A 72089-nucleotide genomic window follows, 5' to 3' on the forward strand; every position below is an offset into this window, starting at 1 on the left:
CAAAAGTTTTAGGCAGGTGTGAAAAAATGCTGTAAACAAAGAATGCTTTCAAAAATGGAAGTGTTAACCATTTATTTTCATCAATCAACAAAATGCAGTGAATGAACAAAAGAGAAATCTAAATCAAATCCATATTTGGTGTGACCACCCTTTGCCTTCAAAACAGCATCAATTCTTCTAGGTACACTTGCACACAGTTTTTGAAGGAACTCGGCTGGTAGGTTGTTCCAAACATCTTGGAGAACTAACCACATATCTTCTGTGGATGTAGGCTTCCTCACATCCTTCTGTCTCTTCACGTAATCCCAGACACACTTGATGATGTTGAGATCAGGGCTCTGTGGGGGCCATACCATCACTTCCAGGACTTCTTCTTGTTCTTTACGCTGAAGATAGTTCTTAGTAACTTTGGCTGTATGTTTGGGGTCGTTGTCCTGCAGCAGAATAAATTTGGGGCCAATCATACGCCTCCCTGATGGTATTTCATGATGGATAAGTATCTGCCTGTATTTCTCGGCATTGAGAACACCATTAATCCTGACCAAATCTCCAACTCCATTTGCAGAAATGCAGCCCCAAACGTTCAAGGAACCTCCACCATACTTCACTGTTGCCTGTAGACACTCATTATTGTACCGCTCTCCAGCCCTTCGATGAACAAACTGCCTTCTGCTACAGCCAAATATTTCAAATTTTGACTCATCAGTCCAGAGCACCTGCTGCCATTTTTCTGCACCCCAGTTTCTATGTTTTCGTGCATACTTGAGTCGCTTGGCCTTGTTTCCACGTCAGAGGTATGGCTTTTTGGCTGCAACTCTTCCATAAAGACCACTTCTGGCCAGACTTCTCCGGACAGTAGATGGGTGTACCTGGGTCCCACTGGTTTCTGCCAGTTCTGAGCTGATGGCACTGCTGGACATCTTCCGATCTTGAAAGGTAATAAGCTTGATGTGTCTTTCATTTGCTGCACTAAGTTTCCTTGGCCTACCACTGCATCTACGATCCTCAACGTTGCCCGTTTCTTTGTGCTGTTCAAGCTCTTTTGAAGAAGCACATCTTGAAACCCCAGTCTGCTTTGAAATCTTTGTCTGGGAGAGACCTTGCTGATGCAGTAGAACTACCTTGTATCTTGTTGCTGTTCTCAATCTTGCCATGACATGAAACTGTCTTCCACAACCTCACCTTGGTAGCAGAGTTTGGCTGTTCCTCACCCAGTTTTAAGCTGTTTCTGTTTCAGTTAATGACTGTGTTTCAACCTCCGTGTGACATTGATGATCATTAGCACCTGTTTGGTAGAATTGGTTGATCAGACACCTGACTAGAATCCTACAAAATCCCTGACTTTGTGCAAGTGGACCTATAAGAATTGATGCTGGTTTGAAGGCAAAAGGTAGTAACACCAAATATTGATTTGATTTAGATTTCTCTTTTGTTCGCTCACTTTGCATTTTGTAAATTGATAACAATAAACAATCACTATTTATATTTCTGAAAGCATTCTTTGTTTACAGCATTTTTTCACACCCGCCTAAAACTTTTATATATATATATTTTTGTATGGGGAATGTGCAGTAGTGTTTTGTTGTTGTGTTCCATTTAATATATTCATTCATTTATTTGACATATCTGCTTTTGCATGCTTGTGTAAACCGTCAATTGAGGGGAAAATATTATTTGTTAGAGGTACGGCTTGGTATAGGTAGATTCATCTCAGGAATTTATCCAGGCCACAGGTCTTATTAGTGTAGCTACCAGCTGGGTAAGGGGTCGGCCGTTACATAAGGTTACAAAAAAGGAAAAAAATTAAGGCAGAGGGAAATGTGAATAGGAGAGGTGGGCTGATAAAATGAGAAGAACAGGATTTGGGTATGAAAACTGTAACCCACCCAGAGGTCGTTTATTGCTGCTGCAGGTCTTTATGACTCACATCTCGAAATACATTTAGAGAAAGTAAATGTAATCACATAACAATAACCGAGGCCCGGCATTGTTCAAGGGCTGAAATGACATTCCTGCCGTCAGTAGTTTGTAAGTTCATTTGTTTTGACAGCTTACAGTTTTCAAGCTATTTTGAAGGCCAACAGCCATCATGTTTTAACGGAAACATTGTAAGGCTGAACTAACAAATGGAGATTATTTCTCCAGCAGCCTGCTGTTTGGAGCCATACATATACACTCACTGGCCACTTTATTAGGTACACCTGTTCAACTGCTTTCTAATACAAAAATCTAATCGGCCAATCACATGGCAGCAACTCCACATTGAGAAGATGACCCGCTGAAGGTCAAACTGAGCATCAGAATGGGGAAGAAAGGAGAGTGAAGTGACTTTGAATGTGGCTTGGTTGTTGGTATCAGACGGGCTGCTCTGAGTATTTCAGAAACTGCTGATCTCCTGGGTTTTCACACACAACCATCTCTAGGGTTTACAGAGAGTGGTCAGAAAAAGGGAAAATATCCAGTGAGTGGCAGCTCTCTGTGTGAAAATGCCTTGTTGATGCCAGAGGCAAATGACCAGACTGGCTTGTGTTGATAAAAAGGCAACAATAACTCAAATAAGCACTTGTTACAAGCTGAACAGCATCTCTGAACACATAACACGTTGAACATTGAAGCAGGTGGGCTACAGCAACAAAGACCAGAATGGGGGCCACTCCTGTCAGCTAAAAACAGGCAACTGAGGCTACAATTCACACCGGCTCACCAAAATCGAACAACAAAAGATTACAAAAATGTTGCTGGTCTGATGTGTCTCGATTTCTGTTGTGACATTTCGATGGTGGGGTCAGAATTTGCCATCAACAACATTAAAGCATGGATCCATCCTGCCTTGTATCAACAGTTCAGGTTGGCGGTGGTAGTGTGATGGTGTGGGGGATATTTTCTTGGCACACTTTGGGCACCTTAGTACCAACTGAGCATCGCGTAAATGCCACGGCCTACCCGAGTATTGTTGTTGACCATGTCCATCCCGCAGCATACTCATTTTCTGATGGCTACGTATAACAGGATAATGTGCCAGGTCACAAAGCTCAGATCATCTCAAGCTGGTTTCTTGAACATGACAATGAGTTCAAATGACCTCCACAGTCACCAGATCTCAATCCAGTAGAGCACCTTTGGGATGTGGTGGGATGGGAGATTCGCATCATGGATGTGCAGCTGACAAATCTGCAACAATTTCGTGATGCCATCATGTCAGTTTGGACCAAAATCCTTGAGGAATGTTTCCAGCATCTTGTTGAATTAATGCCACGAACAATTATGGAAGTTCTGAAAAGGGGGTCCAACCCATGTCCCTAGCAAGGTGTACCTAATAATTAAGTTTAAGTCTGTACTACATGGATAATGTTCTCAGAGAAGGAAACTCTACAGTGCAATTAAAATTTCTCTTGGATGAATGAAAGCCCTGACAATCCAAATAGTTAAATACCAAATTTTATCATCAGCAAGGACAGAGTTCTAATTCGGAAACTTGACTGGAAGGAAAACCTCTGCGGCCCTCCAGGACCTTGACTGAGGACCCCTGTCTTTTCCCATCATTTGCCATCTTTTTCTCTCATATATGTGAAGGCCCTTTTGGGAGTGGGGACTCCAGGGTGTACACCCAAGTCACTTTGATGGTACACTGGTACACTTTAATGACACTTTATAGTTCTTTATTGGGTTGTGTGGTTCCTCGTAGAATTGTTGCTTGGCATACCACCATTGCATTCTGGGAAGGGTTCTTTGCATATGAAGTTGGTTCTTTCTGCATTGAAAAAATTTATGATGTGTAGAAAAATCTGAAATCTTTAATTCTATGTTGGTTACTGTTGTGATGTGAAATTTTCCATATAAGTTGATAAATATTGTGTATGTCTTTATTTGTAACTTATAACACTAATGTCTATCATTGATAAGAACAGCAATGGTTTGATGGCTAAGAACCAGTCCTTTGTAATTTTAAGACAGGGTTGGTGGACATGCCTAAAAGGAGTTTGGCAAGTAATTCTCTGCAGGACCCTCTCAGTTATCCCCCCCCCCCACAGGAAAGCCAGACTGCCTAGCTGGCAAGCTTCACTTTAACACATGGTTTTGGGGGCAGGTGTGAAGGTATTCTCTGCCCTATTTCTCTAAAGTATTGCTGCTTTGGAATTGGCTTGTATCAGAAGCCTTTAAGTACCATGATGCCCTATTGGCTGTAGGGGTGGGACAGAAAATCTATAAATTTGCTTGCTTCACCCTTCTCTCTCTCTCTGACCAACTGATGAAAGACCATCTCACACACCATGAACTGAAAAGGACAACACAATGGAGAGCACAGCTTGGCAGCCATATTGAGACAGACATGTGGCCCGTCCTGAAGAAAGCTGACCACCAATGAAGACTTCACTGGAGACATTTAAAGTAACTAACAAGTCTGTGTGCCACCTGAAACTACACATCAGCATTTATCAGGTTGTATGGTTGCCAGTATTCACTTGTACTTTGCTTATTGTTATTATTTAAGAATATTATCGGTAATACATTATTAACTCCTGCTTGTCTTTTACTACACCTAATTGCCTGAGGTTGTAAATGTAGAAGGGAAGGTGCGGAGAAGTTATATGGTACAATACCTTAGAAACAGTCTGTAAGATTTGAGGCATTCGGACAAAGGCTACACATTAATAATACAAAAGGGGAAAGTTGAGTAACAGAGAGCTCTACCGAGACAAAACAGCTACCTAGCAGAACACAAACAGAATAAGGAAACCTGGACTTGGCCTGAGTTATTGTATACAGTAAGAGTCCATTTAAAATCAGGACCATCTGTTACCATCTATTCATGGTTATCTACTATGGAGCTGGGAATGAATCTAAATAAAGAAAAGGGTCTTTCTGGAACCTTCACCTTCTGGATGGGTCTTTTGGGAACCAAGCATGGTTCCCCTATGGCATTGTGCTGAAGAACCTCTGGCAGCTTTATTTTTTAAGAGTGTAAACCTGCCCATGCCACCATACGTGCAGCTGGCAACTTGCATTATTAACATTAATTACAAGGCGTCACAACAGAACAAAAAGTAATATACTGTGTGTGTATATATATATAATATAAATATATATAATATATACAAATACTTTTTAAAAACCATGCTTATATTAAGTTAAAAAGGTGGGCGGTCTGGCGAACCATAAGCTTTACCTAGTAGGTAACCACCCATACAATCAGATTGTGATTCAGACTACGAATGCCGTGAATGTAATTACCCCGATCTACATGCTGTCAAATAAACGAACCACACGCCGTGGTGCAATGTTAGGGGCTTCGCCTCTGGTGCTGACGTCCGAGGTACGATTCCCGAGAGGGAGTGCAGTTGAGTGTGTACGCCTGATGAGCCCAGAATTAGGGCGAAACACGTGTCGCGTACTCTTTGCATTATTTGACAGTAAACTATTTTCAACCATTCTATGATCTGCTTCTCACAACTGAAGGCACCATGGCGGATGTTAGCTGACTTGCTGGCCAACCACAAGCGTTACCTGGTAGGTAACCACCCATACAATCAGATTGTGATTCAGACTACGAATGCCGTGAAAATATATATACAGTATAAGTAGATATGTGTATATATATATATATGTGAATGTATGTATGTATGTATGTATGTATATATGTATGTCTATATTTATATATATATATATATATGTGCATATGTATATATGTGTATATATATGTAGTGTGACAGATAGAGGTCTCCGTGACCCCTTGAACCCTCTGACTAGACGTCAGACACCAGGTAAAAGTCCAAATATTAGTTTATTATTAATAATAATAATAGTGCACAAAGCACCCTCCTCTCCACAATACTCAGTAATAATCAATATTTAAATAATAACCAATACACAATCCTCCACTCCCAGACGCGTTGCCCTCCTTCCACCCAGCTCAGCTCAACATCTGGGAGTTCCCATCGTCCTTTTATATTCCCTGACCCGGAAGAGTTTCTGCCCAATCAGTCCACAGTTCCTTATTCCTTCCGGGTTAGGGCAAACAGTCCTTTTCTTTAACCCGGGAGCACATCGTATCTTCCTGTCACGTGGCCATGACGTACTCCCAGGTTATAGGGCACATAAGAGCCTCCGAGTCCTCCTACAGCGACTCCTGGTGGCCCCCAAGGTATCCAGCAGGGCTGCGTATAAACACTACATAGTCCATGAGGCCCTGCTGGAACTCAGGGGACGTTCACGCTGTTGGGAGAGCTCCTCCTGGCAGCCTGGGGGTGAGAGCCGGAATCGAAAGCCGGCAATCCACCACAGTAGATATGTATATATTTATATCCATCCATCCATTTCCCAACCCGCTGAATCCAAACACAGGGTCACGGGGGTCTGCTGGAGCCAATCCCAGCCAACACAGGGCACAAGGCAGGAAACAATCCTGGGCAGGGTGCCAACCCACCGCAGGACACACACAAACACATCCACACACCAAGCACACACTAGGGCCAATTTAGAATCGCCAATCCACCTAACCTGCATGTCTTTGGACTGTGGGAGGAAACCGGAGTGCCCGGAGGAAACCCACGCAGACACGGGGAGAACATGCAAACTCCACGCAGGGAGGACCCGGGAAGCGAACCCGGGTCCCCAGATCACCCAACTGCGAGGCAGCAGCGCTACCCACTGCGCCACCGTGCCGCCCATATATTTATATGTATATATATATATATATATATGTACATATGTATATATATATGTACATATGTATATATTTATGTGTATATATATATATATGTACATATGTATATATATATATGTACATATGTAAATTTGTATATGTAGATATGTATATATATGTATATGTACCCTGTATATATATGTTTACATAACCTCTTTAACACACTACTTCTCCGCTGCGAAGTGCGGGTATTTTGCTAGTAAAATATATAATATATACAAATACTTTTTAAAAACCATGCTTATATTAAGTTAAAAAGGTGGGCGCTTTTGCTAAGATTTTAAGAAATGTTTTTTGAATGTTGATTGATGAAAAGTGCCCACGCTTTTATTTTAAGAGTGATGTATGAGAGACTTACAGTATTTTTTACTTTTTAGTACACTTTTTAACTTAATATAAGCATGGTTTTTAAAAAGTATTTATAATATATATATATATATATATATATATAATATATATATTCAACTTTTTAGTCTTGGTTTTGTTTTAGTATAATTTTGTAATCAATATTTTAACTTCTTCTTCTTCTTCTTTTGGCTGCTCCAGTTAGGGGTTCCCACAGTGGATCATCTTCTTCCATATCTTTCTGTCCTCGACCGATCCGGTATGGAAATTTGTACTGTTGTCCACATATTGATTTAGCAAAATTTTACACCGGATGTCCTTCCTGACGTAACCCTCCCCATTTATCCGGGCTTGAGACCGGCATGAAGAAACACTCTGGTTTGTGCATCCCCTGTGGCTGGGTTGTAATCAAATATTTTAACACTTCCTTTAATATTTCTATCCACTACTAGCGCCATCTATTGGTGAAATCTGTAACTATTTTTCATGTGATAATTTCATTTCTTAACATGGATTATTTGATCAATTAGTGAAACTGATTATTGATTCATGTATTGTCATCAGAAGTGAGCAAGTTTGCAAAATTTCAAGTCATTTGGACAATAGGAAGTGGGATAAATATGGATTACAAGATTTGTACCAGACAACAAACAGGTGAAGTTAAAATAAGTGTGGTAATAAAAAAAGGAGTATTTTTACTGTAATGAAACCATTTTACTTTAATAAATAATCTAACATTACCATGAGTATTAGCTTTTTTTTTAAATTTAAGTCAAGTCACTTTATTGTCATATTGCACACTACCAATATGCAGTTGAGTGCAAATCTTGTGTGCATGGTCCACATCAGTTCCACACAATAAAGTATACGCATAATAAATACATTTAATTATCAATTCAGCAGTAAGTCAACATCTCTCTATTATTAAAAAAATCTTGTAAGGAAGCGAGATGTGATTTTCTCAGAAAGACACTTTCACATCCTGCAAGATAATGTCAGACACATTTCTTGTAGAGAGAAAGAAATGATGCTTTCGAGCAGTTATACGTTGCATTGTCACGATGTAATTCCAAACATGGAATCAAAATTCAATGCGATATTGACGAAAAGGCAAAAGTGCAAAGAGATCAAATATATGGACATAGGTGATATGACAGAAGTGCACCGCGTGAGATGCAGATCACGCGGCACAGCAGCAGCACCAAGCCAGCAGTGAGCAAAGCGAGCAGGGGGCAAAGTCCCCTAGTATTGTACAAAATAACCTCACTTCATAGTGTAACAAGAATGACCATAAGACGTTAAAGTTTGGGGCAGCCACCCGTATAATTTTTCCCGGCTGCAAAATTGATTCAATAAAACAGACACTTTCACACGACTGAGTCCAAAACAGAACTGATTTAGTATAAACAAGATGGCGACTTTAAAGGGCAGTAAGGGAAGTGATGTCATCAGGACCGGGACCGGAAGTGACGTCGTTGGGTGCCCCAGAACCGGGCGGGATTTCCCTAGAATGGTCTGTAAGAGATCCAGAGAGAGAGAACTTCGCCACCCCCTGGTCCGGCATGGAATTACATGTACTCAAGCCCTTTAATTGTCTCCTAAACCCGCGTGTGTAAGGATAGGTAAACAAGTAAAACAAGAGACAGGAAACGGAACAAGAGTTTGGGGATCCTCTCTGTATAATGTGAACAATTCCACAAATCAATTTTAACTCCAGAGTAGTGTCCAAATAGGGACAGCAAGGGAAGGGAAGGTGCTTGGTGTTTATAGCTGTGGGGAAGGAAGAGGCAGGTCTGTGAGGGATCAAGCCGGAAGTGAGGTCAGGGAAGGGAATGCAGGACCCGGTGACGTTTTAGGTGGGCTTCTGTTCAGCAGATCTACAGAAGTGGAAGAAGAAAGGTTAGTACGCTTTGTCAGTCCCTGCCCTTGCTTTCTGCTCTCAGGTTAAGCCTTCAGCCTGCCTACTAAGCACACGTGTGACAACTCTTAGACACACCGACAGTTTGTACACTACATATTGCATAACACAAAATACACTCTATTGACAAAAATATTGGGACGCCTGCCTTCACACACACATGAACTTTAATGACATCCCATTCTTAATACATAGGCTTTAATATGTAGTCGTCCCACCCTTTGCAGCTATAAGAGCTTCAACTCTTCTGGGAAGGCTTTCCACGAGGTGTAGGAGTGTGTTCATGGAGATTTGCGACCAGGAGAGCATTTGTGAGGTCAGGCACTGATGTTGGATGAGAAGGCCTGGCTCACCCGCTCGCAGCCTCCGCTCTAATTCATCCCAAAGGTATTCTGTAGGGTTGAGGTCAGGGCTCTGTGCAGGCCACCCAAGTTCCTCCAATCCAAACTCGCTCCTCCATTTCTTTATAGACCTTGCATTGTGCACTGGTGTGTGTGCAGTCATGTTGCCATCCCCAAACTGTTCCCACAAAGTTGAGAGCATGAAATTGTCCAAAATGGCTTTGTATGCTGAAGCATTAAGAGTTCCTTTCATTGGAACTAAGGGGCCAAGCCCAACCCCTGATAAACAACCTCCCACCAAATCCCCCCTCCACCAAACTTTACACTTGGCACAATGCCATCAGGCGAGTACAGTTATCCTGGCAGTCGCCAAACCCCGACTCGTCCCGTCGGATTGTGTGATTCGTTACTCCAGAGGGACACGTCTGCACTGCTCTAGAGCCTAGTGGCACGCGGTGGGCTTTACATCACTGCATCTGGAGCTTTGGTGATGTCAAGCTTGGCTGCAGCTGCTCAGCCATGGAGACTGATTCCATGGAGCTCCCTGTCTATACTGCACTGTTCTTGAGCTTTTGGAGGTCTGTAAGTATTAACTCTGCAGAGAGTTGGTGACTTCTGACCACCTCAGCATGTGCTGTCCCAACTCTCTGATTTTATACAATACAATTTATTTTTGAGTAGCCCAAAATCACACAAGAAGTGCCGCAATGGGCTTTAATAGTCACTGCCTCTTGACAGCCCCCCAGCCTTGACTCTCTAAGAAGACAAGGAAAAACTCCCAAAAAAAACCCTTGTAGGGAAAAAATGGAAGAAACCTCGGGAAAGGCAGTTCAAAGAGAGACCCCTTTCCAGGTAGGTTACGTGTGCAGTGGGTGTCAAAAAAAAGGGGGTCAATACAATACAATACACAGAACAGAACAAATCCTCAATACAGTATAAAAATAAAAATTTTACAAGTATGGACCAGAATTTAACAGTAGATGCCTCCCCCATTTGGCCATTCCACCGCTGAAACAGGGCTGGGCCAGCCAATCCGATGAAAGGACCGCTCTACCCAACGATTCCTGAGATTCTATGTCACAGATGACTTTACCTTAGGCAGGCAAAACAACTTGGCAGATGGACTGTGGCACCAAGTGCCACATTTGAGTACCGCGAAGAGAAACAGAATAAGTGAGGGTTAATAACAAATTCTAACTATCATATTCCTTATGTTTTAGTGCTAATGACTAACAACAGAGATGCAGTCTGTACAGTTAATCAGCAGCTCTAGGCAGGGTGTGCTAAACTGAAGTAGTGAGTTTTCAGCCAGGATTTAAAAGCTGAGACCAAAGGGGCATCTCTTATAGTAGCAGGCAGACCATTCCACAGTTTAGGGGGTCCTGTAACTAAAAGCTCGACCTCCCACTGTTATTTTATTAATTCTTGGAATCATAAGCAGACCGGCATCTTGAGATCTTAATGCGTGCTCAGGTTTGTAAGTCATGAGAGGTTCAGACAAGTAAGCCGGACCTCGGACATTTAATGCTTTATATGTTAAAAGGAGGATTTTGAAATCTGCCCTAAACTTAACCGGGAGCCAGTGTAAGGATTTAAGAACTGGAGTTATGTGTTCGTATTTTCTTGTTCTTGTAATAAGTCCTGCAGCCGCATTTTGGATTAACTGGCAGCTGTATAAAGAACAGTTTGAACATCCAGTGAACACCGCACTGCAGTATCCTACTAGAAATAAATGCATGAATTAATTTCTCAGAATCATGTTTATTTAGAAAACGCCTTAATTTCCCAACATTTTTAAGATGGAAGAAACCTGATTTGGACAACTTTGTAATATGCGCTTTAAATGACATGCTAGAGTCAAAGATAACTCTGAGATTGCAGGCTGATTCAGTAAAATTAATGGGGATTCCAACTGAGTTAAATGATGACAGAATATTGTTGTGATCAGTGTTATTCCCTCCAACAATTAACATCTGTTTTATCTGTGCTTAAAGACAAGTAGTTCTCATCCATCCACTCTTTTAATTCACTAACACAGCTAATTAAAGACAACATCAGAGAAACTTTATTTGATCTAAATGAAAAGGTAAAACTGGGTGTCATCTGCATACGAGTGAAAATTAACATGATGTTTCCTAATGATAGATCCCAGTGGAAGCATGTAAAGTGAAAACAGTAAAGGTCCCAGTACTCGGCCCTGTGGGACACCATATCTCACTTCTGTGTATAATGATGGAGTCCTGGAGGCACATTTCTGTACATATTGGAATCAATTTGATAAATAAGAACTAAACCAAGCGAGCGCAGTACCTGTAAGACCAACATCATTTTCTAGCCTGTGCATTAAAATAGAATGTGGCCTACCACTTCATGGCTGAGTTTCTGTTGTTCCCAGTTGCTCCCATTCTGTTCTAATACCACTAACAGTGAACTGTGGAATATTTAGTAGCGCGGACATTTCCCAAATGGACTTAATGCACAGGTGGCATCCTATTACGGTGCCCAGGCTTGAATTCACTGAGCTCCTGAGAGCGACCCATTCTGTCACAAATGTGTGTAGAAGCCGTCTGCATGCCGAGGGGCTTGAGTTTATACACCTTTGGCCATAGAAGTGATTGGAATACCCGAATTCAATGAGTGATATTTGAGTAATATAGTAGTGCAGGGCGGCACGGTGGCGCAGTGGTAGCGCTTCTGCCTCGCAGTTAGGTGACCCGGGTTCGCTTCCCGGGTACTCCCTGCGTGGAGTTTGCATGTTCTCCCCGTGTCTGCATGGGTTTCCTCCGGGCGCTCCGGTTTCCCTCCCACAGTCCAAAGACATGCATGTTAGGTGGATTGGCAACTCTAAATTGGCCCTAGTGTGTGCTTGGTGTGTGGGGTGTGTTTTGTGTGTGTCCTGTGGTGGGTTGGCACCCTGCCCAGGATTGGTTCCTGCCTTGTGCCCCTGTGTTGGCTGGGATTGGCTCCAGCAGACCATCGTGACCCTGTATTCGGATTCAGCAGGTTGAAAATGGATGGATGGATAGTAGTGCAATAGAATGTGAAGGAGAAGGAAGAGCAGCATGAATGTGATGGGTGGTAAAGACCGGCGCCAGTCAATATGCAGAGTTCAGCACTGTAACGGTTTGAAGGAAGAGCCTGCTGGGCCCGGACCTGGTGCCACTGTTATCATCTTCCGAATGTGAACACTTCATGACTCGGATGACTGGGGCCATAGAAGATTCCCCAGCTTTCACCAGACACTGCCTAATAGATACTGTATGTCTTTTTGGAGAGGACCGTCATCTCCAGTGGCTTGATGGGTGAACACAGCACTCTCGGCAAGGCTTTTGTGATTCAGGGCGGTGCTCTTCCCATACCAGGCAGTTAGGATGCTTTCAGAGGTTCAGGTGTAAAATGAATGATCTGAGGGCATCTGGGCTCGTGCCAACCCTCTTTGGGTACTGCTGTGCCTTTTTCATTACTTTTCCAGTGTGGACAGTCCATGTAAGATCTTTGATGATATGCATGCCATTGAAATTCAAACTGCTTACCCTGTCCACACTTATCCTATTAATGGTGGTAGGGGAGTGTGTACACCTCCTTGCTTCGTAAAGTCTGCCATTATCTCTTTGGATTTGGCCACACTTTGGGGGGGTGGCAGTTTTCCAGTTTATCAGGGCTCTGGTTTCCTCTGTTGAAAATTAAACCCACCATCTCTGCATCATCACCAACTTTCACAATGATGTTGGAGGCTAAATTAACCAAAAAACGCTAAACCTGGCCCTGTGTGAGTGAACGTGGAAGTGTATTAAGCTTTCCTGGGATGTACGGGAGCCCCGTCTGGATATGGTTTTCAGTTTGAGCCTATTGCTTCAAGGCTGCCTTCTTCATAATAAATAATATGAGTTGGTTTCAAGGATAGAATGATGGCCTTATGGGAAGCTTTTTTTTTAAATAAAGCATTTATATACTCTGCCAAGTATTGCTATAGTACTTTCCTCTTCTATAGTAATCTCCAAAATATCGCCCACATGACTGATGATATGCAAGTGTAAGACCACTGCCTGCTTAAAAAATGGCACGTGCAGGGAAGGACAGGTGTTCTCCCCGTTTCTCCATACAGATTTCCTCCATATAAGTGACTTCATTTTCCTCCATTGGTTCAAAAACATGAGGCATAGAAAAGTCGACTTCCGTTTATAAATAACATGTACAGTATATGCGTAACACGGTGATTGTGCAGCTACTGGCGCTTCTAAAATGTGTCCAGGCTCTGGTGTGGACCCACCGCTTGTAATTTTAATGTGTCATACGACTATAGCAGAAAGACCTTTTAGATTTATTTATTTTTTTATTTATATTTTTTTCTGTTGCATCCACCATACTAGTCAATCAGAAAGGACTGGTCTGTCACGTAGAACCAGAGCGTTACTGTAAGAAGCTAAAAATACACCATAAACCTCGACGACATGAACAGCGATCCCATGGCCCTTTTGGTAACAATTCCATTAACCTGCCACACCCCCCAACAACACAAAGACATCCACACACATACACCAGCCCTCCATGATCACTCCTCCTCCTCCCGCTCATACTCACGCACTCACCCGCCGCGCAGCAAAGTAAGACAACCAGACGTGTGGAAGACGCGAACGCACACACAGGAGCACATCCGTCCAGTCGCTATATACGGTCTGAAGAAACCCGGACTAGACCACCTTATTAAAACACTCCTAGACCAGAGTATCCCGCAATAATTAGTCTTCTAAACCAAACAACCCCCGAGCAGCGGGTGACACGCCACCCTTCTTTAAAGTCCAGTCCCAGACCAAGTCTGACTGCCGTGGGTCCCCATCCAGATCAAGGTGCCAGTGGATTTGTAAATTGAGAGGTGTTTTCAGCTACCGCTCCGTGCAAGGACTAATCATCTAGTGTGCCTTCACAGATCACATCGTATCCAGTTCACGTACCTTCTAAGTCTCGGACAGAGAGGTAAGGAGCGCGCGGGGAGAGTGGGAGTGAGTCATGTCTGGATGAAAAAGTGGAAGAGGGGGACTTACGTTGGGTCGTCGCTGAACAAATAGCCTCAAAAAAAAAGGAGCATCAGGTCACCAACTTTGTAGTTTCTGTACTAGAGATGACCGTGACTGTGGACGTAGCCGTCCGTCTGAGCGGGGGCGGTGGCGCGGAATTGAAAGTGACGACGCACTTACGGTGGAAAGACAGCACAGGCGTAATCGGGGGGACTCTTGGAGTGGTTTCTGTCGAGGGCTCCCCGTGGCTGTTTCCGGCAGTGTGTTTATCTACCTGTGTCTGAGTCGCTCGTGATTTTTATTTTTAATCGGTTGCCCACAGACTGTTGGAAAGGGCGTGCCCGGTGCGCGTACTCGGTGGCGGCAACGTGCACTGCTGTCACTGCTGATTGCCGGACAACAGAGATCTATCTATCTATCTATCTATCTATCTATCTATCTATCTATCTATCTATCTATCTATCTATCTATCTATCTATCTATCTTTGAAGCCATCATCCTGGTATAGATATGCCAGTCCTATTAGTGTTTGAGACTGCAAGGGATCCTTCTTTATGATTTCTAATTGTTGATACTCTGTTGCTCAGAGACAGAGAGTTGGGTCCTGGCATCAAGAAGCAAACTCTTTTTTATTTTGGTCTCTCCATCTGTAGTATATTTATGTTGATGTGCTTTGATTTTGGGGGTTGGCGGTTGTTAGTATTTGGAAATGCTTTCATCTGTCAGTAATCCACTATTTGTTGTTTTCCATGGATAGTCAGCTGACGGAGACAGTTGCCATGGCAACACCCTGATACCCAGGAGAAGGCTCCTAACCTCTTTTCCTAGTTGTACAGCTGTCATGGCAACCCTACATTTGGCGCACTTTTCCTGCTTGAGAGATGGGATTTTGCCTCCAGGGAACCCTCAGTCAGGGCCAGAGCCAAGGAGCACAGTGTGGCACAGGAGACCCTGTAGTGGCGTCTATATCACATGAAGAGCGTGATATGATTACATTCAGTACATTCAGACCTCGATCCATGGTGGGGGGATCATTTAGTAGGGCATAAGCCCCTAAATCATGTCAACCCACATAATGTCAGATTTACTGTTACTTGTTGGATATTTGGGATTTAACCACACTATCCCCCCCTAATATTTCAAAAATCTCCTCGTGATTTTGATCTTGAGCTAGGGCTGATTACATTAGAGCTTCACCCTCTAGTATGGATGCCAGTGTAAGATACACTTCTATCATTTGACCTATATGGCATCTTACAGGGCGTGCAAACTATCAAAAAGAATGCACGTCGTCACCCACCTCTCAGTTTTACTCACCCGCCCAACATTAGAAGAGCTTGGCACCTTTCGTTTTTGCCTTTGCCCAGTATTGTCCATTGGACGTCAGCTGAATGATATGTGATGCTTTCTTTGACTGCACTCTGATTTGCAATTTCATAAAAGCGGATGATGTGACAGAACGCTCTTTTCTTGAAGCTATTTTGGTTTCTATGTAGATGCTCCCTTTCTGATTGCCCCTCACACCCACTTTCTTAATCCTGGTGCTTCCTTAGCTCGATGACCTCTGCGCATGTAATCCATCCATCCATCCATTTTCCAACCCGCTGAATCTGAACACAGGGTCACGGGGGTCTGCTGGAGCCAATCCCAGCCAACACAGGGCACAAGGCAGGAACCAATCCCAGGCAGGGTGCCAACCCACCACAGGACACACACAAACACACCCACACACCAAGCACACACTAGGGCCAATTTAGAATCGCCAATCCACCTAACCTGCATGTCTTTGGACTGTGGGAGGAAACTGGAACGCCCGGAGGAAACCCACACAGACACGGGGAGAACATGCAAACTCCACGCAGGGAGGATCCGGGAAGCGAACCCAGGTCCCCAGGTCCCCCAACTGCGAGGCAGTAGCGCTACCCACTGTGCCACCGTGCCGCCGCACATGTAATCCAGGGGTTTATAATCAACCAGCAACTGGCCTGCTCATGGGACGTCTTCCGTGAACCTCAATCCACAAGATTGTTTCTGTCTTTGCAGCAGCCTATCCTTTGGTATCCCTGAATGCCCGAAGGCTCCTAACTTGCCCCTGATTATTTAGAAAACCCCCAATGACGCAAAATTCACTTAAGCGTCTAAACACAAATGTTTGCAAGTCCTCCTGTTTCAGTGTTCTGCTCAGCTGGAAGTATCAAGTGAGGACCCCCTGCCCATCACCTCTGAAAAAGTTCTTCCATCCACTTTATTGGCCTTTAATAATTTCTGAAGCTAGTGACACCCCTGGTCATGGTAACAACACCCTTTTGCATCCAGAGGACCCTCAGTCAGGGCCAGAGCCAAAGGAGCACACTCTTACACAGCAGGGCCTGCCGGGGGGTCGAAATTGAATGAAGCACATGACATGATTACATTTGGGCTTCTTCCATTAATAAGATACACATCAGTCATCTGACTAATATAGCGTCTCTCAGGGTGTGCAAACTATTAGAAGAATGCACATTTGTCGTCTGCTGCTTTAGTTTACTCTTCTGCAGCTTGGGTCATTGAAGTCAAGTTTGTTAAGGGGCTGCAGATGTCACCCGATAAGAATGTGTGCCATGTGTTGGAACAAAAAGCTCATGGAGATTCATGCAAAGTGATTTCTATGTAGACGGTCAAAGAATGATAGATCATGAATTTGTCTTCTTCCTCAATACTTGATGTCCATTATGGATGCCAGCTGCACTTTTTCCCACTCATTTTGAGCAAATATGTGCTCAAGAGACAACAGCTTTCCCTGCAAGACCGAATATGATCAGCTCTTTGCATGTTACTCTATCTACGTAATCATACTGCGTCTTCATGTGGCATGTGAAGCCGAAAACCTTCCCTAAAGGCATCCCCTTTGTTGTCTCTCTCGATGAGTGCAGTGCCCACCATACTGACCCCTGTGGTTAGGAATATCCTTTCATAAAAACAAAGGTGCCAGAGTGGTTCTTCAGAGTGACGCCATAGTGGGGGACCATTGTTGGTTCCTTAAAGACCCACCTACATGAAGGTTCTGGAAAGAACCTTTCATTTATTGAGATCTGTCACAGGTTCCATAAATAGCCATCATTGGAAGGTAGCAGACAGGGCCGTCCTAATGCACGGACACGCTGGGCATAGGGGCCCCGTGCTAATCTATGTAAGCTGTGACTTGCTGAGTGGTTGTGTAGGTAGGAGACCCAGTGCACCGCTCTGCCCAGAGGCCTATAATGCTGTTAAGACGGCCCTGGTAGCAGATCTGTGAATATCAATGACCTCATGATTTTAAAAGGACTCTCACTGCACACAATCCCACCGGCTAAGTTCAGGTTTTCTTGATCTGTTAGAATTCTGCTAGGCAGCCCTCTAGACATTAAAAGAGCTGAGCCTTTTCAGTTTAAGCATAAGGAGGTTAAGTGGAGACCTGAATGAAGAGTTTAAAATGATGAAGGGAATGAGTCCAGTGGATCAAGACTTTAAAATGAGGTCATCAAGAACAAGGGGACACCGTTAGACACTTCCATCCATCCATTCATTATCTAACCTGCTATATCCTAACTACAGGGTCACGGGGGTCTGCCGGAGCCAATCCCAGCCAACACAAGGCGCAAGGCAGGAAACAAACCCCGGGCAGGGCACCAGCACACCACAGGGCACACACACACACGAAGCACACACTAGGGACAATTTAGGATCACCAATGCACCTAACCCAGAGGAAACCCACACAGACACGGGGAAAACATGCAAACTCCATGCAGGGAGGATGCAGGAAGCAAACCCAGGTCTCCCAACTGGGAGAAAGCAGGACTACCACTGCGCCACTGTGCCGCCCTCCATTGGACACTTGTGAAGGGTAAATGCCACACAAACATTAGGACGTTTTTCTTCATGCAGAGTGGTGGCCCTGTGCCGTCAATTGGAGGGTTGCCGGTTCAAATCTTGTAAGTGCCCGAAGCAAGGCTCGTCCTGGGTATGGATGTTAATCTGCATCCAGCCCTTCCAGCAGGTCCTCTAATTTACAGGGAAAATTTGGGGTGGCAAGACTGGCACTCCAGCCACTGTAAATAAAAACCTCACACAGTTGCAGTGTGCTACACTCGGTTCCCAATCCAGGTGGTTCGTCGTGTGGTGGCTACTATATCATTCTCTCTGCACACAACAGGCTTGGGCAGATGAAATTTCATGTTGGTAAATGTAACGTATTACACATAGATAGTAAATGTGAGGTTTAAATATACAATGGGCGCTCTGAAAATCAAAGCACTCCTTTTACCTGCATTATTATCAATGTTTAATTTAATATTGTTTTTTGTATCAGTAAGGTGCTCCTGGAGTATGTGAATTTCCCCTTGGGATTAATAAAGTATCTATCTATCTATCTATCTATCTATCTATCTATCTATCTATCTATCTATCTATCTATCTATCTATCTATCTATCTATCTATCTATCTATAAGAAGGACTTAGGAGTCGTAGTGAACTCAACACTATCAACAACCAGACAGTGTTCAGAAGCCATTAAGAAGGCTATCAGAATGTCAGGTTATATAGCGCCTTGATGTGTGGAGTCCAAGTCAAAGAAGGTTCTGATCGACCTTTATAACACACTGGTGAGGCCTCATCTGGAGTCCTGGGTGCAGTTTTGGTCTCCAGGCTACAAAAAGGACATAACAGCACAAGAAAAAGAACAGAGAAGAGCAACTAGGCCAATTCCAGGGCTGAAGGGGATGAATTATGAAGAAAGATTCAAAGAGTTGAGCTTTTACAGTTTTAGCTAAAGAAGGTTAAGAGGAGACCTGAGTGAAGTGTTTAAAATTATGAAGGGAATCAGTCCAGTGGATCGAGACGGTGACTTTAAAATGAATTCAACAAGAACACAGGGACACAGTTGGGAACTTGTGAAGGGTAAATTTCACCCAAACCTTAGGAAGTTTTTCTTCACACAGAGAACCACAGACACATGGAGTAGGTGACCAAGTCGTGTGGCAGTCTGTAGGACTTTAGGGACCTTCAAAGCTCAACTTGCTGTCATTTTAGAAGAATGAAGTGAATAGGGCTGGCGAGCTCTGTTAGGGTGAATGGCCTCTTCTCGTCCCGATTGTTCTAATTTTCTAAAGATTTCTGTTTTGTTTCCTTTCTTCCATCATATCGGTGGAATTCAAGGCTGTTGTGTGTCTGTGTTTGAGCTTTTCAACCAAGTTTCATATTCAAAGTTCACTTCCTTGGAGGAAATAGTTCTTTGCCAAGCAATAGTTCTAGGCGGAAGTCCACAACCCAGTAAAGTGCTTGTTCTCTGCAAGAGTGTTTGCTCCTGATTTCTTTCTTTCTTTCTTTCTTTCTTTCTTTCTTTTCTGCTATTGAACATTAGAAGAGTTAGGCCCCTTCAAATGTTTCCCTTTCCCCCAGTATTGACGATGAGACTCACTACAGAGAGGAGATGCAACACCTAGCACTATGGTGCTCAGTCAACAACCTTATCTTGAACACCAGCAAGACCAAAGAGGTCATTGTGGACTATAGGAGGTCCAGAAGAACAGAACATGCTCCTATATTCATACATGAGGAGGCTGTAATGTGTGTGGACAATATCAAGTTCTTGGGTATCCACATCACATCGGATCTGACCTGGTCTTTGAACACATCTCACCTGGTAAAGAAGGCCCAACAAAGACTCTTCTTCCTCAGGAAGATGAGATGTGCTGGATTCTCCCCTCAGCTGCTCACAAACTTCTACAGATCCGTTATAGAAAGCATTCTCTGTCACAGTATGACAGTGTGGTACGGCAGCTGCACAGCTCAGGACAGGAAGGACTTGGCACGGGTGGTGAGAACAGCACAGGGGATCGTGAGAAGTCCTCTTCTAGACCTGGACTCTGTATATGCTGGAAGGGTGCAGAAGAGAGCCAAATGTATAGCTGAGGATCTCACTCATCTGGGAAATTGACTATTTGTACCACTGCCTTCGGGAAAGCGATACAAAAACATAACATGCACCAGCAGACTGAAAGACAGCTTTTTCCCCAGAGCTGTGAAGTCCATCTGCCCCTGCTGACACACACACACATACAGTACATCTACCCCTAACCTGTCCCTCTGTAGACATGTACACACACTTTCCCTCGTATTCCTCCCCTGCTGACCCACACACACAGATCACTGGTCTCTGCAGGCGTACTACCTCAGGAAAAGTCTGGACTTGATGATGTTTCATTGCTGCTGTCTTTTATACTTATTATGTTTATTTTATTATTTATAGTGTATCGTGTATATTAAGTATTCTGCCTTGAAGCCGAGTCCTACCAACAAAAACTTTCGTTATGTGTATGCATAATGACAATAAAGAATTCTGCTTCTGCTTCTATTGTCCATTGCATATCGACAGGCGTTGCCTTCCTTAGCTGATGTGACTGGACGCTCTTTTCTTGAAGTTGCTTCAGTTCTTCTCCAGACTCCCCTTCCTACTGCTCGTCCCATCCCAGTTTTCCAATCCTGGTGCTTCCACATCTCTGCAGTTTTACAACGATCTCAATGATCTCAGCATTTTACAGTTTTAATCTCCTCCCTCGTCAACTGGTCACAGGTCATCGGTTCCTTAATACACAGATATCGTTGGTTTCCATGTTTGCTTCATCACTTGTTCTCCGTTCATTTTAACAAATCTGTATGTAATGTGCACCCGATCTGTAGTCATTAGTATAATCAATACCTGCATTTCAAGTGGGAATTGTTCAGTGAGAAGCACTATACAAAACACATGTTGTTGTTGCCCATCTAGTAAAGGGTTTTTCCTCAATTGTGAACTGGCCGACTCATGGGGCTTCATCTGTGCACATCAGTCCTGCCATTGCAGCAGCCGTCCCACCGGAAACCCCAAACCTGTGGGCCTTGGCAGATCATCTCCCTAAAGGGACCACTTTTTCCAGCGGCTGCCAGGCTGCAAGCCAGGCCAGTGCCAATGAGATTGGTGTGTTATAAGCATTGTGTGGGAGTCGCCTCCTGCTGGGGATGCGTGCAGCTGCCTGGCAGTAATCGGTTGGTTAACTCTGCCCTGCCTGATTGCAGCTGGCACTAGGAGACATCTTCCCATTTTTCACTGTAGCCATGGCAACAGTTCTGTGTCACGTTCACAGGGAGAGAGGGGTGTGTGTGTGTGTGTGTGTGTGTGTGTGGGGGTTTGGGAGGGGGGGGGCGGAGAACAAAAGCACGCTTCGCATGTGAATTGTGCACCTGGGTGAACTGGGGCACTCATTGTTGACCACTTGTACCGAACTGAAGAGAGGCTTTGTTTTCCCGCGCAGATGGACAGCGGGGTCTGTGTGCCTGATCCTGCTTTTCATGCCAGTCTTGCCCATGCTGCTCTGCTGCCAGTCACTGCTGATTCCCTAAGAGCTGTTTGACACACTTTTAGCGCTTAATCCAGGCAGTGTGAAACGAGATCTGGGCCCTTAGGCTGCTCATGAGCGCTTCCTCTTTTCCGCCACATTGGCGTTCTTCAAGGCTTGGCATGTGTGAGTGTGTGTGTGAGCGTGTCGGTGTGTGCTATTGTGTGAGAGTATATGTGAGAGTATATGAGCAGACCTGTCTGGGTGACAAGTATGTGCGCGAGGTTGGCACTCGGGGGGACATGCTTGTGATTGCACGTGATAACACGTGTCTGTTGGGCTTACATTAAGGGCTCAGTACACTTGCTATACAGTATCATGCCGAGTGTGTATGTTTCAGTTTATACACCCATTTTCTGAAACTCACGTCAGCTTAATTTAATTTGGAGTCACAAAGCTGTGAGAGGCTAACCTGGTGGCAAAGTGTGCGAGGATGGAAACAGCCCTGGCCAGGGAGCCATAGAACATAATGGATGTGCTGGGATGGAAAGTGGTCCCTCACCTGGCCAGGAGACCTTCATGCAAAGACAGTATGGATGACTCCTATTCCCTTTCCCAGTCAGGAAGAAATGGTAATGGATGACCAAGACCACTTCATCTCCAGTATACCTCTTCAAGGGACCACCCACAAAACACATGGAACATCACATTATATATACAAATAAAGAAGGATGCACACAATCAACATAAAATGAAGAGTCAAAAATGAGCAAAAGAGACATAAAATGTGAATTTGAACCCCGAGCCAGTGGAGGAGACCTGGCTGAGATGTCTCTCTCTCACACACACACACACGTACACACACACATTTAGTATATAGTTGCATTGAAAAAGTATTTACCTCCTTCATTTTCCACAGTTATTTGGAAATTTTAATACTGAATGGCCATGTAGTTAGGATATAGAGGGTTGGATAATATTGGAAAAATTGTCTTCACTGGAGAACACCAAGGTGGAGACCACATCAACAATCATCTATCATTTGCCAGGATGTACCTGGAGGATTCCCAAGTGTTTTGGGACAAAGTGCTGTGGACAAAACCGAACCTTCTCGGACAACATCTGTCCCATAATTCCTGCAGTAAAGCAAACAGCTTCTTATAATCAGAATGTCAGACCAGAAGTCAAACATGGTGGAGCTGGTGGTACGGCGGGGGGATACCTTGCTCCCTCTGTGTCTGAATGGCTTGCCAAAAATTAAGGAGGTTTGAATTGTACTCTGTGATAGAAACTTTTGAAGGAGAATATCTCATCTATGCTTCCATGAGCTGAAGCGGAAGTGTAGTCGGGTCATCCATCGAGACAATCAGCATGGCCGAGAAGAACAAGATTAAAGATCTGAGCTGACCTAATTATTATTACTGCTACTTATTTAGCTGATATGTTTAACCAAAGTGACTTACAATATCTGAGATATAATTAGTTAAAATTGTTTATTTTTCCATTTGGGGTACAGCCAGGTGAAGTGACTTGTGGAGGGCCACACAGTGTCAGTAAAGGGACCCTCAGTGCTTGAAACCCAAAGCCTTAACCACCACACCACACTGCCTACCATTAGTTAATGAAAGTGCAGACCTGAAACGAGCAGCTCAAGGTTGACGTACTGTCTCTGTTTCAGAATTAAAGCAATTTTGTAAAGAAGAGGGGTTTAAAATCCCTCCTCCCTGATGTGAAGATTGATACCAAAATACAAGAAGTGTTGGTTATTAAGCATAAGGGGGCAATTATTTTTTTCATACAGTGCAAGATGCTGTTAGATAACTTCATTAACTGAATAATACATTATTCACTTGAGTTTCCTTAATCTAACATTTGATTCAGTGCAGAAAATTTGTGAAAACAGAGGAAATCAGAAAGAGTGCAAATACATTTTGTATATGTACGGTATATGTATATGGATGCATAAGTATAAGCAAGTGTGCATATCTAAGTGTTTGTTTGTGCATTTACATATCTATATATGTGTGCACCTGTAACAGCAAAGAGAGATAAATAGATATGAAAGGCACTGTACAATAGATAGATAGATAGATAGATAGATAGATAGATAGATAGATAGATAGATAGATAGATAGATAGATAGATAGATAGATAGATAGATAGATAGATAGATAGATAGATAGATAGATAGATAGGAGAGGCACTATATAATAGATAGATAGATATGAAAGGCACTGTACGATAGATAGATAGATAGATAGATAGATAGATAGATAGATAGATAGATAGATAGATAGATAGATAGAAAATATGAAAGGCACTATATCATAGATAGATAGATATGAAAGGCACTGTACAATAGATAGATAGATAGATAGATAGATAGATAGATAGATAGATAGATAGATAGATAGATAGATAGATAGATAGATAGATAGATAATATGAAAGGCACTATATCATAGATAGATATGAAAGGTACTATATCATAGATAGATAGATAGATAGATAGATAGATAGATAGATAGATAGATAGATAGATAGATAGATAGATAGATAGATAGATAGAAAATATGAAAGGCACTATATCATAAATAGATAGATATGAAAGGCACTGTACAATAGATAGATAGATAGATAGATAGATAGATAGATAGATAGATAGATAGATAGATAGATAGATAGATAGATAGATAGATATGAAAGGCACTATATCATAGATAGATAGATAGATAGATAGATAGATAGATAGATAGATAGATAGATAGATAGATAGATAGATAGATAGATAGATAATATGAAAGGCACTATATCATAGATAGATAGATATGAAAGGCACTATATAATAGATAGATATGAAAGGTACTATATCATAGATAGATAGATAGATAGATAGATAGATAGATAGATAGATAGATAGATAGATAGATAGATAGATAGATATGAAAGGCACTATATAATAGATAGATATGAAAGGCACTATATCATAGATAGATAGATAGATAGATAGATAGATAGATAGATAGATAGATAGATAGATAGATAGATAGATAGATAGATAGATAGATAGATAGATAGATAGATAGATAGATAGAATTAAAGCATATTGTAATCTTTCTAGTTAGCCAATAAAAGGTGTCATTTTGCTTGGCTTTTCTCAGCACTTTAGAGTAAATAGTTATGAAAGGCACTATAAATGACATATACAGTATGCTTTTTGCATCCCAAGGACAAATTTAGCTTATACAGAAATTCAAGAAATATAGAAGTATTATAGTAAACAACAATAATCCCTCTCACACACAAAGAAGAAAAAAACCAAAGGAAACACACTTACGACTTGACTAAAGACCATCGTGCAGTCCCAGTGGGACGTCCTGCAGGCGTATTGCCGTAGGCATGAAGGAACCCCAGTAACGTTTCTTATCGCACTTATGATGAGTCATTTGTCACCTACTCCATGCTAATGTGTCACAGTGAGGATGTGCAGCATTGTTCCTGGTGGCCCTCAGCCTGGACTTCACTGCACTCCCACCTCCCGCAGGTCCAAGCCCCTCATTGACTCGGTCTTTTTGCCCCCACTCTTGAAGTGACGTTGCCAGCTCAGCATTACATGTATCAATGAGTGTGCGTTTGTGCGTGTGGGGGGCTTTAGTGTGTGGGTGTGTGTTTTTGTACACATGTGAATGCTTGAGTGTCAGGGTATTAACACACACTGTGTATGTCTGCACTCCTGTATATTTATGAGAGACTTTTTTAACCACTGATGTTGTATTTAACAAATGAGCCTCGGTGTAAGTGTGTGTGTGTTTTGTAAATGTGAGTCAGTTAGATGTGAATATATGAGTGTGTACATGGGAGTCCATGTGTCTCTCCATACATCTATGCCATGCCTCAACCCACATTTGAAACTGAAGGTCAAAGGAAACTGGAGCCCATCCTGACAGCAGTGGGTGCAAATCAGGAGCCATCAGTTGATGTTCGTGTCCCTTTGAATGTGGGCATGAGTGTGTGAGTTTGTGAATGTACAGTGCGTGTTTAAGTGGGTGTATGCATACTTACAGTATGTTTGTATGTCCTGAGCTCTTGCATGTTGATATGAAGGGGTGCGTATGTGAATGTCTATGTGAGTGCACTTGAATGTTTTTAGCGTGAGTGAGTAGTCACGTGCAAGTAGCCACACTGCACATATATAATGTGAGTGTGTGTGTCCACTTGTGAGTACATGTGAGTGTGTGTGTCTGTGAGTGCTTGATCTTTAAGCAGCGGCAGCAGCTTCTACACTGTAGGCTGACTTTGTGAATGAAGCACTGGCCAGTTTGTCACTAAGCTGCCTTTATGCCAGGTGGTCAGCATCATCTACAAACAGTTTGGCATTGCCAGCCTCTTTTGTCCATCCATGCACACTGACTCCTTACACTATGGCAGGTTACTTAAGGGATGGGTGCCAGGACAGATCATTAAATCACATCTCCACCCGCCACCACAGTTTAACAATATCACAAGTGGAAAGGTTGACCAATGATGGGCAATTCCATTGTGCCAGTCTTCTATGTGCATCCATAAGTGACACGGGCTCTTCTGACCCTGCCACTAGTCAGTGCCCTAACTGCAGTGGCATAGCTAGGGGGTGGCAAGGGGGGACATCTGTCCCTGGGCACATCATCCAGGGGGCGCCGAATTGATGTTCCCCATTGCATTTTGGCAAACAGGAGGGGGTGCAAAATCTTCAGTTGTCCCCGGATGCTGAAAACCCTAGCTACGCCTCTGCCTAACTGTGACGATTCTCTCACTGTTTACTTCTCTTCCTGAGTTTGTGTTGCTGGACGTGACCACCGTGTCACTTTCCTGGCCTTGTGACACTGAACAGTTTGTCAATGCAGTCACATGGCAGGAGCAGATGGCGCCTCATACCAGCCCCTGAAATGCCCACTCAGTGTCTGTTTGAAGCATATTGTATGTTTCACATCAGCTCCGTATGCTTTCGGGTTTATAATCAGTCTCTAAAGTACAGTATGGCAGCATCCCTGGCAGGCTGGAGCTTGTGGTTTGTTTGGTTGTACAAACATCTCAAGCTTGGCATGCTGCCCTGTGGCATTGTTGAATGTTAGCTCTGTGCCAGCATACAATGGGCACTAGTGGTATTTACAAATGAGCTCACCATTGCCACCTCTCTCTCTCCCCGTAGTTGCCATGGAAACTCTTTTGTTGGTCCTGTGTTCTCTCCTGGCTTACGTTTCCGGTGAGTACAGCCGGTGCCGCATCCAGATGTGTCCCTGATTTATGTGTTGCTTCTTCTCAATTTCATTTCATTACACAAATGTAATAATGGATACTGCAAAGAGAAAGCCGCCTCCTTGTCTGTGTCTCCATTTCACTTGTTAACCTCTTCATGTCCCCTCCTTCTCCAATGTATGCCACGCTCAGAGAGCGGAGATCCTTAATAAACGTCAAGGTCGAGTGCCCATAGATCTGAGGACAGGATTCATGTGTCTTTGTGCACGTATTTTTCTGTGTGTGTGTGCGTTTCTACTGTGAATGATGCTTTGAAGCTGCTTTGACACTCTTATATCTAATAATTACTCTCTTTTTCTTTCATTTTTTCTTTTCTTTTTCATCTCTCCCCCTGTTTCTCCTCTCGAGCAGCAGCAGACAAATCTGACGCCACCGGTAAGTCGCCCATTTCAGGTGAGCCGTTATCTGACTGTCATTCTTCCTGTAAGCTAGCACCATCTGCTGGCTGCTGGCTGGAAGTGCACATCTTCTCGTTAAAATGCGGTTAAGTTCGGTATTTTTCACAATCACGGTGTATAATAATTTGCCACCTGAAATGGCTCTTTAAGGTGAAACATTTTTAATGAATTTTAAAAATACCTTGATTGTTTTTACAGTTTGCAGTGTTGTATCGGAATCCAAAAGTGAAAGAAAAAGTCTTAAAAATTACTAAATACGTCCACTTTGAAGAAATAAATGTGTCGATTTAAGAAAACATGCATTCTGCGTTTATGAGGTGTTCTTGTGTGTCCTACAGGGGGCACTCGCTCTCTGGGAATGAGTTCGTTTGCGGCTGGTTACTTAACCCGCATCTACAGTGCATCTGGAAAGTATTCACAGCGCATCACTTTTTCCACATTTTGTTATGTTACAGCCTTATTCCAAAATTGATTAAATTCATTTTTTTCCTCAGAATTCTACACCCCATAATGACAACGTGAAAAAAGTTTACTTGAGGTTTTTGCAAATTTATTAAAAATAAAAAAACTAAGAAAGCACATGTACATAAGTATTCACAGCCTTTGCTCAATACTTTGTCGATGCACCTTTGGCAGTAATTACAGCCTCAAGTCTTGTTGAATATGATGCCACAAGCTTGGCACACCTATCCTTGGCCAGTTTGGCCCATTCCTCTTTGCAGCACCTCTCAAGCTCCATCAGGTTGGATGAGAAGCGTCGGTGCACAGCCATTTTAAGATCTCTCCAGAGATGTTCAATCGGATTCAAGTCTGGGCTCTGGCTGGGCCACTCAAGGACATTCACAGAGTTGTCCTGAAGCCACTCCTTTGATAACTTGGCTGTGTGCTTAGGGTCGTTGTCGTGCTGAAAGATGAACCATCGCCCCAGTCTGAGGTCAAGAGCGCTCTGGAGCAGGTTTTCATCCAGGATGTCTCTGTACATTGCTGCAGTCATCTTTCCCTTTATCCTGACTAGTCTCCCAGTCCCTGCCACTGAAAAATATCCCCACAGCATGATGCTGCCACCACCATGCTTCACTGTAGGGATGGTATTGGCCTGGTGATGAGCGGTGCCTGGTTTCCTCTAAACGTGATGCCTGGCATTCACACCAAAGAGTTGAATCTTTGTCTCATCAGACCAGAGAATTTTCTTTCTCATGGTCTGAGAGTCCTTCAGGTGCCTTTTGGCAAACTCCAGGTGGACTGCCATGTGCCTTTTGCTAAGGAGTGGCTTCCGTCTGGCCACTCTACCATACAGGCCTGATTGGTGGATTGCTGCAGAGATGGTTGTCCTTCTGGAAGGTTCTCCTCTCTCCACAGAGGACCTCTGGAGCTCTGACAGAGTGACCATCGGGTTCTTGGTCACCTCCCTGACTAAGGTCCTTCTCACCCGATCGCTCAGTTTAGATGGCCGGCCAGCTCCAGGAAGAGTCCTGGTGGTTTTGAACTTCTTCCACTTACGGATGATGGAGGCCACTGTGCACATTGGGACCTTCAAAGCAGCAGAAATTTTTCTGTAACCTTCTCCAGATATGTGCCTCGAGACAATCCTGTCTCGGAGGTCTACAGACAATTCCTTTGACTTCATGCTTGGTTTGTGCTCTGACATGAACTGTCAACTGTGGGACCTTATATAGACAGGTGTGTGCCTTTCCAAATCATGTCCAGTCAACTGAATTTACCACAGGTGGACTCCAATTACCCTGCAGAAACATCTCAAGGATGATCAGGGGAAACAGGATGCACCTGAGCTCAATTTTGATCTTCACGGCAAAGGCTGTGAATACTTATGTACATGTGCTTTCTCAGTTTTTTTATTTTTAATAAATTTGCAAAAATCTCAAGTAAACTTTTTTCACGTTGTCATTATGGGGTGTTGTGTGTAGAATTTGGAGGAAAAAAATGAATTTAATCCATTTTGGAATAAGGCTGTAACATAACAAAATGTGGAAAAAGTGATGGTCTGTGAATACTTTCTGGATGCACTGTATATAAACTGAGGAGAGGTTTGGGAGCATGCTATGATTTGTATACATTGTTTGAACCTTTAATTATCATATTATTATCACTCTATATATTAAACATGCAGTTTTGAATATCAGGAATTCTGAATCTGAAATCTAATGTGGTGTGTTGTTTCTACCAACAGTTCAATTCAGTTTTCATTTTTCAGAGTCATTTTGATTTCTAATGAGTTTGCACGCAGTTTGTGTGAGGAACTTTCAGATTTGGGTACGACTGCCGATCCTAATGTGATTTGGGAGACCTTCCATGACAAGACCCTGAAGGTTGCTGAGGGTTGTGTTGGTGTTACTGGTGTTCCCAGAAGGAGGTGCTTCATCTCGCAGGGCACCCTGGATATCATCGAGAGGAGTTGCAGTGCACGGATCAATGGCAGCTCTGGTCTGTACCGGGAACTGAGAGGGATTGCTGCGAGGGCTCTGAGGGCAGATAAAGAGACGTTTGTTAGAGGAATCTGTGAGCAAGTGACACACCATCTGTGGTCTAGCGACCTGCTTACGTCCTGCTTACAGAGGAATCGGAGCATTACGCACATCTGAATCTGTTCCTCGGAGAGTCGCAGTCAGGGCAGCTGATGGAACGGTCTTTATGGATGAAACTGCAGTTGTGACCCGCTGGGCTGGCTACTTTGAGAAGTTGTTCAAAGCTGATCCTCCGGCTGGGACGTTGGATTTCTCTGAGTTCACGGTTCTTGAGGTTGATCCTCCAATTAGCTGTGAACCCCCCAATCTCACTCAGATTGAACAGGTGGTGAACCAGCTGAGGGGAGGAAAGGCTGCAGGGATCTGTGGTATCCGGTGTGAACTTCTCCACGCTGGTGGTAAGGCTGTCCTTCTGGCATTGCAAGCAATCTTTGCTTCCACTTGGGAGACTGGCATCATCCCAACTGACTGGAAAATGGGACTTGTCATCCCTATCTGGAAAGGGAAGGGTGATTGCCTGGATTGTGGCAGCTACCTGGGGATAACACTGCTCTCAGTGCCGGGTAAGGTCCTTGCCATGGTCGTCCTCAATATGATCCGTGATCACTTGCTCACCTACCAGCAACCAGAACAGTCTGGTTTTACGCCTAAGAAGTCTACCATCGACCGCATCCTGGCACTGAGGGCGTTCATGGAGCGCAAACACGAATATCAGCAGAGTTTCTTTGCAGCCTTTGTCGATTTTCGCAAAGCGTTCAACTCAGTTGATCGAGCCACACTGTGGGACATCCTGACAATTCACGGGATCCTCTCGAGGTTGCTGGACATCATGGCCGGCCTGTACACTGGTACTGTGAGTGCTGTGCAGAGTGGAGGCAGGACCTCTGCATTTTTCCCAGTTGATTCTGGGGTTCGTCAGGGGTGTGTTCTGTTCCTACTCTGTTCAATGCTTGTATGGACTGAGTGTTGGGCAAGGTCAGGGGGTCCAGCGGCTGTGGGGCATCTGTTGGTGAAGAAAGATAATGAATTTTTTTTATAAGGTACTTTACATTAGCAGTAAATCTCACAAAGTGCTACACAAGGTTTCACAGATCTTGAGTTTGCTGTTGATGCTGTGATCTTCGCGGAGTCAATGGAGGCTCCAATTGGGGTGCTCGAGAGACTGAGTGAGGGGTCTGAGTGTCTGGGCTTGTGAGTGTCCTGATAAAAACCAAAGGTCCAGGCCTTTAATGACCTTTTGGGTGCAGCCATCAGCAGTGTGTCTGTCTGTGGAGAGAGTGTTGACCTTGTTGAGAGGTTTACTTACCTTGGCAGTGACATTCATGGCTCTGGTGACTCTTCTTGTGAAGTCAGTAGATGGATTGGGAGAGCATGGGGTGTCATGAGGTCGCTGGAAAAGGGTGTGTGGCGCTCCCGATATCTATGCAACAGGATGAAGGTCCAAGTCTTTAGAGTCCTGGTGCTTCCTGTCTTGCTATATGGTTGCGAGACATGGACGCTATCCAGTGACCTGAGATGAAGACTGGACTCCTTCAGTACTGTGTCTCACTGGAAAATCCTCGGGTAGCACTGGTTTGACTTTGTGTTGCTCATGGAGTCCCGAATGAGGCACATTACCTGCATTGTGAGGGAGCGCCACTTACGACACTACGGCCATGTGGCGTGTTTCCCAGATGCTGATCCAGCTTGTAAGATCCTCATTGTTGGGGACCAGAGTGGCTGGACCAGGCCAAGGGGTCGCCCACGTAACACCTGGCTGCGGCAGATAAAGGGTCATTTCCGGAGGGTGGGACCGGACCGCGTGTGTGCCTGGGGGGTTGCCAACTGGGATCCCAAGCTGTTTCGACGTGTAGTGGGTGCAGCAACATGCTGTAGCAGTGCCTGCTCCCCAACTTGACTTGACTTGATTTTGAGACACGTCGCTTCACTCATTGACTTGGAAAACAATCCCAGAATTCCCCGTGATGGCACTGGTTCGTGGTGCCTTCCAGTAACGGTATAAAGATCGCACACATTAGTCCTTTAGTATTTGAGCTTGACACATACATCTCCCAGTCACTTTGCTAAGAGAATCTTATTTTTATTACTCCCGATTAACGAGTGCTTGCTTTGAACTCTGAGTTTGACTTTTTTTTTTGACCACGCTCTCGTTTTGGTGAAAGATCAGTTTCGACGTTTGGTATTAATCTTGGCTTGTCTTGGCATTCAGTTGCTCTGCTCTCCAGCATTGGAACTCATTACCATTCGAACTTAGACATATTGATTCATTTTCACTTTTCAAATCTAAACTTAAAACTCATCTGTTTAAGACTGCTTTATCTCTTTGATTATAGTTGATCTGCCTGGTTTTAATTTTTGTATTTTTTTGGCTTTGTTTATAACGTGTGTTTTATCTATTGTTCGGTGTTCTTGAGTGTTTAGGAAGGCGCCGACGAATAAATAAAATGTATCATTATTATCATTATTATTATTATTATTATTATTATTATTGTCCCATTCATAATCATTTTTTTACTTTCTCGTATACAATGTATAGGGAAAGTATTGTAATCGTCCAAAAAATTAAATGTCGAGATTTTGATGAATCTCAAAGTTTTAGACCTCCCTGAGTCCAAAAATACCATTTTTGGAATTATGTCTGTGTGTGGGTATGTGTGTGTAAACACGATCAAGTGAGTCCGCTTTCATTTTTTGCATACAAGTATTCAGTACAAAATGTAGATTTCTATCAACTTTTGAGCTACTGTATTTCCGCTAACCGGAAGTGGTACTTTACCTTTTATTCAAACAGCTGCTGAGTCCAATTTATTCAACTTTACTTTTATAATAATTGTTCAATATATTATTAATTTGATTTGATTTGTTGTTGATGGTTCTTTAATGTACATAATATAAAAACGGAATCATTGTCTTACGGTTTACTCCTCAAATATCCATCCCCATATCTGAGTATACGAGAAAGTCTAGGGAAGACCACTCTCGATTTTTTAAAATTTCTGTCTGGTGCTTCTTTATGAAATAAAGAAATAATCAACAGTATAATGAAAGAATAATTATTTTCAATTATTATTATCCAATTGTGGCAGCACGGTGGCGCAGTGGGTAGCGCTGCCGCCTCGCAGTTAGGAGACCCGAGTTCGCTTCCCAGGTCCTCCCTGCGTGGGTTTCCTCCGGGCGCTCCAGTTTCCTCCAACAGTTCAAAGACATGCAAGTTAGGTGCATTGGCGATCCTAAATTGTCCCTAGTGTGTGCTTGGTGTGTGAGTGTGTGCCCTTCGGTGGGCTGGCACCCTGCCTGGGTTTGTTCCTGCCTTGCTCCCTGTGTTGGCTGAGATTGGCTCCAGCAGACCCCTGTGACCCTGTAGTTAGGATATAGTGGGTTGGATAACGGATGGATGGATGGATGGATTCTCCAATTGTCTACAGAACAGAGACAGTAATTCACATCCGGACATCAACATTCAATGGCAATAATGGCTCAGGCGATGACTTTCAGAAGTGAATCCATGTCCCGGGACTGAAAGTGGGCCACAGAAGAAGAACAATGGGGGAGTTAGCAAAGTGACCTGCAAAGCCAATCTCCTTTTAAAATGGCTGAATTTCACAACCATGGCTTGGTTTATGCGTTGTTTTTTTGTTAATTTCTTAAAACAACATGAATATGCTATTTGGCAGTTTGTATGTAATCTCAAGCTGTGAATCAATGCTCGATAACATTTTTGGCTTGAAAAGCAGACATGTTTGGTAAGGCTTTAGGCTTAGGTAATAGAACTGTGGTACTCGTCACCTCCATTATAAAACGCAAAAGTGGGCTGGTTATTTATTTTTTTAATTTATGAAGCATGTCTCACTTTGAAATTCAATTTTATGTGGCAAACTAATACCATAATTGTGAAGAAAAATACTGAACTTACCTCTTGAATTGAAAACACATCTTTCTTATCCAGTGAGTCCCCCTCAGTGTGACCAGCTGGCCAACTGGACATCTCTTTCATCACTTGAATTCTGTGCTCTTTATCTTTTATTTCCATAGGTGATAAAGAAAAAGAGTTGGGACCCTTTGATTATGGTAAGGGCAGATACCTTAGGTATATTAGATACCCTTAGATACCCTTAGATACCTAGGGTTACGTCCCTAATGATGGGCATGTTGATCAAAAAGGCATGAAAGAGAAAATGATAGAGTGAGGCTTTTCTGCTCAAACATTTTTCCACCTGTGGCTCCTCTTTCTCTTTGCAGATTATGAGAGCCTGAGGATCGGGGGGCTTGTGTTTGCCGTTGTGCTCTTCACCCTCGGGATACTCCTCATTCTCAGTAAGTCGTGACTGTAGCCCTTACACTGTGAACACCATTGTATTTCACCATGACTGTGCTTCATATTTCATAAAAAACATAAATCCAGGGGCAGGTTTGTTCATTTGAAATAAATGAACTTTCATTATTGCTTTAAGGGTGGCATGGTGGCGCAGTGGTAGTTACTGCTGCTTCGCAGGTTGGAAAATAACTGAATATTGTTTTATTTTAGGCCGGCGATGCCGCTGTACTTTCAACCAGAAAGCAAGGTAAGTGTTTAGCGTTTTTTTTTACCCTGTAATTTCTTTTTTTGTGTTTCCTGTAGAGATTTGTGAACTTCCATACATGAAGTTAAAGTGGGCTTTTTTAACACAAGGAATTTAATTTTAACATGTATTTTCCCCACGGACTAGTTTTGAAAAAGTTGAACATTTTCAGCATTTCTCTTCTAACATCATTTTGTTTTGTTATGGGCGGCAACATTTTACAGCAATTGCTTTAGCAATTGTTATGGCGACACTACACAGAATCATCACCTGGGAAAGCATGTCCGTCTGTACTGAAGCCGCAAGTCCTTGTTTTATGTTTTTCTTTTTAAGAGTATCTTAATTATGAATACATTTTATGTATTTTAGATGCTCTGTTTATTTAATTTTTGTATTTTAGCTTATTTTAAATCTGTATTTAGAGAGGGGCTATTTGGATCTGTTTGAAATGTTGCAATTTTAATTGATTTTTAAAGGCAAATTTTAGAGCAGACCTTTTGTATACTTATTTAAATTCTTTATTTCAGACCCTTTGATATCTATTTACAACATATTTTAGAGTATTTACTGATAGAATGGAGTAAAACTTTATTTTAGGAGTCAGTGTGCCAGTGTACTGCCCATGTGGCTTCATCTCTTCAACCCTGACATGACTCTACTGGACTACATGGTGTCATGTTTCAGCCAGCATGTCTCTCCTGGCTGGGATTCAAACTAATATTTCTTGTTTGTTCTGTTCAAATGTGTGCAATTTATTTGTACTTATGTTTCCTTTATTTATTATGTACATTTCTCTTTGTGTTTATTTGTTAAGGGAAATGACTTAGGTTATGTCCCTTGTGTTTTGTGGGTGGTTCTCCAAAGGGCAAAATATATTATATGTTCTGCTCAAAAAAAATTAAAGGACCCCTTTATAATGCGAGTATAGCATCAAGTCAATGACACTTGTGGGCTATTGATCTGCTCAGTTAAGTAACAGAGGGGCTTGTTAATCAGTTTCAGCTGCTTTGGTGTTCATGAAATTAACAAGAGGGGCACTAGAGGGGCAACAATGAGATGACCCTCAAAACAGGAATGAATGGTTTAACAGGTGGAGGCCACTGACATTTTTCTCCCCGCATCTGTTTTTTCACTTATTTTCCATTTGGCTATGGTCAGTGTCACTACTGGTACCCTGAGGCGATACCTGGACCTCTCCAGAGTTTGGTGGCACAGGTAGTCCAACTTCTCCAGGATTGGCACATCAATATGTACCATTGCCAGAAGGTTTGCTGTGTCTCCCAGCACAGTCTCAAGAGCATGGAGGAGATTCCAGAAGACAGGCAGTTCCTCTAGGAGAGCTGGACAGCACCCCTCATAGAAGGTCCTTAACCCATCAGCATGACCCACAGGTATCTGCACCTTTGGCCAAGGTGGAACAGGATGAGCACTGTCAGAGCCTACAAAATGACCTCCAGCAGGCAGGCCACTGGTGTGAATGTCTCTGACCAAACAATCAGAAACAGACTTCATGAAGGTATCCTGAGGGCCTGACATCCTCTAGTGGGCCCTGTGCTCACTGTTTGGCACCATGGAGCTCGATTGACATTTGCCATAGAATACCAGAATTGGCAGGTCCACCACTGGCAGGCGCCCTGTGCTTTTCACAGATGAGAGCAGGTACACCCTGAGCACATGTGACAGACATGAAAGGGTCTGGAGAAGCCGTGTAGAATGTTATGCTGCCTGTAACATCGTTCACCATGACCGGTTTTGTTGCCTAGCTTAAAAATGAACATCATCAGGATGACGACGGCATGGTGGTGCTGCTTTTTCTCAGTAAGGAGACCAGGGTTTACGGACAGGATCCTCCCTGCGTGGAGTTTGCCTGTTATCCCCTTGTCTGTGTGGGTTTCTTGTCATGTCCAAAGACATCTAGGTTAGGTGGATTGGAGATACCAAATTGGCCCTGGTGTGTGGTTGGGGTGTTTATGTGTGTGTGTGTGTGTGTGCCCTGTGATGGACTGGCACTCTGTCTAGAGTTTGCTCCTGCCTTGTGCCCCATGCTAGCTGGGATAGGCTCCAGCACCCCCTGTGACCCTCTTCAGGGCCAAGCGTTTTAGAAGATGACTGACTAACATTATCAGGATGAGGCTACCCTCTCCTAATTGCTAACGTGGATGACTTCAGACTGCATTTCAAAGTCTGGATCATACATTTGGAGCTTTACTTGTCATGTTCCTTCCTTTTTAGAAAATTTTTTATAGTATTTGTAATATTTTAGCAAAATTGCATGTTTCTGGGACGTTGTGAGAATATGCCTACATATCTGGATTTCAGCGATGTGACCTCAGGTGTCAGAGGAGACCCACCTCTCACACTGATTGTCATTTTGTGTTTTTTTTCAGACCAACTGGAGATGAAGAAGCTCAGGCAGAAACCCTCATCATCTCCAAAGGTAAAAAACGTACGGCAAACAACCACAGCCATTGAGGTCTTGTGTTGCCGTGGATGGATGCGAACTTGCAGCTGTTCAGTAAAGTGTGTGTGTGTGTGTGTGTGTGTGTGTGTGAGAGTGTGTGTGCGTGTGTGTGTGTGTGTGAGTGTGAGTGTGTGAGTGTGTGAGAGTGTGTGTGTGAGTGTGTGCGTGCGCATGCATGTGAGTGTGTGTGTGCGTGTGTGCATGTGTGTATGCGTGTGTGTGTGTGAGTATGTGTGTTAGTGTGAGTGTGTGTGTGTGAGTGTGTGTTAGTGTGAGTGTGTGTGTGTGAATGTGTGAGTGTGCGCGCGCGTGTGTGTGAGTGTGAGTGTGAGAGTGTGTGTGTGTGCACATTTGCGGCTGTCGTAATCTTCGTCATGAGCGTCTTTCTCTGTCATTCTCTGCTCCCCACAGCGGCTGCAGCACCACGGACAGACAACTGAGGGACAGGTGAGCAACAGTGAGCACGCAGGAGTGCGAGTGAGTGCACCGCTTACATTTCAGGGTTGGGTTCAGGGTGGTCTGGTGGGGGGGGGGGGGTCCAGTGTCCAGTCCTCCCTCTTATCTTACTTAAAATGGGCTACTGTATCTGTGCAGGAGGATGACCGAGGAGACCATTTCTCATGATGACCACTGACCAGAAGAGCCCATCTAAGAGCTATCCAGAAAAGCACGGGTCACAGCAACACCCCCTCTGTGCACTTCTCTGATGCACAATGTGTGCACGTGTATGTGCGTGCGTGCGTGTGTGTGTGTGTTATAAATTAATGTGTAGCATCACTCGTTCCTGTGCTCAGTGACTGTAACTGCGTTTGCCACTCCAGTAGACCCCAAGCTGTCTTTCTCCATTCCCTTAGGTATCTTGTGAGGTTTCTGCTCTAGACTGTGACGATCAGTCTGTGTCTGTGTGAACTGGCTGCTTGTGTGAGAGAATGCAACCAGGTGTGCCATGCGGGCACTCAAGAGAAAAGGCAGTGCCAGACAGCTCAGCAGGCAAATATGCAACATGTCAGTCCTTGTTCCTAACCCTTAAACCTATAGGTCCCCCATACTAGATCAGAATCCCACCTCCCTTTGTAATGATTCCTTACCTGATAGACTGCATTGTACGGTGCCCACCGATCATTAATGTTTTGCCTGGCAATGAGATAAGAATGCAACAGACCCAGAAGTAGAATTCCAGTTAACCACTGTGCCCATCTGCTTCTCATACTGGGAACATCTGTAATGGAGATGGCTGTAGCGGTGATCTTACAGAACTGGTTTGTTTAAATGTGTGTGTGTGTGCGTGTGTGTGCGCGTGTGAGTGTGTGTGCGCATTTCGTTTTCCTGTCTATTATGATGTTGATGTACAGACCAATGTGGCGACTTATTACACATCCACAAGCCATTGTACTGAGCGACTGCTGTATCTGTGTTGTTCCCATGTACAATAAAAAGTAATAAACTCCCATCAGGCCTTGCTTGTGTTTGCGTGTGAGTGTGAGCGTGAGTGTGAGCGTTTCAGCACTTTTTCATATGGTACCTGTAGTGGATGGACTGGTATCCCGGCTGAGATTGTTCCTCTTCCTTTGTAATGGGTGGTCTGGAAGGGAAGCAGGGCATGGCCTGAGATGCCAGCATGGTGGGAAGAACAGATGGACTGGCATCCTGTCAGGGGATGGACAGAATTCCTTTTCCTGACTGGGAGGTCAGTATAATAGATTGGGGGGGGGGGGGGGTGTATCATTCTGAATGGAACGGCTGGTGTTCTCTTTCCTGATCAGGAGCAGTGAGGACCTGCCACCTGCATGCCATTCCCCCAGAACACTAGATGGCAGCATCACTCTTGACGAGCCCCATTTGGACACCCACAGGATAGCATGGGAGTTGGAATCTTCCCTGTTGGGTCCCAGTAGGGGCTCTCAGAAGGAGGATCCCTTGTCCCAAGGTGGTTCCACCTGACCTGGAAGTGTTTCCTGGTTTGGCACTGGAAGTGCACTTGGGTTGGGTTTACAGGAAAAGGGAGTACCCCAAGAGCTGAAATCAGGATGAGGAGGAGGAGGAAGACTAAGCTTGCCTGGGAGGAGTGAAGGGGAGACAAGGACTTTTGGTGATTGTGAAGAAGCCTGTTCAGAAGTATCTTTCTCAAAAATAAAACCTCCAGGAATGGAGTCATGGTGGTTGTGGGCACACATCATACCAGGTCTTCATACTATGGCGTCACCCTGTCTCAGGCCTAACTAACCACGGGCACACCCACCCCTGACAGCTCACATACACGACACAGACTAGTCTTTTATTTCCAGCTGATTGAGGTTCTACTCAAAGGTCAGGGTTAATCAAGAGAACGATGTTATCAGTGAGTTGATATTTAAACTTTATGATCGTGGAGGGCTGGGTGACAAGTCGCTGTCTTCATGAGACTCCATTGTGCCCTTGGACGCACTTGCTGAACAGGTAGGTTGCCCGTCGGTGTCTCAGTGGTGTTTCTTGCGGTTTCAGCTCTCCTCCTCCTCCACTTCTTTCTGTCTGCACAGATCTCTGGCTCTCCATGCTCTCCATTTCTCGGGTGTCTTCACTAACTCAGTGTTACCCTGGCTCGCCTGCACTTTGGCTCAATGCCCTGTGCTCTGTCACGTTCACTTTCACTTATTCTCACTTCAAGGAGCCTACGCAAGCAATCAAGCGGCTAGTCCTTCAGCCTTTATTTTATATAGCACTGGGGACCACCAGGAGGCACTTTACAGAGCAGACCACCCTAAAGGGCAGCAGCAAATCGGTGAGTCAGATACGCTGCAAAGAATTACAAGTACGAGGAAAACTGGGAAGCTATGAGGTGGTGAGTGAGTGAGTGAGTGAGTGAGTGAGTGAGTGAGTGAGTGAGTGAGTGAGTGAGTGAGTGAGTGAGTGAGTGAGTGAGTGAGTGAGTGAGTGAGTGAGTGAGTGAGTGAGTGAGTGAGTTTAGGGGTGAATGGGAGAGTGGGAGAGTAAGTGAATGAGAGAGTGAGTGAACCATTCAGTGAGTGAGTGAGTGAGTGAGTGAGTGAGTGAGTGAGTGAGTGAGTGAGTGAGTGAGTGAGTGAGTGAGTGAGTGAGTTTAGGAGTGAATGGGAGAGTGGGAGAGTGAGTGAATGAGAGAGTGAGTGTTCCATTCAGTAAGTGAGTGAGCTATTCAGTGAGTGAGTGAGTGAATTTAGGGGTGAGTGAGTGAGTGAGTGAGTAAGTGAGTGAGTGAGTGAGTGAGTGAGTGAGTGAGTGAGTGAGTGAGTGAGTGAGTGAGTGAGTGAGTGAGTGAGTGAGTGAGTTTAGGAGTGAATGGGAGAGTGGGAGAGTGAGTGAATGAGAGAGTGAGTGTGCCATTCAGTAAGTGAGTGAGCCATTCAGTGAGTGAGTGAGTGAATTCAGGGGTGAGTGAGTGAGTGAGTGAGTGAGTGAGTGAGTGAGTGAGTGAGTGAGTGAGTGAGTGAGTGAGTGAGTGAGTGAATTTAGGGGTGAATGGGAAAGTGAGTGAGTGAGTGAGTGAGTGAGTGAGTGAGTGAGTGAGTGAGTGAGTGAGTGAGTGAGTGAGTGAGTGAGTGAATGGGAGAGTGGGAGAGTGAGTGAATGAGAGAGTGAGTGTGCCATTCAGTAAGTGAGTGAGCCATTCAGTGAGTGAGTGAGTGAATTTAGGGGTGAGTGAATGAGTGAATTTAGGGGTGAATGGGAGAGTGAGTGAGTGAGTGAGTGAGTGAGTGAGTGAGTGAGTGAGTGAGTGAGTGAGTGAGTGAGTGAGTGAGTGAGTGAGTGAGTGAGTGAGTTTAGGGGTGAATGGGAGAGTGAGTGAGTTTAGGGGTGAGTGGGAGAGTGGGAGAGTGAGTGAATGAGAGAGTGAGTGTGCCATTCAGTAAGTGAGTGAGCTATTCAGTGAGTGAGTGAGTGAGTGAGTGAGTGAGTGAGTGAGTGAGTGAGTGAGTGAGTGAGTGAGTGAGTGAGTGAGTGAGTGAATTTAGGGGTGAGTGAGTGAATTTAGGGGTGAATGGGAGAGTGAGTGAGTGAGTGAGTGAGTGAGTGAGTGAGTGAGTGAGTGAGTGAGTGAGTGAGTGAGTGAGTGCATTAGACGGGCATCCCTTCAGTGGTTGGTTCCTAAAAGCATTGGCTGCACCAGCATATGACTCTCCACTGAAATTAAAGGGTGTGGAAAATATCTTAAAATTTAAATTGTATAATTTATGACAGGTACACATAAAGGACAGCATTACAAACCATAAATAATGAGAAGAGACAACTAAATAAATTCTGGCTCACACTAAAACGGTGTTGTTGAACGCAGCTCTGTCTACAGACACATGCGCCACTAACTGCTCACCATATTCAATTTCTGGCGTGTTCACTTGTGATTATTCACACTGTACCTCACTCCTCCCCTCATTGTGTTCTCTCTCACTATGATTCATTCTGCCTTGTGTTTGCTCTCATCTTTGCTCCCTCTGTCCTTTGCTCACTTGTGTTTATGTCCGCACCACTACATTTCATTAAATCTTCACTTTTGCCTTTCATCCACACTGCCCCAACATTTCAAACTCCCAAAAACAAAGAGATTTGCAAGCGCTCACCAGAGCAGTAGACTTCTTAAAATGTCGGCTTGCAGTGTGAATGGGTGAACACGTAGAATTTTGAAAACTCAGGCTCTGCTCTGATCGGTTTGTGCTTGTTATGCCGCCCTTCCCTGATTGGCTCCTGCTTATCACAAGGTCTCCTTCCCTGATTGGTCCCCCTTCATGGAAGGAAACCCCAGAGGACATGGAGGAGTTGCTTTCCATGATGCTTGTTGTGTTTCTTACCGGTATTCATATACGTCACGTTTTGTAGTTTGAATGCTGCATACGCGCACTAAATACAAATCACTTACCAGTCGCTACAGTTTTGTGATAAATCCCGTGGCTGGTGGCCTTACCATCTCCTCATGGATTTTTCTGCTGATGTCCGTATGCCCAGTGTAGGCGATCATCCGTGTCATGTGCATTTGTGGCCATTTTACTGTGGATGGAGATATTTTCAGACCTGTAGTTTGGATGGAGATCATTTTGGATTCCAAACACCATTTTTGAAAATGTAGTAGTGTGGACATGGCCTAACACTTTCCTCATAGTCTTTCTTATTTATTTATTTATTTATTTATTTTTACTTTGTCTCACTCCCTCACTATCCTTTACTGTCCCTTACCTTGTCTCACTCTACTATGTGTTGTTTTATTCCGTCTCTCAATTTTTGCTTTGTCTCACTATCCCCATATTTCTTTTTTTACTTTGCTTCACTCTCCTGATATATTTGTTGTAATCTGACTCACTCTCCCACACGCTTCTCATATATTATCCTATTGTACGTTGTCACACAACACCATGATGTCACTCTCTGCCATGTTGTTTCAAATTGAGGTTCACAATCCTCAATGAAGACAGTGATCCGGCTGTATGTTGCTTCACGCTCTTCACTCTTCCCACACTCCCTCTCTTACTTTATCTCACTCTCTGCTGTGTTGTTTCACGGCTCACTCTTTCCTTTGTTCAGATATGCATTGTATCACTCCCCTTTTTTCTCTTCTGTTATTTATTTATTTTTTTAACATTTTCATTCTACCGCACTCTCCCCTATTTTGTATCACTTTGTCCATTACCTTGGAAGGCTGATCCTGTAAGCACTTTGGAGTATTTTGGAAAGTGCTGCTTAACTGCAGGAAGTTCTTAACCCCTAACCCTAACCCTAAGCCTAAGCCTGTGAATGTGTCCTCTTCTGGGTCAGTGGACAATGGGACTCCTGGTGTATCTGTACAGCAGTCGAAGGTGTCTTCCAACTGTACTATGGCCTCCTGGTCCTGAACAGGTGAAAACATAACAATCCTCTCAGCCAGTGCACTTACCCGATACTTGCTCTTTGCCTTCTGATCCGGTGTGTTTAAATGACCACAGTAATGATAAACAAAATCGCCTTTCTGTTTCAGATTTGGAGACTTTGGGGGGCTAAATCCAAAATACCAAATATTAAAAACATAGGAAAAGTGAATTCACCTAATGAGAGGAAGAAAATGATGATGGACCCATCTTTAAGGGACTCGCAGTAAGGAGACCTGGGTTTGCTTTCCTACGTGGAGTTTGCAGGTTCTCCCCGTGTCTGCGTGGGTTTCCTCCCACAGTCCAAAGACATGCAGGTTAGGTGCATTGGCGATCCTAAATTGTCCCTATTGTGTGCTTGGTGTGTGGTTGTGTGTGTGTGTGCCCTGTGGTAGACTGGCACCCTGCCCGGGTTTATTTCCTGCCTTGTGCCCTGTGTTGGCTGGGATTGGCTCCAGCAGACCCCCGTGACCCTGTAGTTAGGATATAGCAGGTTAGAAAATGACTGACTGACACATCTTTAAAGACTATAGTAGATGTGGTCAAGCCTGATCTTCCTTCTCCTCTCACACCAATTGATAAATATAATACTTACCTAAATATTAAAACTTGGGACCATAAAATTGATGAACCTTGTGTCATTTTAGCAGATGATAACTTGTGGGGTTTGGAGTCTACGGATTATGCGGACCTTCAATGTGAAATGATGCAAGCTATGAAGATACAGGATTTAACTGTAGCTTTACAAAAAATGAAACCAAATCCAATCCCTTAGAAAATGATTAAATTGATTGGATACTGGGATATAATACAAAATTCTATTAAAATTAATTTACATACATTAGTTTCATTGTTGGCAAACATATTTCCAAATGCAAGTCTGTATTTTTCACAAATCCCACTCACATCGGACCCTAAGGTAAATAAGTCAATTATAAAATTTCATGATCATATGTTGAGAATACGGAACATCAAAGTATTGCTGGCTCTAAGGGGTCCTTTATTTAGAGACCCAGAAGAAACAACAGTGCATCCGGAAAGTATTCACAGCGCATCACTTTTTCCACATTTTGTTACGTTACAGCCTTATTCCAAAATGGATTAAATTCATTTTTTTCCTCAGAATTCTACACACAACACCCCATAATGACAACGTGGAGAGAGGAGAACCTTCCAGAAGGAATACCATCTCTGCAACAATCCACCAATCAGGCCTGTATGGTAGAGTGGCCAGATGGAAGCCACTCCTTAGTAAAAGGCACATGGCAGCCTGCCTGGAGTTTGCCAAAAGGCACCTGAAGGACTCTCAGACCATGAGAAAGAAAATTCTCTGGTCTGATGAGACAAAGATTGAACTCTTTGGTGTGAATGCCAGGCGTCACGTTTGGAGGACACCAGGCACCGCTCATCACCAGGCCAATACCATCCCTACAGTGAAGCATGGTGGTGGCAGCATCATGCTGTGGGGATGTTTTTCAGCGGCAGGGACTGGGATACTAGTCAGGATAAAGGGAAAGATGACTGCAGCAATGTACAGAGACATCCTGGATGAAAACCTGCTCCAGAGCGCTCTTGACCTCAGACTGGGGCGACGGTTCATCTTTCAGCAGGACAACGACCCTAAGCACACAGCCAAGATATCAAAGGAGTGGCTTCAGGCCAACTCTGTGAATGTCCTTGAGTGGCCCAGCCAGAGCCCAGACTTGAATCCGATTGAACATCTCTGGAGAGATCTTAAAATGGCTGTGCACCGACGCTTCCCATCCAACCTCATGGAGCTGGAGAGGTGCTGCAAAGAGGAATGGGCGAAACTGGCCAAGGATAGGTGTGCCAAGCTTGTGGCATCATATTCAAAAAGACTTGAGGCTGGAATTGCTGCCAAAGGTGCATCGACAAAGTATTGAGCAAAGGCTGTGAATACTTATGTACATGGGATTTCTCAGTTTTTTTTAATTTTATTAAATTTGCAAAAACCTCAAGTAAACATTTTTCACGTTGTCATTAAGGGGTGTTGTGTGTAGAATTCTGAGGAAAAAAATGAATTTAATCCATTTTGGAATAAGGCTGGAACATAACAAAATGTGGAAAAAGTGATGCGCTGTGAATACTTTCCAGATGCACTGTATGTTAGTTCATGAGTCTCCTCAACATTTGGTGGAGCACTGGCTGACAGAGATTAAATTTGTTAGAAAATATAACAATTAGTATATTAATATTGGTAGAGCTGTGCCCTAAGGTTAAGCTGTAATCTTACCTCAGGGCCCTGATGTTAAAATTTGAACCCCTTTCTTTAGCAATTTATATGCCCTTCCCTCACCCCTAACCCTAATCTTAACATTTGTAGAACTGGGCCCTGTGGTTAAGATGTAATCTCACCTCAGGGCCATGATGTTAAAATATAATTCCAACCCTAAATCCCCCCCTCTTTTTTTTCAGTTTAGCCCCGGTTTCTAATCCTAATTTTAAGAAATATAGAGCCCTAATTATTATAATAATAGATAAGGCCCTTGCCTCGCAGTTAGGAGACCCGGGTTCGCTTCCCAGGTCCTCCCTGCGTGGAGTTTGCATGTTCTCCCCGTGTCTGCGTGGGTTTCCTCCCACAGTCCAAAGACATGCAGGTTAGGTGCATTGGTCATCCTAAATTGTCCCTAGTGTGTGTGTGTGTGTGTGTGTGTGTGTGCCCTGCGGTGGGCTGGCACCCTGCGCAGGGTTTGTTTCCTGCCTTGTGCCCTGTGTTGACTGGGATTGGCTCCAGCAGACCCCCATGACCCTGTAGTTAGGACAGAGCGGGTTGGATAATGGATGGATAAGGCCCTGAGGTCTTTTCTAAAAAATTGGTACTCAGGAACACTTATTTTAAGCCATTATTTATTTAACTTTTAAATGTTTTTTATTGCCTGATTTAACATATCTTTTAACACTCAATGACCCTGTTTGTAATGTCCTTTTAAAGTTCAATATTGATATAAATATTATCCTTCCATCCATCCATTATCCAACCCGCTCTATCCTAACTACAGTGTCACAGGGGTCTACTGGAGCCAATCCTAGCCAACACAGGGCACAAGGCAGGAAACAAACCCCGGGCAGGGTGCCAGCCTACCGCAGGGCACACACACCCTCACACCAAGCACACACTAGGGCCAATTTTAGAATCGCCAATCCACCTAACCTGCATGTCTTTGGACTGTGGGAGGAAACCGGAGCACCTGGAGGAAACCCACGGGGAGAACATGCAAACTCCACACAGGGAGGACCTGGGAAACGGACCCAGGTCTCCTAACTGCGAGGCAGCAGCGCTACCCACTACACCACCGTGCCGCCCTAAATAATATTTTATTTTTGGAATTAAGTGTGCCAGAGCTTGCCATTATTGGTCATATCCCCTACAATACCCCTATCCCTAAACCTGTTGGATTTGTCCCTGAAGGTCCTGACCCACTGGGACTGGAGAATGATGAGCCATTACTCCTGGAAGAGTGACCCTCAGTAATTCTACACCCGGGTGAAGCTTCCCAGCTGCCAGATAGCTGCAAAGGGGGTATGGAGGTCCTGGAGCTGGTTGAATATTAATAATTTCCAGACAGCGGGCACGCGTCAGAGGGACTAAGGTCCCAGATGTGCCAGAGAGCCTAATAGATTTGCCGCTGGGTGCGGGGTTGGTGGAAGGACGGCCGGGAGGCTGCCAAGGTCTTGAAAACACGCGAGGCAGCCCTGGCAGTAAAAGCGCAACAAAGGGGAAAAGTGGGGAAAAAAGAGGAAAAAAGGATAGGAGCACAGGCCTGAACGAATGAGACATGCGTAAGGGGCGGCGGGGGACACGGGCCGGACCTGTGCCGGGCTAACGGCCGCCACGCAGCGTTTCCATCCTGGGCTGCTGTGTTTTTGCTTCCGCGAAAAGCTCAACACCCCAAAGAGTCTAACCCTGTGCAAGACGAGATCCTACCAGCTCTGTGTTGAATGACTCTGAACCTGACAGATTTGGACTTTAGAATCAATGGTCCCTGTTATCAAAAGATGAAGGATTTTTTTTTAGTTATAATTATTTTAGTAAGGGCTGATTGTAAGACCCATAAATCCAAGTCTGTCTCTTCAGGTATGAGAGAAGGTACATTGCCCTGAGGTCCACCTCTTTGAAGGGTTAAACATTAACTCTCTCCGTTTGCTGGGGATATGAAGGAAAACATTTCTCTGCAGCTGCCAGAGGTGACGATGGTTTTGAGTTCAGGGCTGGCTGATGTCTTTCACGCCGGCTCAGAGCAGACTTAACAGGATCGCTCAGTCACATTCGACAACAAGAGGCATGTGGGCCAGGAAAAGCCATCCATGTCCTGAGGTGCTGAATCTCAGGGGCACGGCTATTCTGGCACTTTGTGCAGATGGCACCACTCAAGTGGACAAATTCCAGGAAAGTGGCACAGTGGTAAAGGCTTTGGACTTCAGATCTTGAGGTTGTGAGTTCAAATCCCACCACTGGCACTTTGAGACCCTAACTCAGAGAGACCCTAAGTCACTTCACCCGCCTGTGCTCCAATTGGAAAAAAACGAAAAAAGAAACGTAACCAATTCTATCTCAGACTTTGGATAAAAGTGTCAGCCAAATAAATAAATGTATGCATATGAAATGTATGACACCCCAAAGTAACACTCAGGTGGGGTAATGTGAGGGCCGGATTTATATGAAAAGAGGCCCTAGGCTATTCCACTTATGAGGCCCTTTCACCTTCCATTTTTAAGTTTGTAAATTACATGAGAGATAATAAAATTTTGCTAACAATTTGAATGTAGGCCCCTCTTGATCTTGAGGCCCTAGGCTGAAGCCTAGTTAGCCTATAGGAAAATCCGGCCCTGGGTAATGTGAGGGATGTTACATTTGGGGGCGCCCTGGAAGAGGGTCTGGTGGGGTGACAGGGGGTAGTGTGGGGATTCATTCGCTTAACTTTCTTACCTCGAATCAATAAAAATCAGACACATTTATGAGTTAAGGGGTCAGGCTACCATGCATACACCAAGGGCAGTAGGAAAGGCGTCTGGCCAGAGGTCTCCTTCAAGGTTTGCTTCATGCTACCTGCAGAACTGTTAAATGTCTCTGGAGGGCCTCCATATCGTTCATGCCTCATTGCCATTGCCAGTGAGGCACACTTAAGAAAGTGGGATCGGCTTCCCGTAGGCACTGCATTCCTCACGTCGCTTTGGGTACTTAAAGGGTCTCTGGCGGGCTGCAGGTCTGAAAGAGATGTTTGTGTTTAAGGTGCCACCTTCACGAAGCTAAAGGAGCAAGATACCAAAGGTGTGGAGTCTACTGAGGAACGATGGAGAACAACGACTGTGAGTATCTGAGAAAGAAATCTCCAATTGTGACTGTCCCAGATATTAGATATTAAGAGAGATAATAAGTGAAACATATGGCACCTAACATAGTGAACACCACTAAGGTGGGCACTTCATGAAGACAACTTTCAGAAAGTCGGCGCCACATGTGAAATGACTATCAATAATGCCATTGGAATGCATCCAGTGGGCTGCAAAGAGAACAATGAGGATTGGCATGGAATAAAGTACGGCATAACACAGCAATCCTGAAAGAACTACACCTGCGGAAAGCTATTAGGGGTGAAGGACATGATTATAGATTAAAGAATTGTTATTCTGCAGTCAGTATACAAGGCGACATGGTAGTGCAGTGGGGGCGCTGCAGTAAGGAGACCAGGGTTGGTCCTCCTGGCATGGAGTTTGCATGTTCTCCCCATGTCTGTGCAGGTTTCCTCTTGGTGCTCCGGTTTCCTCCCACATTCCAAAGGCAGGCAGGTTAGGTAAATTGGTAATCCTAAACTGGTCTCAGTGTGTGGTTGGGTTGTGTGTGTTCGCCTGTGCTGGACTAGCGCCCAGTCCAGGGTTTGTACCTGCCTTGCAGTCTATGCTATCTGAGATTGACTCCAGCAGAACCCCGGCAACCGTGTTCAGGACTAAGCGGGTTAGGAAATGACTGCCAGTATATACAGTAGTCTTATTCTTATCCACCGCTAGATGGCACCAGGGAGTCGTCATAAGACGATGCTTTAGGTCGGCTGACGGTGACATCACAGAATTTTTACGCGCGTGCGCGTCTGTAATCAGCTGCGTGTGCGGATGAGGCGCCGTTTATTTTATACACTTTATGCCGAAACGCACACACTTGTCCACCTTGTCTCATACACAATAGACAGATTTCTTGCGGAGCAGCGTTTAAGCGCACTGGCGTGTACTTAACTGGCACTGTGATGAGACATTGTTTGTGTTTTGGCTCTCCTCGTAAGGCAAAAACGCTTCGTTCGTTGTTACGTTAAAGACAGGCACAATAAAGAAGGTGGGCGTGAATTCCATTGGCGTTTCCACTGCGCTAAGTCAAATCTGCGCGAGAGAATAACGAACGAAAAACCGGGTAAATGACCCCGTAACAATCTTTATTCTTTGCTCCGTCCTGGCGTTATGACGTTAAAATGCATCCAGCCCCAGGGAAAACACGGGGGTCGATGGCAGGATTGGCACTCCAGCCACTGTCAAAAAAAAAAAAGTAACACCACCCCCCAAACCCCCGTTTCGCTCCATGTGGTGCTGAGGTGTCACCTGCTGCATAGCTGCGCTCGGGTCCTAATTTGGGATCCTGAGGTGGTTTGTCGTGTGCTGGGGGCAGCAACGCGTTGTATCAGTGCATGTCCTCAACCCATGAACTATGGAAGTGCCCATATGCCATCTGTGAAGTACATGGTGTAAATCCCGCTTTTCAATTCGGTATGTCCGTTTTCATTGTACATTTCAGTTGTGCAAATGTTCCAGAAGTGAAGTGTACAGTATACGATTCACTCTTACACAATCATTTTAGTATAAAGTGTATGTATTTCAAAACATAGTCTATGACAGCGTTTCTCATCCTTTAAGTATTTGCGACCTGAGTTTTCATAACAGTTTTAATCCCCCCCCCCCCCCCCCCCACACACGTTTTTTTGAAAGGAGCCCACTATTACCAATTTGTTCTTTTTTAATTAATGATGTATTATAGATGCATATTTTATAATTTCCTACTTAACTTTTATCGACATTTATCTAACTATATTTATTTTTCTAGTATCAGAATGTAGTTTAAGTTCATTTGTTTTGGTTTCAATAGATCTTGTTTTCTTTTTTTCACATCTTCGCGCCCCCCCCCCCCCGCCCCCCCCCCCCCCCCCCCTTTTTGTTACTTCGCGCCCCCCTAGGGGGGTCCGCCCCACAGTTTGAGAACCACTGGTCTATGAGTTTCAGTATACGGTGTAATTTTAATATTTACACATATACACTTTGGTGTACAGTTGCGTTTCAGTGTCTCAACAGAAAGGACGCGTTATACTCCCTTAAAACTGCGGGTTCTTTAATGGCACTTTCTGGTTCTTTACTGGATTTTGTGGTTCCTTGTACCTCTATTGCTTGACAAAAGAACCATTTTATTCCTTTGAATATGAAGTTGGTTCTTTCTGCATTGAAACACCTCCTAATATAAAAAGTTAAATCTTTAATGTATGGTAGGATACCTAGCTAGATATTAACAGATTGAGAAAACCTTGGGTTGCTGAACCGATTAGATTAGATTATAGATTAGATTAGATTCAACTTTACTGTCATTGAACAACTACAACGAAATGCATCTTAGCATCTAACCAGAAAGTGCAAATAGTAGACTAAGGTGCAATAAGGCAACATACAAATGAGAATATATGATATACAATATGTACATACATGAGAGTATATGATGTATGAATTTACAGGTAATAGTACAAGGAAGAGTAAATAGATATGACTACTGATCAGTAAGTACAGATACATAATATGACTACATATAGATATATGGAATATTTTTATGTACAGGATATATGTAAACAGGTGAAAATATACATAGAGTACAGTCAGTCAGTAAATAACTCAGGTTAAGTTCAGGTTTTCTTCATCTCTCAGGCAGGTCCTCCAACCTACAGGGAAAACTTGGGGGTTGGTGGCAGGATGGACACTCCAGCCACCATAAAAACCTCCCAACCTCCTCCTCCTCCTCCTCCTCTTCCTCCTCCTCCTCCTCCTCCTCCTCCTCAGTATCCTGTAGCCTAGATAGATAGATAGATAGATAGATAGATAGATAGATAGATAGATAGATAGATAGATAGATAGATAGATAGATAGATAGATAGATAGATAGATAGATAGATAGATAGATAGATAGATAGATAGATACTTTATTAATCCCAATGGGAAATTCACATTCTTCAGCAGCAGCATACTGATACAATAAATAATATTAAATTAAAGAATGATAATAATACAGGTGAAAAAAACAGACAATAACTATGTATAATGTTAAATATTAACGTTTACCCCCCCCTGGTGGAATTAAAGAGTCGCATAGTTTGGGGGAGGAACGATCTCCTCAATCTGTCTGTGGAGCAGGACAGTGACAGCAGTCTGTCGCTGAAGCTGCTCCTCTGTCTGGAGATGACATTATTTAGTGGATGCAGTGGATTCTCCATAATTGATAGGAGCCTGCTGAGCGCCCTTCGCTCTGCCACAGATGTTAAACTGTCCAGCTCCATGCCAACAATAGAGCCTGCCTTCCTCACCAGTTTGTCCAGGCGTGAGGCGTCTTTCCTCTTAATGCTGCCTCCCCAGCACACCACTGCGTAGAAGAGGGTGCTCGCCACAACTGTTTGATAGAACATCTGCAGCATCTTATTGCAGATGTTGAAGGAAGCCAGCCTTCTAAGGAAGTATAACCGGCTTTGTCCTTTCTTGCACAGCGCATCAGTATTGGCAGTCCAGTCTAATTTATCATCCAGCTGCACCCCCAGGTATTTATAGGTCTGCACCATCTGCACACAGTCACCTTTGATGATCACTGGGTCTATGAGGGGTCTGGGCCTCCTAAAATCCACCACCAGCTCCTTGGTTTTGCTGGTGTTCAGGTGTAGGTGGTTTGAGTCGGACCATTTAACAAAGTCATTGATTAGGTCCCTATACTCCTCCTCCAGCCCATTCCTGATACAGCCCACGATAGCAGTGTCATCAGCGAACTTTTGCACATGGCAGGACTCCGAGTTGTATTGGAAGTCTGATGTATATAGGCTGAACAGGACCGGAGAAAGTACAGTCCCTTGTGGCACTCCTGTGTTGCTGACCACAATGTCAGACGTGCAGTTCCCAAGATGCACATACTGAGGTCTGTCTTTAAGATAGTCCACGATCCATGCCACTAGGTATGAATCTAATCCCATCTCTGTCAGCTTGTCCCTAAGGAGCAGAGGTTGGATTGTGTTGAAGGCGCTAGAGAAGTCTAGAAACATAATTCTTACAGCACCACTGCCTCTGTCCAAGTGAGAGAGGGATCGGTGTAGCATATAGATGATGGCATCTTCCGCTCCCACCTTCTCCTGATATGCAAACTGCAGAGGGTCAAGGGCGTGTTGAACCTGTGGCCTAAGGTGGTGAAGCAGCAGCCTCTCCATGGTCTTCATCACATGTGATGTCAGAGCAACAGGCCGAAAGTCATTCAGCTCACTAGGACGTGATACCTTTGGGACTGGGGTGATACAAGATGTTTTCCAAAGCCTCGGGACTCTCCCCTGTTCCAGGCTCAGGTTGAAGATGCAACTACTACACATTCCAGATTTTCTTTGCATATTAGGACTCTTTTCAAAACCCAAAGACCCAACTTCATATGCAGAGAACCCTTCCCAGAATGTAATGGTTCTTTGTTAAGCAATGGAGCTACGAGGAACCGCACAACCCAGTAAAGTGACATTAAAGAGCTAGTATTTTTAAGAGTGTCACTATGTGTAGCCCCTGTGGTCTAAGAAAATGTTTTTTTTTCCTCCTTATAATCCTCTGAAGATGTTTCAATGACCAACAAAAATTTGCTAATACAAAGAGAACGGGACCCCTGCACTTTCTAGTATGAGGTCTCCCCATTTGAGCGCTGTCTCTCCGCATGTTCATCTTCGGCTGATCTCACAGGCTAAAATTGCTGGTTCTTTGATGGCACTTTATGGTTCTTTACTGGGTTGTGAGGTTCTTCATAGAAGGCCAAAGCAACATTACATTCTGGGAAGGATTCTCTGCTTATGAAGTTGGTTTTCTGTGCTTTGAAAAACTTCCTATGTAAAAGAACCTGACATCTTCACAGTACTTTAGGGTGCAGGACAGTAACAGATTAAGAAACCCGCACTTATCCTGAGTTATTTGCAGGAAGAGCCCATTTTAAATCAGGAGCCATTGGTTCTTCTTCTTCTTCTTCTTCTTCTTCTTCTTCTTCTTCTTCTTCTTCTTCTTCTTCTTCTTATTATTATTATTATTATTATTATTATTATTATTATTATCATTATTGTTGTTGTTCTCCTTCTTCTTATTATTATTATTGTTGTTGTTCTTCTTCTTATGATTATTATTATTTTTTTTTGCTGTTCTTGTTGTTGTTCTTCTTCTTATTATTATTATTATTATTATTGTTGTTGTTGTTGTTGTTCTTCTTCTTCTTCTTATTATTATTATTATTATTACTGTTGTTGTTGTTCTCCTTCTTCTTCTTCTTCTTATTGTTGTTGTTGTTGTTGTTCTTCTTCTTCTTCTTCTTCTTCTTCTTCTTCTTCTTATTATTATTATTATTATTATTGTTGTTGTTGTTGTTGTTCTTCTTCTTCTTCTTATTATTATTATTATTATTATTACTGTTGTTGTTGTTCTCCTTCTTCTTCTTCTTCTTATTGTTGTTGTTGTTCTTCTTCTTCTTCTTCTTCTTCTTCTTCTTATTATTATTATTATTATTATTATTATTATTATTATTGTTGTTGTTCTTCTTCTTCTTCTTCTTCATCTTCTTATTGTTGTTGTTGTTGTTCTTCTTCTTATTATTATTATTATTATTATTATTATTGTTGTTCTTCTTCTTCTTCTTATTATTATTTTTTTTTTTGCTGCTGTTGTTGTTCTTCTTTTTATTATTATTATTATTATTATTATTATTATTATTATTATTATTATTATTATTACTGTTGTTGTTGTTCTCCTTCTTCTTCTTCTTCTTCTTATTATTATTATTATTATTATTATTATTATTGTTGTTGTTGTTCTTCTTCTTCTTCTTCTTATTCTTATTCTTATTATTATTTTTTTTGCTGCTGTTGTTGTTGTTCTTCTTCTTCTTATTATTATTATTATTATTATTATTATTATTATTATTATTACTGTTGTTGTTGTTCTCCTTCTTCTTCTTCTTCTTCTTATTATTATTATTATTATTATTAGTAGTATTATTTTTTTTTTTGCTGCTGTTGTTGTTTTTCTTCTTCTTCTTCTTCTTCTTCTTCTTCTTCTTCTTATTATTATTATTATTATTATTATTATTATTATTATTATTATTATTATTATTGCTTTAGTTGTTGTTGTTGTTGTTCTTCTTCTTCTTCTTCTTCTTCTTCTTCTTCTTATTATTATTATTATTATTTGACATCAGTTTTTCTTTGGTGCAACAGACCAATAGACTCTGACAGGTTTGCAGACATGTCCTCGAGTTAGTAGCAACTCGCACACTGACGCCAAGGTCAACAACAGGGGGTATACCGGACCACCAGATAAGGTTACAATGTTGGAAAGTCACAGCGAGCGACTTCTTAAAAACGGGCTGTAAACAAAAAGCGCTGCAACATTTTCAAATACCTTCGTGGTTATTTGTACTTTTTAGTGCATATTAATTTGTTTCCTTAATGTATTTCTTTTTTCTATGTGGTGTTGATTGCTGGTGACTGATTGACGGACTGATTGATTAGTTGATCGATTGATTGATTGAGTGATTGATGAAGTGGTCGGTTAGGTGCCAGTCTTCACCAGCTCCAGCCTCGGGAGCGCCCAGCCTCCACGCCACTTGTTTGCCCGTGGTTGAGTTCAATCCGGCCACAGCTGGTCTCCAAACCAGTTTTACTGGAAAAAAAAAAAGTGTCAAGGTCGCACTGGCTTTTCTGCCGCCGGTCAAAGCGACCGCTCTGCTCCTGCAACTCCATAAGGAAGTAACCGAGTTTGTGACCTACTGCTGCTGTTTTTGTGTGTGGGGGTGTTGGGGGGGCTAGATAGTAAAATAGAGACAGATGGGTTAGGCACGTCCACTGTCACGTCCCTCTCATGTCCTCCTAATGGGGTCTTGTACCAGTGGCTTTGTCGCTAAGTTTCTTTTTTCTGCTGTTTTCTAATACCTTTGCCTCTTTCCCCCCCTTCTAGATTCTGAAAGCTTCAAGAATAGCGAATTTTATTACGGTGAGTCCCATTGCTGTCATTTCGTCACACTTGGAATACGAGCTCTTCTGTCAGATCTTCTGAATTGTTTCCTGCATGTCCAGGAAGTCAAATCCTCTTGAAGATGGCTGACTGGAGAAATAGAAATGTCCATTTTGGGGTGAAAGAGAAATGTCTATTTTGGGGTTTGATCCCATTGAGAGATTCTTTCTTGCTTGCTTTATTTCTTCTGTCTGAGCCAAAGGCGCTTCAGGGCGTGAGGCTGCATTGGTGCACTCTGGCCAGCAGGGGGAGCTCTAGGACGTTTTGTTTCAGGCTTTGCTCGGTGACGACTTGTGCCGTTTGATTATTAAGTGAAGTGGAGCCGATACTCTTTAAAACTCCTGGTTCTGTAATGGCACTTTACTGGGTTGTGTGGCTCCTCATAGAAACACTGCTTGACAAAGAACCATTTCATTCTGGGGAGGGTTATTTGAATATGTAATTGGCTCTTTGGACTTTGAAAAGGTTCCTAAAAACTGATATTTTTTAATGTACTCTAAAAGATGAAGATGAAGAAAGTAAAGAAAAAGAGGAGCCCTGAAGTAGAGTAGAAGACAGCCCTTTAATTGTCAAGTTCCACAATTGTGGTCGACTAGTAATCTGTGCATATGACCAAGTACAAAACGGCAAGGAATTCCTATCCTAAGTGTCTTTGTGTGCAGAAGTTGAAGGTTTTTGAGGATATATTTTTAGAAAAAGACAAAATTCTAGAAGGTATAAAATAATTTAAAACAGTAGATGGAATATGATGGTTGCTGATTTGTCCCAAAGCAGGATTCTGACAGAACAACAAAATCTGAACTCATCCTGTGTTACTGCATGCAGCAAGAGTCCTTTAAAAATCAGAAACCTACTGGCTTTTCACAAATCATCTATTCATGACCGTGACCCTGTAGTTAGGATATAGTGGGTTGGATAATGGATGGATGGATGGATCTATTCATGACTATTGATAGGGATCTACTGTACATAAATTAAGGTTCTTTCTGGAACATTCAGGTGGATGTCTGTTTTGGGAACCAAAAATGGTTCCCCTGTAGCATCGCTCTGAAGGACCACCTGAGCACCTTGATTTTTAAGAGTGTTCCTGCATACCCCCCTGGCCCTGACACCCTAGTGCTCCACAGCTTGGATGGACTCTTTATGACTTCATATGGGCTTCTGAAGACAGTGGCAGGATGCTTTACAGTCTCTCTTACCGTGACCCAAACCCATTTTCTTGTCTTGATGCACTCTTCAAAATGATGGTTCTTTAATGGCACTTTATGGTTTTTTACTGGGTTGTGTGGTTCATCGTAGGACTACTGCTGGACCAAGCACCATTGCATTCTGGGAAGGGTTCTCTGCCTAGGAAGTTGTCTCTTCACGGTTTGCAAGGTTTCCTAATATGTAGAAGAAACCTGAAATCTTTAATGTATGGTAGGCTACCTAGCAGGACACTAACAGGTTAAGAGAACCTTAACTTAACCTCTGCTACTGTACACAAGTCCTTTAAAAATCAGAAACCTATTGGCTTTTCACAAATCATCTACTCATGACTATTTATAGAACCTGCTAGGGATGTACTGTTCTTTCTAGAACATTCATGTGGGTGTCTGTTTTGGGAACCAAAGTTGGTTCCCCTGTAACATCACTCTGAAGATCCACCTGGGCACCTTGATTTTTTAAGAGTTGCTCCCTAGTGCTCCACAGCTTGGATGGACGCTTTATGGCTTCATATCTATGTATCTATGTGCTGTATACCTGAGCACCGGTCTGCCTGGACATTTTAATTCCTACTAACTCTTCATATTTGAGTATTGCCCATTTATTTGCTTGGTTGGGAGCATGCGCTGATAGCATGTTGCTGCACCGACCACACGACGGACCACCTGGATTGGGACCCAGGTGCATCAGGTGGCACCTCAGCACCACACTGGAACAGGGTGAAGTTTTTACAGTGGCTGGAATGCCAATCCTGCCCCAGTGCCCAAGTTTTCCCTGCAGGTTAACGTCATACCCAGGATGGAGCGATTGCAGGTCTAGAGCCCAATGGAGAAGAGTCACATCTGACATTTTGAATCAGCAATCTTCCAATTGCTGGCACAGACCCCTAGCCTCAGAGCCGCCACTCCACCCTTGTATGCCGCATCATATTTTACCATTTAATATTTTACATGTTTTATCTTCTTATATTTATCTTTTGTATACTGTGTTGCCCTTGTATGCTGCACCAATACTATCCAGACAAATTCCTATGACACATTAGCGTACTTGGCTAATAAAGTACATTTTGATTCCGATTCGGATTCTGAAGACAGTTGCAGGGTGCTTAACGGTCTTGCTTACCCTAACACTCCTTTTTCTTGCCTTGCTGGTTCTTAAATGGGACTTTATGGTCCTTTACTGGTTGGTGGATCCTATTGTTTGATTAAGCACCACTGCATTCTGGGAAGGGTTCTCTGAATATGAAGTTGGCTCTTTCATGGTTTGAAAAGGTTCCCTAATATGTAGAAGAAACCAGAAGTTAAACTCTTCTACTGTACGAGAGTTCTTTAAAAAATCAGGAACCTATTAGCTTTTCACAGCTTGCAAGGCTTCCTAATACGTAGAAGAAACCTGAAATCTCTAATGTGTGGTAGGCTACCTAGCAGGACACTAACAGATTAAGAGAACCTGAACTTAACCTCTGCTACTGTACAAGAGTCCTTTTAAAATCAGGACAAATTGGTATTTTACAAATCTGTTACCATCTCATTGTGGTTATTTACAATATGGACCCTGTTAAAGGTCTAAATTCACAAAGGTTCTTTCTGGAGCCTTCATGTGGATGGGTCTTTTGGGAACCAAAAATGGATTCTCTGTGGCATCGCTCTGAAGGACCGCTCTGGCGCCTTGATTTTTAACAGTGTTCCTGCATGCCCCCCACGCCCTGACACCTTCTACTTGTATCTGCTTGCTCTTCACATGCAACTTCTGTTTTGACAGATTATGAGACTCTGAGGATAGGAGGATTGGTCTTTGTTGGTCTCATTGTGCTTTTGTCCATCATACTGCTCCTGAGTAAGTAGCCGATCCGAGTACAATGACAATGAAGAGGGAGAGGGAACCACAAAAGAATTGAGAAAGGAACATTTAATATAAAAAGTGACAAAGAAGTGTAAAAGAATTATAAAGAGCAGTAAGAACTGAGTGCAAGGAGAAGAGAGGAAAACAACATATGTGAGGCGAATGAGCAACGTGTGGCAAAAGGAAGGAGGGTGGGCTTAAAATTGGGAAGGGAGAAGGAATAAAGTGTGTTCAGGTTTAGCAGAGCTGGGAACATGAGTGGGTAACCTTCACAGAGCTTCTTACTTTTCAGTTACAGTGACACTGATGCCACAAGTCATGAGCTGGCTTTATCCTAACTATTAAGTTGCAGTAATGGAGTCAAAGCACACGCACTTCTGGTCTCATGTTAGGAAAGCTTTGCTCCTTTGCTGGTCAGTTTTCTTCAGCACACATGGAAGGCGGTCAAAGTGCACTTGTCTTCCTTTGTTCAGGAGTTCTTCCCATTCTTAACAGTACCTTGACCTTTTGTTTGTGAGAGGTACTGCAGTTTTTCTCTCTCTGGTTTCACACACAGCGTCCTCTTCTACTAACATAAATTTAACATCTGGTCAGTTGTAAAAGACCAACGAGACAGGAGAAAAAGGTTTGGGGATCCACCCCGTACATTCACAACAATTTCTCAACGAAAAAAATGAAATTACAGAGTAATCATAAAAGACTGAGTCCAAATAGGACTAATTAACTAAGTAAGGGGATGTGCTGGCTTTATAGGTGGAGAGGAGGCGGAGGAGGAGGTGTGTCCAAAGGATTATATGCGGAGATCAAGTCAGGATCAGGGCGGGGACTGGAACCGGATGTTGAGTCTGATTGGGTGTTGGCTTTTAGCAGGTTTTCCTTCTGTTGATCTGTAGAAGAGGAGAACAGACGTTAGAGCACTTAGTCAACCTCTACTCCGGTAGACCACAACAACATTTCTTTCTATAGCACGTCTTCATACAAATGTTGTAGCTCAAAGTGCTTTACAGGGTGAATAAAGAGAAAAAGACAAAATCTACTCTATATATATATAAAATCCTAAGCCTAAAAGTGCAACAGAAGTGCAACAATAACGTTTTTAATGTCACGTTGTTTGTCACGCTTTAAATCAGGCTTATTTTTAAACCTACATACAGTGCATCCGGAAAGTATTCCCAGCGCATCACTTTTTCCACATTTTGTTATGTTACAGCCTTATTCCAAAATGGATTCAATTCATTTTTTTCCTCAGAATTCTTCACACAACACCCCATAATGACAACGTGAAAAAAGTTTACTTGAGGTTTTTGCAAATTTATTAAAAATAAAAAAACTGAGAAATCCCATGTACATAAGTATTCACAGCCTTTGCCGTGAAGCTCGAAATTGAGCTCAGGTGCATCCTGTTTCCCCTGATCATCCTTGAGATGTTTCTGCAGCTTCCTTGGAGTCCACCTGTGGTCAATTCAGTTGATTGGACATGATTTGGAAAGGCACACACCTGTCTATATAAGGTCCCACAGTTGACAATTCATGTCAGAGCACAAACCAAGCATGAAGTCAAAGGAATTGTCTGTAGACCTGAGACAGGTCTACAGTCACGTTTTCATATGACTGTATACGTTGTGAAGCCAACCCAGATGCAGACTTGCAGGACACCAATTTGCCACACACACACATTTATTTACAAATGGGGAGTGTTTCACCCTGCTCCCCACAACACAATGCACAGGGCCTCCAGTCCTTCTGTCTCCACTCCTTCTCAGGCTTTGTCCTCTTCCTCCGGACTCTGGCTGAAGAATGGTGGGGACTGGGGACTCCAGGTGTCCAATGAACTTCTTCTGGCCACACTTTCGACACACCCGGAGCCCTGAAAATGTCCATGCTCCCCCTGGCAGTGTCCAAAGGCCCCAGCAGCGTTGAGCTCCTATGCTCATGATCCATGCCCTCTGTCTGCCCAGTAGAGAAACTGTCCTGAAAATACTAACCCACCCCGGTCCTTTCACACTCACAGCGTCCTGGCCAGGTAACGGTTCCAGCTGGCCACCACAACGTGTAAAATATTATTATTATTATTATTTAAGAGGAGTTAATTGGAAAGGACTGGCAAGCTTTGTTGGGCTGAATGGCTTATTTTAGTCCAGATTGTTCAAATGTTCAAATATTCAGAGAACAAGAGATCCTTCCAGCCTTTTTTAGATAGATAGATAGATAGATAGATAGATAGATAGATAGATAGATAGATAGATAGATAGATAGATAGATAGATAGATAGATAGATAGATAGATAGATAGACTGCGGTGGGTTGGCACCCTGCCCGGGATTGGTTCCTACCTTGTGCCCTGTGTTGGCTGGGATTGGCTCCAGCAGACTCCCGTGACCCTGTGTTCGGATTCAGCGGGTTAGATAATAGATAGATAGATAGATAGATAGATAGATAGATAGATAGATAGATAGATAGATAGATAGATAGATAGATAGATAGATAGATAGATAGATAGATAGATAGATAGATAGATAGATAGATACTTTATTAATTCCAAGGGGAAATTCACAAGAGCCACACCCTAAGCCAGGGGCGTCCAACTCTGAGCCTGGTGGGCCGCAGTGGCTGCAGGTTTTCATTCTAACCTTTTCCTAATCAGTGAGCCATTTTCACTGCTAATGAACTCCTTTTCCCTTCATTTTAATAGCCCTGTTTTAAAGGATTCAGTACTCTGATTCGTTTCTTCATTAAATGGCAGCCAAACAGAAATGAGATGTGAAACGAGCCAACAGGTGACCAGCTAAACGTGAACGTCAAACTCCAGCCACTTTCACTCTAACCAGTTCCTTAATGAGAAGCCAGTTCTTGCTGTTAATTCTTGCCGTTATTGAATTTCTATATTCAATATATATTGTTTTGTGTCTCATTATTGTTTGGCTGCTCATTAAAGAAAAAGAAACAACTAAGGGGTCTGCATCACGTCAATTAAAAGGAAGGCAAACCAAGTTAATTAGCAGATGACACGGCTCACTAATTAAGAAGAAGGGTTAGAATGGAAACCAGTAGCCCATGCGGCCCACCAGGTCCGGAGTTGGACACCCCTACCCTAGGCAATGGGGTCTGTCTACCACAGAGCAAAAGTTTCACCCAAGCCAAGAGCATTGAGCATGTAGAGAGACAGTAGGTCTGTTTGCAATGGCTGAACAAGGAAGTACTTGAAGTCCCGCCATTGGTTTCTTGGCTGCACATACCGTAAGCCCAACCTTTTGATTGACGATTGGTTTGTACATCACGGTTACCAGCCGTTGAGTTATGGCTCCTTGTTGACTTTAGATGGTGCATCAAGGAGACATCTCTGGGGTATCACGTTGTGATTGATCATTTTATCAGATAAGACCCAGGGGCCCTGTGAGGAGAAGTGACATTTGAGCAGGAATTAAAAGTGTCTGGAAGTCTGGTTTTTCACAAAATCTTGTGAGCCTAAAGCTTAGCAAAATGGGTAGTGCCAGTCTGTCCTCCATTGTATGCTCACGTGCATTTGTTGCTGAAAATCCTGAAGCCAATTCATGTAGGGTTGCACTTTTGAACTGAGGACAGGACTCTTGACCAATGACTTAGGAGGAGTGGATGGTTTGAGGGATTGAGATTGCGGAAAATAAGAGAGGAGGAAGAGAATAAAGAGATAAAGTACAGTAACACCTCGCCTAACGAATCCTCTCGCTTCGATACACTGAAGCTAACTTTCGACTATCGCTAAACTTGTGCGGCAGCGTTCACGTGATTTGTAACGTCACAATGTACCGTATACGTTACAAGTGTTTAAGGCGTATATTACACACTGTGTGCCCACATTACGTTACATGCATTGACCTATTTAATGTTTTTTCGGTAATGTTTCGTAGAACATAGTGTGATAGAACCAGGGGTGTTAGCAAGCCCCAAACACGAAGACACAGAGAATCCCGGGTGCAAATACAGGAGTGTTTATTACACCATACTCCTTTACAAGTTACAAAAACTTGTAAAAAACAAGTTTTCTCTCCTCACTACAATTTCTCTCACCACCGCACTGTCCTCCTCCAGTCAAGTGTTGCCTCTCTACCTCCCAGCTCCGTCTCGCCTGGATAAAGGAGTGCGGTCCCTTTTATTACAGATCCGGGAGTACTTCCGGTGTTAGGGCAGTTGCCCGATGGAAGTACTCCCAGGTCACATGGAAGTCCTTTACAACAGGGAGCTTGTCTCCCTACTGCGCCCCCTTATGGCACCCAGTGACCCACCGTACTACATCTATCTGCATGCCCTGCTGGATTCCCATTGGGCACCAATATCCAGGGCTGCTGCCATCTAGCGTGCTAGGGGAGTAAAAACCCCCCAGTGACATTTCTTTTTATTGGGCTGTCCATCCATGCTCTTCCATGCTTCTTTCCGGGTCTGATCCCTTCTTCCTTCTCTAGCCGGGATGCCTATATGCCTCTTAGGAGTCTCCCGTCCTGGTAAGGAACCATCCCCTCTTCTGGCCGGGATGCCCGTCCAGCCCATGTGGCATCTACAATAGAAAAGTTGATAAGAGTTAGTTTCAATGTTAATTTGTAGTTATAATGTATTATAAATGGGCGGCATGGTGGCACAGTGGTAGCGCTGCTGCCTCGCAGTTAGGAGACCCGGGTTCGCTTCCCGGGTCCTCCCTGCGCGGAGTTTGCATGTTCTCCCCGTGTCTGCGTGGGTTTCCTCCGGGCGCTCCGGTTTCCTCCCATGTTCCAAAGACATGCAGGTTAGGTGGATTCTACATTGTCCCTAGTGTGTGCTTGGTATGTGGGTGTGTTTGTGTGTGTCCTGTGGTGGGTTGGCACTCTGCCCGGGATTGGTTCCTGCCTTGTGCCCTGTGTTGGCTGGGATTGGCTCCAGCAGACCCCTGTGACCCTGTGTTCGGATTCAGCGGGTTGGAAAATGGATGGATGGATGGATGGATGTATTATAAATTAATGGAAATGGAGTATAATGCCTGAAAGGTACTTGGGATAAAGAAATAATAATGGAGTGTCAGTCAGTCAGTCATTTTCTCACCTGCTTAGTCCTGAACAGGGTCAAGGGGTTCTGCTGGAGCCCATCCCAGCCAGCATAAGGCACAAGGCAGGAACAAAACCACAGGACAGGGCGCCAGTCCATCACAGGGTGAACACACACATCCACACAGTGCATTGCAGATAATGGAGAGTAAATAGTGAATAAAAAAAGTACAAAGAGTGCAAATCAGGTGACTAGAAGTGTAAAGATGAACTGAAAAGATAAAGAGGTGTAGAGGGAGTAGTGAGAAAAGGGTGTGTAGAGCATCTTGTGACAGAGCTGTCTGTGTAAAATAAATATTAATAAGAGTATGAGGATAAAGATTTAAAAGAGTGAGCATTAGAGGGCCTAAAAAGAGTGAAGCGGAGTGAGAAGGAGTAATAAAGGTGTGGAATGACGTCAGACTCAAAGTACGTCTTGTTATGAAAAGTGCTAGAGATCTGCATGGTTGGATCTGTAGTTAAAATCGGTCAAAGAAGAGGCCAGCACCCCCACAATTGCATATGAAATATTCAAGCTCCCCTTTGGAGATTGGCACCCTTGGCACGGTACTCTTTATCAGGAAAAATGGGAGGCATGAGAAGGAAGAGAAGTGGGGATGAACAAATAAGAGAAAGCAGGGAGGTGGCGTCCCGGTGCACTTTATCACAGGACACTTTTCTTTCTTCTTGCAGGTGACAAGTTCAAGTTCTGCAAGTCAAAAAAGGTAAGATGTCCGGTGGGCTCTGACGATCACCATGGTCAGAGCTCTGCCCGCTGCGCACCTGAGACCAGTAGAAATGGGACCGCTGTACTCACTGACCACTGTCTTGTTTGTCTGCAGAGCTCTGGTGTGATCTGAAGTCTGAAGTCCATCATGTTGTGTGATGCCAGTCCTGAAGTGCCCGCCTCACTCCTCTTGCTGTGAATCAAATTTTAACCAGCGCCCACCAAACCCCCACTTTTCCTCTCAGTTTCTTTCCAACCCTCCTCGAGACCCGTTTGGACCAAGTCGATCATTCCTCTAAATGAAATAAACTTCAAATGTCTTGTCAAAGGTGGCCAGTTGTTGTTTTCTTGAGCTGAATGAGTGGATCACAGGACTAAGAGGGAGTCCAGCACTGAGGGGCACTTCCAGTGAGGTTCGTATAGCATGAGCCTGACTGGGAGCATTTCTGGGCCTGGACTTGGGGGCAGAGGCGGGGGGGGGTGGTGAAAGTTTGGGCACCATAGCAACGGTTTAATGTTACACTAGGAGGACTTGGAAAAATTGTAGCATGGTCAGCAGTCAGAATGGTGGTGCTTCACACTGACTGGTCAGAGGGGCCCACACAAAGGCTGCCCCCCACCAAGAGACTCCTCGTGACTCAGGGTAATCAGTACCTTGTGAGCAGGGCGACACGCTTGTTAATTCTGTAATGTATTCATGGAGGGGCACTGCTGACCTGCTGGGACACCTAAAGAGTGTCCGAGTTCTGGACAACATCCACTTCGCCGCTGAACACGTCCAGCGCAGGAGATCAGGATGCCTGCAGGTGAGAAAGATGAAAGAAACGCAGTGAAGGGGAAGGAGTGTGTGTATGTGGTGGTGAGGGTTGGGGGGTCCAAACTCTGGGGCAGCCTCATAGCAGTGGCCCCCTGTGGATGTGCTTGGTGTGAGTGGGACGAGGAACACAAGTAACCAGAAAGCAGTGTGGGGTCCAAACTCTGGGAGAGATTCAAAGCATTTGGCACCGTGTGGATGTGCTTGGTGTGAGGGGGACGAGGAAGAGAAGTAATCAGAAAGGGGTGAGGGGGTCCACACTCTGGGGCAGCCTCAAAGCAGTGGCCCCCTGTGGATGTACTTGGTGTGAGGGAGACGAGGAAGACAAGTAACCAGAAAGTGGTGTGGGGGTCCAAACTCTGGGAGAGATTCAAAGCTCTTGGCACCCTGTGGATGTTCTTGGTGTGAGTGGGACGAGGAACACAAGTAACCAGAAAGCAATGTGGGGTCCAAACTCTGGGGCAGCCTTAAAGCAGTGGCCCCCTGTGGATGTACTTGGTGTGAGGGAGATGAGGAAGACAAGTAACCAGAAAGTGGTGTGGGGATCCAAACTCTGAGAGAGATTCAAAGCTCTTGGCCCCCTGTGGATGTGCTTGGTGTGAGGGAGACGAGGAAGACAAATAACCAGAAAGGGGTGCAGGGGTTAGCAAATTAAAGAAGACAATGGAGGAAGAATGAGGCTTCATTTACAGATAACTTACTCTTCTGGATTTATATCAGTGCCATGTGTGCTGGGCATCTAACAAATAAATGAATGCCAGTTCACCAGTGTGTGCCAGTGCGTATGTACATGTATGTGTGTGCGTGCCTGAGGGCACCCAATGAGAGTGAGCGAGTGTGAGTGTTTACATGTGCTCTCGTGTGTGTTGAGTGGCGCCTAAGAGACTGTGTGTGTTCGTGTGAAAGTGAGTGTGCACACAAAAGGGAGGACAGCAAAACTAACAGGACAAGGTGAGGGTGTGTGTGATTCAAAGTGTGCGCGTGAGCTCAGGTGTGTAGTGCGGGCGTGAGATCATGAATGTGTTTTCATGTGAAAATGAGTGTGCACAAAAGGGCAGACGTGGGTTGAACCTTCAAATGTAAAAGTGAGTGATTATTCATTACGCAATGCTGTGAAAATGTTACTGCGCCTTCCCTGATTTCCTCTGTTATGTGAGTTGGTTTTTGTGTTTTTGACATGACCTTGAGCCTCTGTTAGAGAAGGAGTATTTGGTTAATGGAAGAATATAAAGCCATTACTCATTTTTAGGCTGTTTGGTTAATCTAAATTGTCATCGTGTGATTCTAGCTGCGCACATGTGCGTTCATGTGAATTCTTTGAGCATGACATTTATGAGACTCTGTGCGTGTCTTCATGTGAAAATGAGTGTGCACAAAAGGGCGGGCAGGTGTGAATGTTTGTACCAAAATAGAAAGGCAAAAGTGTGTGACTCTCGGTGTACGCGTATGATAACACGTGTGACATTAATCAGATTGTGTGTGTGTTTTCATGTGTCAGTGTGTACAAAATGGCCGAAGGATATGACTGTTGGCACTAATATGAAAGGGCGCGGGTGTGCATGTGTGCTCATGTGTCAGGTGTGACATTGTATGTGTGTTGTTAATGTGAAATGAGTGTGCAGGAATGTGTGATTCTAGGAGTATAAAAATGCTTACATGCATTCATGTGCATAGTGTGGACATGATGTTTAGGAGATCATGCATGTGTTTCCATGTAGCCATGAGTGTACACAAAAGGGTGAACAGGTGTGCGTGCTTATACTAAAATAAAAAGGCAAAGGCGTACAATTCCCAGCGTACACGTATGCTGATGTGTGTTCATGTGTATTGCGTGGGCATTGCATTTAGGAGATGGAGTGTGTGTGTGTGTTTTCATGTGAACATGAGTGCACACCAAAGAGGAGATGGGTGAGAATCTTATTACTAAAATGAAAGGCAAGTGTATGTGACTGTAGGGCAGGAGCGGACTGGGTCTCAAAACCGGCCCGGGCATCGGAGACGAGGTCGACCCACTCGGCCCATTAGTCATTGTAATCCTCTTAAAATTTGTGATGAGTACGCAGCCCGCTACTTGCTATGAGCCTATGATATGAACTCGATCTAAACTGTCGCCAAACTTAATCTGCACACTGTTGTTTAGACACAACTTAAAATTTGATGACATGCTTAGAAATAAAACTTAATGAAAAATAAGAATGTAGTAATACGGCTTACACGTTATTAGAGTGCACATCAAATGTCAATGTCATGTCCAAGTGCCAGTGCTCTAGTAGGCTAGTAGTTGCTCATTTACAATTGAATAAATTATAACTGAGGTCACATGATTGAAATGTTCCATTAACTTAATGATAAACTATAAATTTTCCATCCTAATATGAAAAATTCCTATCCTGTGCTTTATAACTTTATTTCATCATACTAAAAATCGCAGCTGAAAACCATTAATTATCACTCACGCTGATGATCAGACAACAATAAAATGCATAATAAATAATCTAAACTAATTATTAGTACCGAAAAATTTAAATACTAGATATGAGGTAAAATAAATTGTATATGTTAACCGAAATGTAGCGGTATCGAAACAGAAATCGGTAAAAGGCAGTTTTGACCAAATTTTTCGCTGCATCGTTGTGTACTGACAACTAAAACAACTTGATGATGTCATACGGTATATTATATAGGACTGTAGAAATCACAGTACCGGACAGATAATGTTTAGTAGTTTAGTAGTTTAGAAAATTAATTTTAATGTCAAACAGTAACCAGTACATAAAATTTATTTCATGAAGCAGCCGGCCCATGACCAGACCAGAGTCCGCGGCCCATCGGGCATTGCCCAAATGCCCTAATGGCCAGTCCGCTCCTGACTCTAGGTGCACATTTGTTCTGATGGATGTTCATACGTAAAGCGTGGGTGTGACCTTTAGGAGATCATGCACGTGTTTTCTTGTGAAGATGAGTGCACATAAATGGTTGTGAAAGTTTGTACTAAAATGAAAAGTAAAAAGTGTGTGATTCTAGGTATGCTGACGTGAGTTCATGTGTACTGTATAGCGTGTGCCAATGACCTTCAGTAGATTGTTTGTGTGTTTTCATGTGACAATGAGTGTGCACAACAGGGCAGGCGGATGTGAATCTTGGCACAAATAGGAAAAGGCGAGGGTGTGTGATTCAAGGTGTGCAAGTATGCTGGAGTGAAGAGTGTAACTTTTTAAAAGGTTGTGTCCAAGCTTCCACGTGGATACTGAGTGTGCACATGAGTGAATACATGAGTAAATCTTCAGCTATACATGTTGAAGTCTGCGTCAGTGAATGAGAGTGTGTTTCCAAATGTGTCACACTTTCTATAAATGTAAAAGTGTATGATATTCTACATTTGTACAAGATTAGACTATGATGTTTGCAGATGACATTGTGATCTATAGCAATACTTGAGGAGACGCTGGAGAAGTGGAGATATGAGAGGAGAGGAATGAAGGTCAGTAGGACCACCCTGACAGAATACATGTGTGTGAATGAGAGGGAGGTCAGAGGAATGGTGAGGATGTGGGAGTCGAATTGGTGAAGGTAAATGATAGATAGATAGATAGATAGATAGATAGATAGATAGATAGATAGATAGATAGATAGATAGATAGATAGATAGATAGATAGATAGATAGATAGATAGATAGATAGATAGATAGATAGATAGATAGATAGATAGATAGATAGATAGATAGATATGAAAGGCACTATATAACTGATAGATAGATACTTTATTAATCCCCAAGGGGAAATTCACATACTCCAGCAGCAGCATACTGATAAAAACAATATTAAATTAAAGAGTGATACAAACACAGTGCAAGGTAAAAAAAATGCAAGGTGGAGAGTGTGAGGCAGGTATAATAGACAATAATCTTGTATAATGTTAACGTTTACCCCCCCTGGTGGAATTGAAGACTCACATAGTGTGGGGGAGGAACGATCTCCTCAGTATGTCGCTGACACTGCTCCTCTGTCTGGAGATGATCCTGTTTAGTGGATGCAGTGGATTCTCCAGGACTGACAGGAGTCTGCTCAGCGCCCGTCGCTCTGCCACAGATGTCAAACTGTCCTGCTCCATGCCTACAATAGAGCCTGCCTTCCTCACCAGTTTATCCAGGCGTGAGGCGTCCCTCTTCTTTATGCTGCCTCCCCAGCACACTACCGCGTAGAAGAGGGCGTTCGCCACAACTGTCTGATAGAACATCTGCAGCATCTTATTGCAGATGTTGAAGGACGCCAGCCTTCTAAGGAAGTATAGTTGGCTCTGTCCTCTCTTGCACAGAGCACAAGTATTGGCAGTCCAGTCCAATTTGTCATTCAGCTGCACTCCCAGGTATTTATAGGTCTGCACCCTCTGCACACAGTCACCTCTGATGATCACGGGGTCCAGGAGGGGCCTGGGCCTCCTAAAATCCACCACCAGCTCTATCTATCTATCTATCTATCTATCTATCTATCTATCTATCTATCTATCTATCTATCTATCTATCTATCTATCTATCTACAGGACGGTAGTTAGACTAGATATGTTATATGGGTTGGAGACGCTGGCACAGGAGACAGAGCTGGAGGTGGCAGAGTTAAAGATGCTAAGATTTGCACTGGGTGTGATGAGGATGGATAGGATTAGAAATGAGGACATTAGAAGGTTGGCTCAGGTGGGACGGTTTGGAGACAAAGTCAGAGAGGTGAGATTGTGTTGGTTTGGACATGTGCAGAAAAGAGATACTAGGTATATTGGGAGAAGGATGATGAGGATGGAGTTGCCAGGGAAGAGGAAAAGAGGAAGGCCTAAGAGGTGGTTTATGGATGTGGTGAGAGAAGACATGCAGATGATGGGTGTGACAGAACAAGAGGTAGAGGACAGGAAGATATGGAAACAGATGATCAGCTGTGGTGACCCTTAACGGGAGCAGCCGAAAGAAGAAGAAAAATTCTGTATTTCTACACATGAGCGACAACACATAGGCCCTTATATGTGTGTGCAGGTGTGCTCACATTCAAGGGTGAAACCTAGGCGTACGCACCTTGGAATACATGAGTAAGAGTTGGTGGGTACTTTTGCATGTGGATTTTGACGCCATGTGTGCAAGCGTCAGCCCGTGGACTGTGAGTAGCTGAGGTCTTGGCAGTGCGGTGGCTCAAATGGCGTAGCTGCAGTGAGTGTTGACATGTGAATGAATGCGTGTTCACAAGAACAAAATGGACAGAGCTGATTCGGAGTACACAGGCATGAACAAGCGTGTATTCATGTCCTTATAAGTGTGTATAAGTGAGGGAGTGGCACTGTGAAGGATTACACTTACAGGTGCACAATGCTGCACGGGCATTTGGGTGAGCACATGTGTGAGAGCAGACGTGAGAGTACGAGGTCCTGTGCAGACATGATGGTGTGTCTAACAGTGTAACTGCATGCTGCTAGTGTGTGGGTGTGCCAATATGTCTCTGTCACCCCAAGTCCTCATAACCTGGTTCTTTACCTTTACTTCTTTGGCTGACGCCTTCATATCCAAGGTGACTTACAGCATTTAAAGTAAAATTGTTTTCATTTCTTTTTGGTTTACCAAGAGGAGCACAGGCAGGTCATGTGACTTGCTCAGGGTCCCACAGGTGTCAGTAGTGGGATTTTGAAGTCCAAAGCCTTAACCACCACACCACACCTCCCTTTAATGGCTCTTTGCTGGGTTTTTGTTTTCTGCCTTGTCAAAGACCCACTTCATTCTGGGAAGGATTCTTTGAATATGTTCTTTGTTCTTTGGATTTTGAGAAGGTTGCTAAAACTGAAATCTCGAATGTATAATGGGCTACCCAGCAGGATAACACAGATCAAGAAAACCTGAACTGGGTCTATGTTATTGCATGCAGCGAGGGTCTTTTTAAATTCAAGGGACCCACTAGTGTTTCACAAATCTGTTATCATCAATTCTTGGTTAATTATGGAACCAAGTTAACTCTTTGAGGGCTGAAAGGTTTTCTGAAAAGCGCACAAAGCAATTGTTTCACCCAGAAATCAACATAAAACATCTGTTGCTGCATGTTGTGGCTACCAGCTCACAGGCTCTTGTGGCTCAAGCCGATCATGGATGGCAGGAATGTGTGGCAGGCTGGCTGCCATGCTGTCTTCGTGTGGCATGGTGCAGCAGCGACAGTCACAATCGCAGTGCAATGCAATCTGGTTTGCACCTCTTGTCATTGTAAGTGGCAGTCAAATGTTGCCGTAGGGGCACCAGCTACACGAAACTGTTCAGCATCACAATCGGCTGATGCTGGTACCTCACATTCATTTCGATTACTTGCATCAAAATCAGAGACTAACAAGTTAGAGTCAAATTCAGCGGTAATATATAAAACATTGCTCAAGGAGTATTTTGCTTTCGATATCTTGCAAGATGTCGATGCCATTTTTGCCATTGTTTGCTGTTCTGTACTCATGTGAGGGCAGGGAATCTCGGTCACACTAATGACGTTAACTTTCCTTCTAGCAAAAAAAGTTGAACTAAAACATAACAACCGGTTTGGTCACTGCTTACACTTGATTACCACCCTCAACACCTCCTCTTGACAAGAGTCTAACTCCGCTCTGAAAGAGTCAGATATGGGTCCAGATGTACATAAACTAACGTTCTTTCTGAAACCTTCATGTGGAAGGCTGTTTTGGGAACCAGAACTGGTTCCCCTATGGGATTATTCTAATGAACCACTTTGGTGTATTTCCATCAAGCACAACGCCCCAGGCGTGATTAACTAAACAATGATCTACTCAGGTTCTGATTACAGCCTACACCTGGCGTGTCACCCTTATGTGACAGGGTTGTAGCGTCAGGCATATTTTTCTCACCAGATTGTTTTGTTTACCAACAGGAATGGAGGAAGAGAATCAGTCGGACCCTTTCTTTTACGGTAAGTCAGCACTCCGTGTGAACTCTGACCCCGTCTCTAAGCAACCTCTCTCCGAATCGCCGTCATTTCCAGTAGGCCACGCCCCAACTCAGCCTGGCTACCTGGAGTTGACGGTTAGCTTCTCACTTCTGATTGGCTGCCTCTCACCGCCTTGTGACTTTCCTTTCAGATTACGAGCTGATCCGAAAAGGAGGACTTATTTTTGCAGCTGTCATCTTTGCACTGGGAGTGGCCATCATCCTCAGTAAGTGCTACACTCCCCTATTGACCAGATGCATTCAAATCACTCCTCCTTCTACTCAATCTTATCTGTTCGTAACTGGGGTTTCATCACAAACATCTGTCATACACTGGATGGGGGCCAATGCTTCACTTTTCAGACCCACACACAAACCCACACTGACTTATATGGTGCCAGTTTAAACTCACACATTTACTTGAAAAACATGTTTTGGGACTTGGGAGAAAATAACATTTTGAACTCAGGATCTCCTATCATGAAGAAAATTAATTAAGGTGC

At 43.7% G+C, this 72089-nt stretch overlaps 1 protein-coding gene across 2 annotated transcripts; it reads left to right on the forward strand.

Moving 5' to 3' along the window:
• The first annotated feature begins 13919 nt into the window (after positions 1–13919).
• Positions 13920–38301, forward strand: fxyd6 (FXYD domain containing ion transport regulator 6). 2 transcript variants are annotated; one of them, XM_051932266.1, is made up of 9 exons: positions 13920–14281; positions 26844–26897; positions 27302–27343; positions 33864–33899; positions 34071–34145; positions 34357–34393; positions 36778–36827; positions 37263–37328; positions 37446–38301. In XM_051932266.1, exons 2-8 carry the CDS (start codon positions 26849–26851, stop codon positions 37289–37291), a joined length of 318 nt encoding a protein of 105 aa, XP_051788226.1. In that variant the 5' UTR covers positions 13920–14281; positions 26844–26848; the 3' UTR covers positions 37292–37328; positions 37446–38301. The 2 variants fall into 2 exon arrangements, with proteins under 2 accessions (XP_051788226.1, XP_028664830.1); XM_028808997.2 differs by having other exon boundaries at positions 27302–27325.
• Positions 38302–72089: the final 33788 nt, after the last annotated feature.

This window comes from Erpetoichthys calabaricus, chromosome 9 (assembly GCF_900747795.2).
Source record: "Erpetoichthys calabaricus chromosome 9, fErpCal1.3, whole genome shotgun sequence".
NCBI lineage: Eukaryota > Metazoa > Chordata > Cladistia > Polypteriformes > Polypteridae > Erpetoichthys > Erpetoichthys calabaricus.

What these genes read in the sequence shown, in the direction of transcription:
- fxyd6 (XM_051932266.1), top strand. Translation starts at nt 26,849, where the DNA reads ATGGAAACTCTTTTGTTGGTCCTGTGTTCTCTCCTGGCTTACGTTTCC. An exon ending in CGGTAAGTCGCCCATTTCAG is followed by an intron (nt 27,344 to 33,863) that starts GTGAGCCGTTAT and finishes TTATTTCCATAG; the next exon opens with GTGATAAAGAAAAAGAGTTG. An exon ending in CGGGATACTCCTCATTCTCA is followed by an intron (nt 34,146 to 34,356) that starts GTAAGTCGTGAC and finishes GTTTTATTTTAG; the next exon opens with GCCGGCGATGCCGCTGTACT.